Here is a 72,089-nt window from a genome sequence, read left to right as displayed (position 1 = left end):
ACAGTCGTCTATCCAAAGTCCAAAAACGAAACAAAAGTCAAAAAGACACTCGACAATACAACAGAAAACAAACCAGACAAACAAGACCAAGACAAAGAATCCTATAACCAATTTCCACAGATGTTCAAAGAAAATTAGGACACAAAGAAGACAAACAATTCCAACAGTCAGACAGACAGACGCACCGCGCGGCTTCAGTGTCAAACTGAAACCAAAAATTCAGACAGAGGTGACGAGGGTCCGGATCCTTCAGTGGATCCGGCTCTCTCCTCTCTCCTCCAACCCAAAACCATGTATCCTTCCGATACAGGCTGAGCCCCGAAAAACCGGGCTCTAAACACCCTTGGAACGTCTTCCAGGGCTGCGGGGGAGAAGTCCGAGCTTGTCAGCTCCTTCTCTGGCCCGCCCAAATACAAACGGTCTAGACCTAAGCCAAGTAACTAAGCATTTACAGAACAAGTCACAAAGCAAGAGAAGACAGGACAAGACAAACACTGGCCAGCTTACCTCCCGGTGGGTGGTCGGTGGTCTCTAGGCAGAGGATCTCCGATCCTGGACGAGCCCCCATATGTAAGATTCTCAGAGAGAATCTTCCCTCAGGAGGGAGATCCTCAAGCCCAATGACCAGACCGAGTCCACAGGCTGCAATCTGCAAGAGGATTTTTATTGATCAGGATACACAGGTATCTGTGGGTGTCCCAGTCAATTTGGAAGACTGGTGCGCCTAGCAGAACCAGGGACGGGTTTTTATAGGGCATTGGGGAGCAGAAGCAGGCTTACAGAAGCAGATGCATGGTTACAGGGATGTGATTGGTGGAGTAAATGAGGCATACGTGTATGTTACCTATTTTGGCTATAATCATAACAATGAGTTAGCAAAACGTACATGGTGGTCAGGGCTTCCGGGGGGTCAGGGACTTTTTCTTTTTCCTGCCAGGTGGCCCATGGAGCAATGCCCATAATTTAGTCTGGTTTCTGCATTTTGTTTTCTTTTCTGGTCTGTTTCGTCTAAATGATGGGTCAGCTTGTCCCACATATCTAAAAACTTACTTTTTATTTCTATAGTTGAGGGCCTTGGGCTTGTATAATTCCCTTTCTGGGAGGGGGTCTTTCAATATCATGTACGTAGAAGGTCTTTATAGTTGATCCCTTGCCAGAGCAGCTATGTTACTGGATTAAAATTCCTTTATAGATATCCCATAAATATTTAGAAAAATAAAATAAGAACAAAGGTAACAGAAGAAGCATAAGTTTTTTTTTCTTAAAAGAGAAATTTGGTAAGAAAATATAAACAAGGAAATTACAGATAAACTACCAGTATTCTGTATCTCAATATTTAATATTTCTAAAAAATATATATCCCTTGAATTGATTAACCTATTCTTTAAAAATCAATATTAGAATACTGCTTACTTTTTTTTTACTAAATATTTAAGGAGTATTTCTTAAATACACATGGGGATATAAGGGACTCAAAGCTAGAACAGTCGTCTTCAACAACAAAACAACACAGAACAAACAAACAACAAATCCCCCATAATTCCAAAAATCATCTACTTCTGTATGTTCCCATATACACAAACCTTGTCTTTATTTTTACATTATTTTTAATTCAGGAAAGCTTAACTTAAGAGTTTTATTATTTTTCTCTTTTGTAGTTTTGTTTATTCATTCGATTTTTTTTTTAAAACAATTTCTGGCTCTGTAGACCAGAGGCTAGCATCAAAATCATGTAAGTGTCATTGATCTGCCAAAGAATGTTACCCTGACTCAAATAGTACGCAAAAGCAGAGTGTTTTATTCTGCAGAAGTCAAGCATACAGGTATCTATGATTTACCATAATGGAAATGCCTAGGTGAGCTTGTAGACTCAATTTACGGCAGATTAGGGGGATTTATAGGGAGGGTAGATGACCTTAATCTTGAGTGGTTGGTTGGATCTCTGGAGGTATGGGAGGGAGTGTCTTTGGGATTGGCTAGGACTCTGGTGACATTCCAGAACTATTGTTAGGGGTCTTGGAAACTGTTGCTGACTCACTGCTCTTGTCTCAGGCCAAGTAGTAAGGAAGCTTCTGTTGGTGGCAGCTTCTGATTGGCTGTCTGAAGCCTTTGGTCTTTCTAGTAACTGACTTGCTTGTACTTGCCCAGTTCTGAGATAAAGAAATTTAGTCCTAGTATACTAACCTGCCAGTTTGAAGCCTGTCATGGAGTCAGCCTGTTTCAGGAATCTCACTCAAAACAATTCTATTGTCTCCATCTGTTGGGTGTTGAAATTATAGGCATGTATTCAACGTAGGGTGTGACCATTTAGTCCCTCATTCATATTATGAAGAATAGGCTTTGGATACAGACAAACGCAAATTATAGAGTGAGAATCCTTAAGACTGTAAAAATATCTTTTTCTTTAACCAGATTTCATTATTATGTCAGAGACCAACTGCTGAAAGTTTCCCCTTTTTAGTTATTTCTGTCCCCTGCCTGCTGACTGCCAAACTGAGCTGTTTTGACTCAATTTCTTCTGCAAGCTGACTTTTGAAAACTGGCTCCTCTTGGCTTCTGACTCAATTGCTCTGCTTGGCCTCCAACTATCTCTGATGATTTGTTCTAATCTTCTGGCTCATGCTCTCCCTTGTTCTCTCTCTCTCTCTCTCTCTCTCTCTCTCTCTCTCTCTCTCTCTCTCTCTCTCTCTCTCTCCTTCTGTATGCTGCTTTGTGAAGCTGCCTCTCTTTTCTGTGCTGTTCTCATGGATTGGTAATGTCCTGTCTCTGACTCAGTCTGTCAAATCTTTTTTGATTTGTCACATTGTCTGCCCCTCAGTTCTAGATGTCACTCTGAAAATGGCTGTTTCCTTCTGTAAATGAACCTTGTCTACATTGTTCATGACTAAAGGAGTGTGGAGTGTCTGTATTAGAGATCAAATTCCTCATATGTGATCACTTGTCAGAGCAGTCATGTTCCTGGATTAAAATTCCTCTACATAAAACAAGAATAACAGTGATTCATAGCTTAAGCTCACCCACATTGTTTCACATATAACGTTGTTAAATATAAATGAATACTTATAAAATAAACAGACTTATTAAAAGTGTTTCTAGAAAAGCTGAAAATAATAATGATTTAAACCTCAGTCTAATAAGATAGCTCAGAGGATGAAGGCATATGCCTCCCTGGCTGACATATTAATGACATGAGTTTACTCCTTGGAATGGACGTAGTGGAGAGAAAGAACTGAAGATGTCCTTCCAAGTACAAATAGATGCTATGGCTCTTTCCAAATACAAAATACATTAAGTAAATATAAATTTCTGTGGCAAAGCTGTATAAAGTTTTTCGTTTCTTTTGCTGCTATATAACAATATAACATAGAGCAACCTGGGGTAGAAAAGATTTATTTAATATTTTATATCTTTTTTGATATTTCCTTTATTTTCATTTCTTCCCTGGTTTCCCCTCCAGCAACCCCCTATCCAATGTCTCCTCTCCATGCCTCCTGGAGGGTGCTCCCCCACCCACCCACCCACTCAATCCTGCCTCCCCACCCTGGTATTCCCCTACACTGGGGCATCAATTCTTCATATGACCAAGTGCCTCTTCTCCCACTGATGATAGCATAAGGTCATCCTATGCAACATATGATCTGGATCCATCAGTAGCTCCATGTGTACTCTTTTGTTGGTGGTTTAGTCCATAGGAGCTCTGCGGTGTCTGGTTGGTTGATATTATAATTCTTCCTATGGGGTTGCAAAACCCTTCAGATCCTCCAGTCCATCCTCTGACTCCTCCATTGGGGATCCTGTTCTCTGTCAAATGGTTGGCTGTGAGCATATACCTCTTTATTTGTCAAGCTCTGGCAGAACCTCTCAAGAGAGAGCTATATCAGGCTACTGTCAACATGCACTTCTTGGCATATGAAATAGTGTCTGAGATTGGTGACTGTATATGGGATGTAAACCCAGATGGGGTCTTTCATTCAGTCTCTGCTTCACATTTTGTATCTGTATTTCCTCCTGTGAGTATTTTGTTCCACCTTCTAAGAAGGACTGAACCATACATACTTTGGTCTTCCTTCTTCTTGAGCTTCATGTGGTCTGAGAATTGTATCTTGGGAAATACAATTTTTGGGCTAATATCCACTTATCAGTGAGTACATACCATGTGTGTTTTTTGTGATTGGGTTACCTTACTCAGGATGATATTTTCTAATTCCATCCATGTTCCTAGGAATTTCATGAAGTCCTTGTTTTTGGTAGCTGTTTAGTATTCCAGTATGTAAATGTACCCCATTTTCTGTATCCATTCTTCTGTTGAGGGCCATCTGGGTTCTTTCCAGCTTCTGACCATTATAAATAAGGGTGCTATGAACATCATGGAGAATTTGTCCTTGTTATTTGTTGGAACATTTTTTGGGTATATGCCCAGGAGAGGTATAGCTGGGCTTCAGGTTGTACTCTGTCCAATTTTTTGAGGAACAACCAACTTGATTTCCAGAGTGGTTGTACCAGTTTGTAATCCCATCAAAAATAGAGGAGTGTTCCTCTTTCTCCACAATTTTGCAAGCACGTGCTGTCACATGAGTTTATGATCTTAACCATTCTGACGGTTATGAAATGGAATCCAAGGGTTGTTTTGATTTGCATTTCCCTGATGATTAAGGATGTTGAACATTTTTTTAGGTTCTTCATGACCATTTGATATTCCTCAGTTGAAAATTCTTTGTTTAGCTCTGAACCACATTTTTTGATAGGGTTATGATTCTCTGGATTCTAATGTCTTGATTTCTTAGTATATATTGGACTATAGCCCTCTATCGCATGTAGGATTGGTAAAGATCTTTTCTCAGTCTTTTGGTTGTTGTTTTGTCCTATTGACAGTGTCCTTTCCCTTACAGAAATTTTGCTATTTTATTAGTTCCATTTGTTGATTCTTGATCTTAGAGCATAAACTATTGCTATTGTGTTCAGGAAATTTTCTCCTGTGCCTATGAGTTTGAGGCTCTTCCGCATTTTTCTCTTCTATTTGTTTCAATGTATCTGGTTTTATGTGAAGGTTCTTGTTCCATTTGGACTTGAGGTTTTTACAAGGGAATAAGCATGGGTCAGTGTGCTGACCTCTAGTTGAACAAGCAATATTTGTTCAAAATGCTGTCTTTTTTCCCACTTGATGGTTTTAGCCCCTTTGTCAAATATCAAGTGACCAAAGGTATGTGGGTACATTTCTGGGCCCTCAATTCTATTCCATTGATCTACCTGCCAGTCTCTGTACCAATACCATACAGTTTTTGTCACTATTGCTCTGTAATATACCTGGAAGCTAAGGAGGTTAATTCCCCCAGAAGTTCTTCCATTGTTGAGAATAGTTTTCACTATCCTGGGTTTTCTCTTTTTCCAAATGAATTTGCAAATTGCTTTTTTTTAACTCTTTGAAGAATTGAATTGAATTTTTTGTTTGTTTGTTTGATTTTCTTTCTTTCTTTTTTGGATAGTTTATGTTATACATATCAGATTTTATCCCCTTTCCTGGTTCCCCCCTCTCCTCTACCCCCTCCTCCTGCTTCTATAACGATGCTCCAGTCCCTGCTCAATTCCTTGGCATTCCCCTTCACTGGGGAAAAATAGCCTTTAAAGGACCAAGGGTTTCTCCTCCTACTATGTTACATATGAAAGAATCTATCCTGAATTGGAATTTTGATGGCAATTGCATTGAATCTGTAGAATGCTTTCCTTTCCGCAAGATGGCCAGTTTTACTGTTTCTATCTCCTGCGATCTTCAAGGAGACTTCACCCATGATAGGGGTCTGAACAGAAGGTGACACCCTTTTGTATGAAGCATGTTGGAGCATAGTCTCAGAAACATATTTTAACCTTTCTCTTCTCTTACCCCTCCCCTCCCTTCCCTCCTCCTCCTCCTCCTCCTCCCCTCCTCCTCCCCTCTTCCTCCTCTTCTAATTTTATTTAATGATTTTTTAAGCTCCAGATTTTATCCCACTCCTGGTCTACCCACTGGCTGTTCCATACCCCATACCTCCTTCTCTCATCTCCACGAGGATATCCCTAACCACACACAAACCCCACTTCACCAGATCTCACCACTCCTTGGGGCCTCCATTTGCTTGAGAGTTAGGCGCATCTTCTCTGACTGAACCGAGACCCAGAAGACCTCTGCTGTATATGTGTTGCGGGCCTCATATCCACTGGTATATGCTACATGTCTGAGAGATCTCAGGGATCCAGGTTAATTGATACTGCATGTTCTCCTACAGAGCCGCCCTCCTCCTCAGCTTCTCTCAGCTATTCCCTAATTCAACCACAGGGTTCAGCAACTTCTGTTCATTGGTTGGGTGTAAATATCTGCATCTGACCCTTTGAGCTGCTTGTAGGGTCTTTTGGAAGGCAGATGTTATAGGCCTCTTTTTATAAGCATCCCATAGCCTTAGTAATATTGTCAGATCTTGGGGCCTGCTTTTAAGCTGGATTCCACGTTAGGCCTGTCACTGTACATCCTTTCCTACTACCCAAAATCTTATCATATTCCCCTATTCCCCTCCCAGTCCCCTTTCTCACGCAGGCCCCTCTCTTTTTCCATCTTACTGTGATTGCTTTCTTTTCCCTCCCAACTGAGATTGAGGCATCCTTACTTGGGCTCTTCAGCTTGTTAACCTTTTTGAGTTCTGTGGACTGTATTCAGTATTTTTTGGCTAATATCCACTTATTAGTGAGTACATATTATGCATGTCCTTTTGGGTCTGAGTTACCTCACTCAGAATGATATTTATTACTTCCATCCATTTGCCTACAAAACTCAAGAATCTTTTTTTCTTTAAAAAGATTTATTTATTTATTTTATGTGAGTACACTGTCACTGTCTTCAGACACACCAGAAGAGAGAATTGGATTCATTACAGATGGTTGTGAGCCACCTTGTGGTTGCTGGGAATTGAACTCAGGACCTCTGGAAGAGCAGTTGGTGCTCCTAACCACTGAGCCATCCCTCCAGCCCCAAAACTCAAGATTGTTAATAGCCGAGTAGTAGTCTATTATGTAAATGAACCACATTTTTTGTTTTCATTCTTCTGTTGTTGGACATCTGTGTTGTTTCAGGCTTCTGACTATCACAAATAAGACCACTGTGAACACAGTATAACATGTGCCCCTGTAGTATGGTGAGGCATTTTTTGGGTATATGTCCAAGAGTGGCATTGGTTAAGTTAGTGGGATTATAAGATGAATCCTCTTAATGTTTAATTCAATCTTGACATTTACTAGAAGACAGCAATGTATGATAAAGCAGCGGGTAGGCTTAAGTAAGAACATTTTTTTTCCTTAAAGGTACTTGATTATATTTGTTTATTTCACAGCAGCTTCACATGGTCAGTATGTGTCACTGTTTCCTTTTAAAAGTCTTCTTTGGATTTTTAGCAATGTCTCCATGTAAATTGGTTTTTATATAACTCCCTGGAATCATTCACACTTTTGAGAAGTGTAGTTTGCAACATTATAGACAGTATGAGAAGGGACAAGAAGAATCACAGTGATATATTGTTGTTTTTAAGAACTTTATTATTCAAACTTTAAAACAGGAGAACACAAGGTGAATTATAGTGCATGCATGTAACACTGGACTATGATGTTTACTGAAGAAAACACCATGCCCTTCACAGGAGAGGCAGGCCATGCAGGAGTGAAAATAAACACATTGTTTAAACTTAAAATAAAAAGGTTGTCAGTTCATTAAAAAATGTAAGCCCCATCACTAATTCTTCGTTGTGACTCCCATGCTTGCCTTTTATGAAGCAAAAATATTTTATGTATTTTTTTGAATTTCATTTTAAAGACAAATTCCTCGTCATACCTATTTTGAATTTTAATAAAATTATTTGTATTCCATTGTTGAAATTAAATTAAGTTCAACGTTTTTAGTACTTTCTGAAGAGAATTCTACAATGGAATAGCTTTATGCTCATGATTTCATGACAATAAAAATTACTCTTCAAAGAGTTTGTCACTGCTTTGATTTATAATACAGAACAGATTGATCATTGGCAATTGTTTTTTATACGTGACTTCACAATGAAAAATCCTACCAGAGTCTTATATTTTCATGAACATATTTTTGCTTTCCAGATCTTCTGAAGTTAGAGTGTGAATCTCTAAGAACAATGGATGAGGATGCTTACTGTAGTGGCATACACCTTTAGTCCCAGCAACAGGGGAGGTACAGGAAGGCAGATCTCTGAGATTGATGCCAATCTGGTCTACAGAATGAGTTTTATCACAGCCAGGGGTACACAGAGAAAACTGTTTTGAAAAACCAAATGATAGCCCTGAGAGCCAGCAGGAATAAGAGAAACAGGCAAAGGAGGTGGTGGTGGTGGGAACCCTCCTGAATGTACCAGAGACCTGAGAGGTGAGAAAAATCTCAGGACTACAAGGGAGGGACTTTAGATGAAATACATTACAGTGGGGAGAGAGAAATTGTAGAGCCTGCCTTCAGAAGAAAGTCAGGACATCAAGCGAGGGATGGGGTTGCCATCCCACAGTCAAATACTCTGGCACAAAATTGTTCCTGTCAGAAAGAACTGCAGGGACAAAAATTGGTCTGAGGAAAAGGAGGTCCAGCAACAGGCCCAAAGTGGGATCCAGCTCAAAGGGAGGTCCCAAGGCCTGACAATATTACTGAGGCTATGGAGTGCTCACAAAAAGGGGTCTATCATGACTACTCCCCAAAAGATCCAACAAGCAGCTCAAAGAGTCAGATGCAGATTTTTACACCCAACCAAAGGATAGAAGTTTCTGACCCTTGTGGTTTAATTTGGGTAAAGCTTGGAGAAGCTGAGGAGGAGGCTAACTCTGTAGGAGGATCAGCAGTCTCAATTAAGCCGGACACCAGCGATTTCTCAAGTCATTGGATCACCGACCAGCAGCATACAACAGCTGAAATGAGGTCCCCAACACATATAAAGCAGAGGACTTCTGGGTCTGGGTTCAGTCAGAGAAAATGCACCTAACCCTCAGAAGACTAGAGGCCTCAGGGAGTGGAGAGTTCTGATGGAGTTACAGGTGGGGGAGTGGGGTGGAGATATCCTGGTGGATATGGGTAGAGAAAGTATGGGATGGATGTGAATAGTCAGAGAGTGGACCAGGAGGTTGATAAAATCTGAAGTGAAAAAAAATTAAATAAAATTAAAAAAGAAAAAAGTCAGTGAACTGTATTTTCAGATTTGCTATCTTAACAATTAAGTCTTTAGGCATAAGTTTAATAATGAGTAAGTGAAAAATTGACTCTTTAAATTAGCTGATCTGATTTAGAAATAAATTGAGTAAGGTATGAAGATACTCACATTGAAAGATCCCCGAAGGGAGACCCTTACTCAAGTCTTGGGAAGTCGCGGACCCCAGACACAGAGAGACCATTTTGGATGTAATATGCAAAGGCGAGGTTTATTACAGAGATCTATTACGGAGATCTCTGGGCCAACACATATCCCACGCAGGAGACAGAGGTGTCGATCCGGAGTGGCTGGGAGAAGGGCTTTTTAAAGGAAGAAGTCACAAGCTCCAGGAGATGAGGGGATGTCAAAAGGAAATACCAAAAATGTCACAAGGAGGAAACTCTTAGAGTCACAGGATGGTTCTTAAGACCCTAGGGTTTAAATGAGGGGAAAGGTCAAGCATTCTCCTGAGAACAGATCTTGATTGTCCTTTAGGGTAAATGTTTGTCAGAGTTAATGAGGCATCTGCATCTGAAACACATCTGGTTAGGCTTGGCCTCTGGTTTCCTGGAATACTCTCTGCAGGACACATGGCTGGAGGGCACAATGGGGGCTTGAACAAACCTCACAGGGGCAGAACAAAACCCATTACTCATTTACTCAGTCTGATGATAAGCGGGAGGGTCAGTGACTCTGAACCAGTTCTCCTGCATTTTTAACAATCTGTCTTCCTGAGTCAGATCCTGTTGCTGAGTTTTGAGAAAATTTAAAACTCTATCTTTCAACGTGAAAGTAATCTATTAGCAAATAACAAAATTTTGTATGTAATTTTTCTTGCAAATCAAAAATAAAGGTTCTATATTATAAAAATATGTCTTTTGCTATATAACATCCCACAAGATTATACTATAAATACTCATCGTCTTCTCTATATCTATAATTCCACCCTTACTGTTGGACTTACAGACTTAAACCCTATTATTCAGTTGTGGTTTTTATGTATGAAAATTAGATGAGATTGGCCTGCCTACTCCAGACCTAAGTATTTTTGTTTAAACCTGTCTTGACTCAGGCTGCCCACCTTGCTCCACTGACAAAGGGAAGAAAAACAAAACAAAAACAGTTATGAGAAATATTAAGGTATTACTAAGTAAAAGGCAAAAATTGTTTTGTATTTTATTTCCTTTTTTGTATAATACTAAGACACATATGTATAATTATGTCATAAAGAAATTATGTAATAAATGTCAATATAATAACTCAAATCTAAAATGTTTTACATATAAATGGCAAATATTACTTAAATGTTGAAAATTTTTGCTGCTGGTGGTGGTTTTGTTTATTTTGTTTTTTGTGCATTCAAATATATTACTATGTGGCTGTTTGGGGAGAAGTGAACACATGTCAGTTTATGTCACATAGAAGACCAATGAAAGGCCAAAGAAACAATTCCCATCAAGTCCATGTTAGCAAATCAATGAGTTTAATGGGGTTATTAATAGGTATAAGGGCTAGGGGTTATATGCAAGAGTGTGGGTGGCTTAAAGGTCACAACATCACAGAACACCTACTCTACCATAACTGACAACTCCCAAAAGCTGCAGCTTTCTGTAAAACTTGTAGTGCAGCCAGCCATTTGGAGAGTATCCCTAGTAATTATTACTGCACATAATCTTGGAGGAAGGGAAGCATCATACATCTTGTAAATGTGAAATTTTTGCTTACTGAGTCTTGTTTCATTTACTTCCTGAATTTTAACCAGCCTCTTTCCAGGAGAGAACATATCAATTGAGAGGAAATAGCTACATAGTCTGATGTTTTTAAAATAAAATGTCTTTTGATATTGTGAATTCTAGAGTACCTGAGGCTACAGTGAGTGATATATTCTCAAAACATCAAAATAACAGCAGGAAAAGGAAGAGAAGAAAAAAAAAGTGAAATAGAAAAAATGTCAGTGAAAACGATATCTACATCATTGTAAGCACTATAATTAAGACAAATGTGTATTATACATGAAATATCCATTATACCACAAAATAAGAATCTGGTTTATGATAATTTTTTCATCATGTACAATATCTGTGTTTTGAGAAATTGACATTGAAACTATAAATATGTCACCTAAGTAACAATATATGACAAAACAATTAAACTATTGACTTCTAGCAGTAAAATATCTGATGTATTCATAAGCTGCAATATTAATCATTTAATCAAAATATTCTTAACTTTATTTTTTTTTTTCGGAGCTGGGGACCGAACCCAGGGCCTTGCGCTTCCTAGGTAAGCGCTCTACCACTGAGCTAAATCCCCAGCCCCCTCAAAATATTCTTAAATAATATCTCTATCCTCCTCGTCCTCATCCTCCTGCTGCTCGTCTTCGTCCTCCTTGTCCTCATCCTTGTCCTCCTCCTCCTCCTCCTTTTCTTCTTTTTCCTCCTCCTCCTTGTTTACTTTGGACTCTTTCCTTCCCTGTACCCCATACTTTGGATAGAAGCATTGTCCTAGAGCATGGTGAGAAAGAAAATACATGAAGTTTACTCCAAGCTCCTCTATAAGTTTTATACCTAAATAAATACCATAAACACGATTCTTAAACATCATAGTTTAATCATTAATACTAATCAAACCAGATCTCAGTTTCCTACCCACTCTCCCTTCATGTAAATTCTCTCCCAAGGATGATAAAAACGCTAACCCCAGAGAGACATTTTCTTATTAGCCTACTCTAGTAAGAGCCCTTCCAAGCTGGATATCCAAACACCATTTTTTTTTCCTTTATACCAATAGTCCATAGAAATCCTCTATCACTGAGTTGAAAGAACCCTGTTATTATTCTAAATATTTGTCTAATATCATAATGTGGAAGTCTTAGACAGCTCTTTCTTAGAGCTCCATGCAGATCATTGTGTAAGATGCTACAGGTGGTCACAGTTTTGAGGAACATTTTCTATTTTCCTATTTTCCCTCTAATCAGATAATATCCAGCTTGGGAGACTTTGCAGAATTCCTACCTTGTGCACTTGAACCCTATCTCTGGTTTCCCTGGTAACACTTCAAAGATAAATTCTTCCTTAGGATTTAAATTACCATATTAAAAGATGGAGCTTTCTGGGCTTTGCTGAGGGACATTAAAGCAAAAGTACTTCCTCTAGTTCAGGAAAAAAAAAGATTTGAAGCCTGCCTCTGTGGCTCTGGGTGCTGAATGAATATTTCCACATACTGAAAATATTTAATACTATTGTTTGCTCCTTTGAAGACTGAATCCAGCTGGGCCTTTCAATCACCTGGCTAGGTACTCCTTCCTCATTCACTTGATAACAGGTAAAAGAGAGGGGAGGAACCATTATCTATTTAAGGAAGTAATGTATTTCGCTTCTGAGAAGCCCTGGCTTCCCTGTCGCTTGTATCAGGCATTACTTCAGTCTCTGCCATACAGTTTTCCCATGTTTCTGACTCTTATTTTGCACTGAGTGGAGAATATAAATCCCAGAACTAGAACAATTGTTTAACCAAGTCAACTCAAAAGGTATTATATAAGACAGGCAAAGCAAAGTAGTTCATATTCCCAGAAGTAAAAAGTAGCATAAAAGCAGAAAGTCTAAAATACTATCCTCCTAGACATTCAACAACAGCAACAACAACAACAAAAAGATTAACCTTAAGCCTAGCAAAGAAGGAAGTTCTAGATAGGTAATCTCAGGTCAAACAAGAGTCCCTTTGACAACTCAGATTTATCTCACTGGTGAAAAGCATATTTACATCCAAGCCAGAGTAGTGCACTCTTGCTAGGCAAGGCCTGAAACCTTTTTTCTCTCACCTTGACTTAAGCAGAAAGAAACAGCAAGAGAAATAGTTACAATAAAAACATTCTGCCATGGGTGGACCCCCAGTGCAGGGGAATGTTGGGGGGGTAAGGGGGGAACACCCTTATGGAGGAAGGGATAGTAGAGGGAGAGGGGGAGGGGTGGTGGGCGCTTATGAACAGGAAACCATGAAAGGGAATAACATTTGAAATGTAAATCGTGATTGATATCAAGAACAGAACCAGTGGTTATTCTTCTGTCCAAAAATAATTCCAGTTTGTTTAACATTCAGCAACTTTTACATTTTAGGACAGATCCAACTGAGCTAGTTTAGTGAATTTCTATAAAACGTTCATCTATTACTGTTTTATAATTTAGACCTTATATAAAAATGTATTTCTGAAAATTATGCATATAGCATTTATATTATTTTAACTAAAGCCTACATCTATTCATATTTTTTTTAGTTTTGTCTAACATTCAATTATGTTATCAATAATATTTCATGTTCTTGTCTCCTTGGGCTTCTCTACATTCTCAGACAAATCTTATTTTTGATGACTTTAGATCTTAGTAAATACTAGGCAGATATTGTGAAAGCTGACATTTTATATAAATGGCATTTTCCTCATTACTATATAATATGTATATATTGAGGGATGAGGATAGCACAATTAAGTGCCATGCTCACATACTCAGGAAAAATGCCAACAAAGTCAATAAATATTCATTATTTACCTAGATCAAATAGAGAAGATCAACTCATCATTGGAAAATGAATTCACTCTTTCCCATTCTTTGTGAAATATACTTTTTACAAATAAGTCAAATTGTTCATTTTAGACTTGAAAATGTAGCGAAAGGGATAACATTTTATTTTATTTTATTTTATTTTTTTGGTCTGATTCAGATCGAAAAAAATCATACAAAATTCATTATGAGAGATTATTTATTGAATTATTTCTGTCTACATAGATCCCTGGACATTTATTTCATAATTTGGATAACAAGTAACTATTCCTTTGTATAATTAATTACACTTTTACCAGTTTGTCCACGATGAACTTTTTCAAGTGATTCCTGTAGAGTTTTGACATTTTGGCAATCATAGTGGTTTTTGTTTTTCTTTCTTTTAATCGTTGTTTCTGGCAGAACAAGACATGTGCCATTTGGAGAATCAGTAATTACTTGCAGAAATTCTCTTTCCTATTATTGGGAAACTATTGGAAATCAAGACCTACATATTGATTCTGCTAATTTCTATGGGGGACTACTGTTTCTAGGTAATGACTGACCAGTAAAATATGAATGTGCCTCTAATATATTATATGCACATATATTTCTATATGAAAAATGTGTTAATATAAATGTGCATTCATTATTTTTAATTTATTTTAATTGGGTTTTTTAAATTACTTACATTTCATATGATAGCCACTTTCCCAGTTTCCATCCATAAACCTCCTATCCCATGCCCCCTCTCCCTTCTTCAATGAGGGTGTTTACCCACAGAAAATACTACCCCTTCCTGTCTACCCGCCCTGACATTCCCCAACACTGGGGGGTCCAGCCTTTGCAGGACCCAGGGCTTCTCCTCCCATTGGTGCCCACCAAGGCCATCTTCTGCTAATATGCACCTGGAACCATGGTTCTGTTCATGTGTACTCTTTGGATGGTGGTTTAGCCTCTGGGTGCTCTTGATGGTTGGTAGTGTTTTTCTTATGGGGTTGCAAACACCTTCAGCTCCTAAAATCCTTTCTCTAACTCCTTTAATGGAAACCCCACTCTTAGTTCAATGGTTGTCTGTTAGCATTTGCCTCTGTATTTGTCATATTCTGGAAGAGCCCCTCAGGAGACAACTATATCAAGATTCTCTCGGCATGCACTTCTTGGCATCCGCAATAGTGTATGGGTTTGGTTGCTGTATCTATATGGACTGGATCCCCAGATGGGACAGTCTCTGGTTAGCCTTTGCTTCAGTCTCTGCTCCAGACCTTGTCTCCATATTTCCTCCTATAAGTATTTTTGTTTCCCCTTCTAAGAAGGACTGAACCATCCACACTTTGGTTATCTTTCTTCTGGATTTTCATGTGTTTAGTGGATTGTATCTTGGGAAATCTGAGCTTTGGGACTAATATCTACCTATCAGTGAGTGCAAACTATCTGTATTTTATTATGATTGGGTTACCTCACTCAGGATTAAATTTTCCAATTCTATCCATTTGCCTATGAGTTTCATGAAGTCCTTCTTTTTAATTGTTGAGTAATATTCCATTGTGTAAATGAATCCCATTTTCTGTATCCATTCCAATGTTGAGGGACATCTGGATTCTTTCCAGCTTCTGAGTATTATAAATAAGGGTGCTATGAACATTGTGGAGAATGTGTCCTTGTTATTTGTTGTAACATTTTTTGGGTATATGCCCAGGAGTAGAATGGCTAGGTCTTCAGGTAGTACTATGTCCAATTTTCTGAGGAACCTCCAGACTGATTTCCTGAATGGGTGTACCAGATTGCAATCCTGCCAACAATGGAGGAGTGTTCCTATTTCACCACATCCTGCCAGCATCTTTTGTCACCTGAGGTTTTTTTTTTTTTTAACTTGAGTATTTCTTATATACATTTCGAGTGTTATTCCCTTTCCTGGTTTCCAGGCAAACATCCCCCTCCCCCCTCCCCTTCTTTATGGGTATTCCCCTCCCCATCCTCCCCCGCTTGCCGCCCTCCCCCCAACAATCTAGTTCACTGGCGGTTCAGTCTTAGCAGTCACCTGAGTTTTTATCTCAGCCCTTCTAACTGATAGGAAGTGGATTTTCAGTGGTGTTTGAATTTGCAATTCCTTGATGACTAAGGATGTTGAACATTTCTTTAGGTGCTTCTGAGCCATTTGGTATTCCTCATTTAGTATTCTTTGTATAGCCCATTTTTAGTATGGTTATTTGATTTTATGGACTCTAACATCTTGTGTTCTTTGTATATATAGGATATTAGCTGTCTATTGAATGTAGGATTGGTAAAGATTTTTTCCAAATCTGTTGGTGGCTGTTTTGTCCTATTCACAGTGTCCTTTGACTTATAGAAGCTTTGCATTTTTATGAGGTCCAATTTGTTGATTCTTGATCTTAGAGCATAAGCCATTGATGTTCTGGTCAGGAAATTTTCCCCAGTGCTCATGTGTTCAAGACTTTTCACCACTTTCTCTTCTAATAGTTTGAGTTTATTTAATTTTATGTGGAGGTCCTTGGTCTACTTGGACTTGAACTTTGTACAGGGTGATAAGAATGGATGAATTTGTATTCTTCTACATGCTAAATCCACACCATTTGTTGAAAATGCTATCTTTTTTCCACTGGATGGTTTTAGCTCCTTTCTCAAATATCAAGTGATTTTAGGTGCGTTGAAAATGCTATCTTTTTTCCACTGGATGATTTTAGCTCCTTTCTCAAAGATCAAGTGATCTTAGGTGTGTGGGATCATTTTTGGGTCTTCAGTTCTATTCCATTGATGTATTTGCCTGTCTCCGTACCTATACAGTTTTGTTTTTGTTTTGTTTTGTTTTTTATCACAATTGCTCTGTAATACAGCTAGATGTCTGGGATGATGATTCCCTCAGGACTCCTTTTATTGTTGAGGATAGTTTTTGCTATCCTGTGTTTTTTGTTATTCCAAATGAATTTTCAAATTACTCTTTCTAACTCTATGAAGAGTTTTGTTGGAATTTTGATGGAGATTGAACTGAATCTGTAGATTGCTTTTGGCAAGATAGCCATTTTTACAATATTGATCCTGCCAATCCATGAGCATGGGAGATCCTTCCAACCTCTGAGATCTTCTTCAATTTCTTTTTTTCAGAGACATGAAGTTCTTGTCATACACTTTTACTTGCTTGGTTAGAGTAACAACAAGGTATTTTATATCACTTGTGTCTATTGTGAAGGGTGTCATTTCCCTAATTTCTTTCTCAACCTGTATATCTTTTGAGTAGAAGAAGGCTACTGATTTGTTTGAGTTAGTTTTATATCCATCCACTTTGCTGAAACTGTTTATCAGGTCTAAGAGTTCTCAGGTGGATTTTATAGGGTCACCATATTTGTATAATAAAAACAATTAACAAAACATAAACAAAATCATCTTAAACCTTCAAGGGGGAAAATCTGTTCTTGTTTGCTTTGTGTTACTGTGAGAAACATTATAAACAAAATTAGCTTTAGGAGAAAAGGGTTTATTGGCTTACAGGTTGCAGAGGGTCATTAAGAGAAAGAAGTTGGGACAGGAATTCAAGGCAGGAGTTGAAGCAGATACTAAGGAATAATACTGTCTCTTACCTTGTTCCCTATGGTTTGCTTCTCACCTTTGTTATAATGCCCAGACCCAGTTTACCTAGGAATGTCATGGCCAAGAGTGAGCTGGGCTATCCTGTATCAATTAGCGAATAAGAAAAATACCTCTCAGAGGTGGTAAGAAGCCAATAGAATCTGGGCAAGACTTTTAGTTCTAATATTCTTTTCCTAAGTAACACTGTGTAATATCACGAACTCTGTCACATAATGATGATGTTCAAGAGCCACTTGCAGTAAAAAGAGTCCACAAACTAGGAATGGAGAAAATTTTTCTCAACTTTATAACAAACTTCTAGAAAACTGTACAAAAAGTTTGTTTAGTAGCAGTATTATTTAAAAATAATAGTTATTTAAAAGTAATTTAATAATTAAAATTAATATTTAATAACTAATGTCAAGATCATAATTTTTAGATTACTTTCTCTTTTCACTTTTGCTTTTAAGACTTTGCATTCTAGTCCAGTCAAAATCATTTTCCTTACTGGATATTCTTGAGTCATTTGAAACTAGTCTTTAGATATAAATTAGTTTATTGGCAGAGAAACAAATATTTAGCTAAAAAATTCCTAGTGGTTGTGGCAAGTGAGCTCATTGTCATTCTTTTATTATAATACTAGATTCAGTTTTGCAGTACTCTATTTAAAATTGTACTTATATTTGTAAGTGTAATGTCTTTTGCTTTTCTGTGGTGCCTTTGATTTTAGTATGTGTGTCATTCTAACCATACTATATGAGTCATGTATAATTTTCCTTGCTCTACTTTGGGAGATTTTTGTAAAGATCTGGTATTAAGTTTTTATATATTTTGTACCATTTACCAATAATGACTGCAGAGCCAGAGCTTTCGGGTATTCAGAATTCATTCTATCTAAGCTTTCTAATATATTGCCAGAAATAGCTTATAGTACACCTTTCTTAATTACTTACATCTAAAAATGGTCAAAATACTCTTCTGACTATTATTTTTTGTCATTTAGATAAAATTTATCCATTTTCATTATTGTCACTAGCATTTTAGTTAATAATCAATGATAAAATTCATTATTTTTATTATTGACATTTATCTGCTTTATTTAGAGACTTCTTTTTATGATTTATCAGTGTCATTATATACAAACTGTGGTACCTGGTTGTTGGAATGAGAAATGTCTCCCTTAGGCTCAAGTATTCTTGATCCACAATGCTGTTTAGGAAAATTTTGTGAACTTCAAAAGGTGTATTCTTGCTGAAGAAAATACATCACTGTTTTCTTCAATGCTTCCTGTTTGTAAATAAAAAATGTGATTAATCAGCACTCTCCTAGTGTCACCATGATTTACCTTACTTGCCAAGATAGACTCTATTTGCAATGAACTATGAATTAAATTAAACATTTTTTCCTAAACTTCTTTTAGTTATGATATGTATTACTGAAACAGAAAGATAACTTATAGACTTAGAGAGATTTTTTTTTTCGATTTATATTTTACTTCCATGGATTTCCCTTGCTGTTTTAACTGCATACGATAAGTATTAAATGTTTAATCTTCATTTTTTCACACCTAAGTATTTTTCTAATTTCTGTTTTATACATTTGTTACTTAAAAGTGTCTGTGTGTGTGTGTGTGTGTGTGTGTGTGTGTGTGTGTGTGTGTGTGTCTGTGTCTGTGTCTGTGTTTTCATGCAGGTGTTTAAAAAAATTTCCACAAACTTTTAAAAATGTAATCTTAACTCTTTCTGTGCTCTTGTTTTCTTATCTTATTTCTTACTCTATTTTTAATGTTCATTCTATTATGGTCATAGAACACTCTTTGTATTATTTTGGACACTTTAAATGTAGTAACTCTTTTTTTTTGTTATACATTTTGTTTCACTTTGAAAACCATTCAGGTACATTTGAAAAGAATTTGATTTCTGCTGTTTAGTTGTTAAAATAATTAAATTATGTATATGATAACTAAATAGAAACAGCATATAAAATGCTTGAAGATATTTATATTTTCACCTCCAGGTCTTATTTAATTGGTTAATTTTCTCTTTGATTCTGTAATTTTTTGATGAATGTATTTTGGGTTTTAAGTAAATCCATCTTTATCATTGGTTTGTATTTCTTAATTCCTGATTAGGAAATATTTTTTATTTCTACTGCCAAGAATTTTTAATCTTCAGTTGATATTTTTAGATATTATAATAATGCTTTTAGTTATTTTATACACCATCTTTAATCATTTACATTCAACCATTTTTTACCATAGATTAAAATGAGATTAGTGTCTTGAAAAAATAAAATGAAGTCACTTGTAAAATGTAGCTTAAAATTGATTCCATCTTTAGATTGAAATACTCTATACAACATATTACTATTATTATTATTGTATTTACATATAAATATTTGTCTGCTAAAATATGCCTCATAGTTTTTCTGCCTTTCTTTTCTTTTACGTTCTTATTAAATTGAATAATATTCTCTAATGTGGCATTTTGAATGTTTTTATGATTTCTCAGAGGTTTTCATCTACATTTCTTTATGTTAATTCTGTTTTACTATATTTGTTTGAACTTACCTGACAATATATTTGTATTAATTTATATTACATAAAGAAGCAATATTACTTTATGCTTACATTCCTTTTTGCCTATTGGTATTCTGATTGCAAAACACTGTATCTTTATAGAAGATAAGCAATAATATAATAATGAGCTCTTATAATTATTATTTTATGGAACTGGATGTCTTTTCAAGAAACACGAAGAGAGGAAAACAGGAATAACTCATAGCTTCTCTTATATTTAGGTACTATTTTTTCATGTTTGTTTCTTTCATGTTTCCTCTGCATTAGAGTTAATGTCTGTTATAATTCTATTAACTCAATATAGATTTTGCCTGCTCATTTCCACTCAGCTATTATTGGTAAACTTATTATATTTGTATGTATTATGGATTCAGCAATACACTGTGCATAAATGAATTGATATGTTTTGACTTCTTTTATAATTATATAATCAAATTTACTGGCTGTTTTGTGTGTGTATTTTTGTATGAGTGTGTATGTGTCTTTGTGAGTTAAATTAGTGTGTATGATAATATCAACTGAGCCTAAGGATTGCCTGCATTATTTCTTGTGAAAAAAGTCTTCTAGCATAAATTTACTTTCTCAAAGAATGCTCATTTTGCCTTTAATCCTAACATATACGATCCCAGGTCAAAAACATTCAAGGCTAGACTGCAATATTTTACAAAACCCTATTAAAGAAAAGTAATTAATTGAATATTAACACTTGTGTTTCTTAATGGATATATTTCTCTTATAGTCATTGGTTATTAATATTATTACTATTATTAATTATATTTTATATTTATTTATGTGTGATTGTGGGTATTTTCCTGTGTATGCAGGTCAGAAAACTACTTGCTATTGTTCCTTATCTTCTTCCAAGATATGAATTCAAGGGATCAAACTCAGGTCTTCAGGTTTGAAGAGAAGCTGACTGACCTTTCTTAAATATAGTTTTGTTTTATATAGTTTACTTACTAGAGAACTTGTGGGCTTGATTTATAGGACTATCTTTTGTTTTGTATATATTTAGAAGAAAAACATATATCTTAGTGTGTCAATGTCTAGTGCGTTGGGGCCCCTGGGTACAGTCGCAAACCACCAGGACACAGGGGGTACAGGGCAAAGGCAGAAGCAACTGCATACAGTTGCAAGCTTTATTAATCCTTATATAGATATGAATATGCATTACTACAATTTCCATTTTGGCAAGATACCATAAGATCATTATTCCCATGGTACCAGGAACCACTGTGGCAAGACTAAACAAAGAAATACGACTAAGCAAAGGTTTCTTCTCAAAATATTCACTTAACAAATCACCCCTCTTCTTATTATCAAAATATACTCACCATTACCAAGAGAGCATGAGAACAGCTTCCACAGAAACATGATACAGCAAAACATAGTTTAAGGCCAAGTGAGAAAAACATTTTCTTCTCAAGGGAGGCATTCCAGTCCCTCCTTGCACCTGTCACCAGTCCTTACTTGTCCCTGCCTGGGAGCTGCATCTCTATGTCTTAACAGTAGTGAATTTTGCTTTTAATTTTTCTTTCTGATTTTTAAGTTTAAGTAAGAAAATATACAACTATGTGATAGCTTATTTCTCTGTCATGTAAATGAGCCAATTCAAGCTAAATTAGATTATATTAAAAGCAGCTTTAATGGGACACTGCTTTAGTGCCAGTTTATTGGCCCCAAGAATTGAGGAGATGGGAAGGGGAAAAAGAGAGAAAGGGCCCATGTGTTGTGTTGGGTGAAGGAGGAAGATAGAGAAAGAGGAAGATGGAGAGGGAGGGAGAGAGAGGGGGGGAGAGAGAAAGAGAATTAATAAATAAATAATAAAGAGTACATATATTTTCCATTTGGGGCTGTGGTAGATAAATTAAAATGACAAATGTGTATGTCAAGGAATGTGTTATTTCCTTGGCTTTAGATGTGTTCTAAATGAAAACATCTACAACTTCTCTTAGTTGTAGAGAAAAGAATAATAATGTGTTATGCTCGAAGTAGCTAATGTTTGCTACCTAACACACTGGGGAGGAGGTGGGGAGAATCTAACTCTACAAGTATCACTCTTCATTATAATGGAGCTTAATGATGTGGTTTTTGCCTGAGCCCAGAGCTGACCCAGTCTCACAGCTCTTTGTACCCAAATCCCATCGGGGAGAGAGCTGGACTTTCAGAAGTGGGGACAATCCTGAGAGCTCAGGGGAAAACACCACTTCTGCTCACATTGCTGGACCAAGAGAAACCTACCTGAAAGCCCTCAGGACAAAGGAACCCAGGAGCACTCTGGGACAGGATCCTTTCAGTTTCTGCCTGATTGTGGCGCTGACCCCGTGATTCAGCTCTGTACCCAGATCCTCTGGGAGAAAGGCAGTCTCCAGGAGTGCTGACACTCAGGCTTGCAGGAGGGTAAAGCCACCATAAAAGACAGCAAGATCAGCCTAACAGGAGAGATAAACAGATGGCTAGAGGAAGCACAAGAACCCAAGCAACAGAGACCAAGACTGCTTGGTATAATCAGAACCCAGTTCTCCCACCAAAGCAAATACTGGATACCCCAACACACTGAAAAAGCAAGATCTGGATTTAAAATCACATCTCATAATGATAATAGAGGACTTTAAGAAGTACATAAATAACCCCCATAAAGAAATACAGGTAAAGGACAACACAGGTAAACAAGTAGAAGCCCTTAAAGAGGAAACACAAAAATCCCTTAAAGAATTACAGGAAAACACAACCAAACAGGTAAAGGAATTGAAGAAAAGCATCCAGGATTTAAATGCAGAAATGGAAACAATAAAGAAATCACAAAGGGATATGTACCTGGCTATAGAAAACCTAGGAAAAGATCAGGAATCATAGACACAAGCATCACCAACATAATACAAGAGATAGAGGAGAGAATCTAAGGGGCAGAAGATAACAAAAAGTATTGACACAACTCTCAAAAAAAATGTAAAACGCAAAAAGCTCCTAACTCAAAACATCCAGAAAAACACGGGCACAATGAGAATCTCAAACCTAAGCTTAATATGTATAGAAGAGGGCAAAGATTCCCATCTTAAAAGTCCAGTAAATATCTTCAACAGAATAGTAGAAGAAAACTTCCCTAACCTAAAGAAAGAGATGCCCATAAACAGACAAGAAGCCTACAGACCTCCAAATAGATTGGATAAGAAAACAAATTCACCTGTCACATAATAGTCAAAACACCAAATATACAAAACAAAGAGAATATTAAAATCAGTAAGGGAAAAAGGTCAAATAATTCTTCTGCAAGTCTGATTAAATTTATAAATTCTGATCAAACCTTCTTAGTGGATTATATTCTACACAATAATTTTAATTGCCTCTTAGAAGATTTGAGCAAAAATGTCAATAGTACCGTATTGGGGTGTTGAAACAGGACACTCTGAGAAAATATTGTTGGAATTTCATTCCACCAATATATTGATAATAGTATATATTACTAAATTATATCTATTACATCTCTTTACTCAAGTTCTGAGAAGAATAATAAGAATTATTGATGTATTTTCTTAGAAATGAAATAGAAACATTCATTATTACTGTTTAATTCACCCGTGGACTTTCTAATTTTTCTACATTAGAAAATAAAAAATGAACAAAAAATAGTAAATATGTTGTATGTGAATAGGAAATGCCATCCATAAGTCTGGCATGGAAAATTTATTTACAAATATAACTGAAGACAAAGAAATGAAAATTTATAATTTCAGTTGTTAAAATTTATTCTGTCACTTCATTGTATATGACACAGAAGCACAGGTTAATGTATGGTATGAGGTACTTTAGAGGGACTAAGAAAATAAGAGCATTTATTACTCTTACAAACAACTCAGGTTTTGTTCCTATCACTCATATGGCACGTCCAAACCATTTGTAATTTCAGTTCCAAGAGATCCAATTCCTTTCTCCTGCCTCCATGGAAAACAGTTACATATGTATTCCACATGCAGACATGCAGGCAAAGTCCTTATACATATAAAATAAAAATAAATCAATCTTATAAAAGCATTCTGGGAACTTACACCAGAAACCGATCCTTGTTAATTTGCATTAGAAAAATAAAGTGTCTTAATAAGTACTTGAATATAGGAATAATGTACAAGCAGTTCTGAAATATAGGAATTGTTCCTTAAGCTTATAGAATGCTCTGGTTTTCATATCATATTAGTTATAATGAAAGGCAAACAATTTATGCTCCTTGAAATAAAATTTTCACCAGTCATAATCATCAAAATAATCATGATTTATAATATAAAATGCTTGTGAAGCTGTAAGGTAGCAATTTTTTCAATATTTTACTTTCAGGTCATGAAATATTTTGATTTTCTACACAATGATATCAAAATCATTATCAAAATTATAGATGTACACTTTCCTTGAACAATTACATTTCTGGAGAGAAGATACATAATTATACCTATAAAATCTTTATAAACAACATTAAAAACATAATATATTTATTATTTCAAACCATTTATTGTATACATTAAAACTATGATATACTCATAAAATATACTAATTAAAAGTCATTGCTCTATAGTAATAAGAAAAGAATGCCAATTTTGTTACTATGTAAAATTTATCTTAAAAATAGGATAAAATTATCCAGTTTTCTTGATTGTGTATGAAATTTTGTAGCATTATGTAAGAATGTGTGAACTTCTTTCATAATTGTCATTGAAAGATGTTTAGATATTGATGGGAAGGATTTCGTAGCACAAATTGTTATACCTCATATCATATCTTATCAACCTCTGACTTCAGGTTCAACTCTGTCAATCAATGTTTATGTGTGTACATTAACTGTGTGTGTTAAGGGCATTGTGTGTGTGTGTGCATAAAGGTTAGGGAACAATGCAGGCTTTATTCCTATTGCTTTCCACCTTATATTTTGAAATGGGATCTTTCACTGTACTGTAATTTCACCAATAAAGCTAACCTGACTGTCCAATGAGCTCTAGAAATCCACCTGTCTATCTTCACCAGTGCTACCTCACTTGACTTTTGTTGTGGAGGTGCTGGTGATATAAAACCATAGTCTTCTGCTTGGAAGGCAAACACTTTAGTAACTGAAACATCTTTTCAGCCAACTGCTGAACTATTTCCCTGCTCAGATCATAATATTTAGTCTAAAGCACACATTTATCCACTGATAAGTTTCTATGTTAATATAAGTGTCAAATAACTAAAGATAATTCTGACACAAATGATGCTGATGCATAATGATTCAGAGGATTCTGATGACAAAAAAGCCCAGACTAGGATGAACTTGTTCAGAGTCATAGCCATTTCTATATAGTATTATTTACTAATTTATCATTTTTACACATGATTACTATCATTGCTCTTATTTTCTTTATCAATAAAATTAGAATAAGCTTAATGCAGTTCCACACTCTGTCTAGACACTGGTGTGTGTGAACTCTGCTTGGATGGACTAAACAAAGTTTTAGGCTGCATTTTACCCTATGGTGCTATCAGGTGACAGGCTTGCAGGAAGTGCAGATGCACCTGTAAGGGGGTAGGAGAATGCAGTCTAAGATGGAGATGATAGACAGGGAGAGAAATAAGGCAGGCTGAGGCTAGTGCTGGTGTCCCCAAGCTCCTGAGTATAGTCACTACTGGAAACTGCTTGGAGTCAGGAATGAAAGGGGACCAAGGGCCTGCAGTGAGGTCAAGCAAAGGGAAGGGGGAATTCCAGATCTGCTTAGTGGTGAGTGTCTAGGAGCAGAAGACTTAAACAAGGGCTCTGTATGGGGAAAGCTTCGCTTTCAGTGGTTTTTGATGAGAGAGACAGTCCTTGGTTGTCCATATCATTTATTTATTGTTCATCATGGAAAATGGGTGCATCCTCTTTACTCAGGGAATGTCTGGGAAGGGAAGTTAGTTTATAGGCTAAAACCTCAGCGCGCGCGCACGCACACACACACACACACACACACACACACACACATTTTTTTTTCATTAGCATAGCGAATTCTGTGTTCAGTGCTACATGCCTTTCTTCAAGTGGTCACTTTCTTCATGTGGGGAGTTTGGTCATGTGTTCCAGGCTAGGTATCTGGCTGGAAGTAAATGAAAGGCCTACTGTCCTCAGGTGAGGGCCTGGTATTGAGGTTTCTGAACCCATTCAATCTTATCAAGTTTTCTGGCATGATCTATTGCCCCACATATCTATAGTGGTTGGCTAGTGTCTGGCTCTGTATTTAAACTGATAGAAAATGAATAAGCTTTCACTCATAACAATTTAAGTATTATTAATTTTGAAAGACTTTGGTAAAAACTATACCCATAATCAGAAGCTAGAAAAATTTTAGAAATTCATCAAAGGCAGTAATTCATTATGAATGTTTTGCAGATCATTTGGTATATTGTTATAAAGTATAAGATTTTTGTTTCAAATGTAGATATGATATATACCTATATGGTTTTTATATGTAGACTTCTCATATACATATCTTTAAAAATCTATTTATTCTTTTATTTGGTTTCTGTTGCTTTGAGAAAACACTGACCTAGAACACATTCATTTTTTTCAATTTCAGTTATAAGCTACAGTTTATTATTAATGAAAATTATGGCACAATCTTAAACTGGAACATACAAGCAAGAACTGAGAGTTTGTGAAGAAATGTTTACTAGCTTACCTTCAATCTTATGTTCAGCTAGTTCCTTAAAATGTCCAACCCTCTTTATCCAGAATGACAAGACTTAACAGTGAAATAAGCACTCTTCTATCAATTAGAAAAAAAATGGGACTTCAGACAAATCTAGTGGGGACAATCATTCAGCTGAGCCTCCCTCTATACAAATGTAACAATTTGATAGTCAAAATTAGCCACTAAAATAAATATATTCATTTTATGAATTGCAAATAACTGGAAATAATCCCAAACATAAAATAATAAAAATGATTGATAAATTTGGGTATAAATATAAACTTAATCATTTCCCATTTGAAATGAGTGAACTAGTGATATACTTATAAATCTACATAACTCTCACTAAATGCTAAGTTTAAAACATGTTGCAGCAAGGTACAAAATTATTAAGCACACAAAAGTTAAAGCATTCAAAACATGCTATTTGTGGTTAGGGTTACATAAAAATTGAGTGAAATATGAAGAAATATATGCCAACAATAATAAGCAGATATTACCATTTCTAAGGCGGAAGGATCATGACAACCTGAGAAAATACTCAAATTTACATTTCAAAATTTAAACTTCACATGAATTGCATCAATAAGAACATTTATTATATTACTACTTATACATTTATTTATGGGTTTAGGCTGTTCCAGAAACTATTTGAAAAAGAAATGGTACACAATACAAAAACAATATCATTATGTGAGTTTGTTTTAAAAATCATTGCAAAGAGTATGTTTCTGTCTGTTTGTTTGACTCTTTTTTAATTTTGTTTTCTCTTAGCTTTATACTTTTAACAAAGTTTTCTAAACAGTAAATCCTTGATAGCAACTGATTAAGCAACAGTATGTTCCTCCTCCTCTCTCCATTTGTGGTAATAGATATCACAGTGGCTCAAAAGTGTTTCACACCATACAATGGCAATTTTCAAAACACCATGGCTACATGATTCATAGCTTCATATATATATATATATATATATATATATATATATATATATATATATATAAAGAATATTTTCTTGACTTCTTGACAGAGAGTAAGTGGCTATAACATGATTATATAATAAACTAGATTTAATAAAAGGCACAAAAGATGAGTGTGTGTGTGTGTGTGTGTGTGTTTGTAGAAGAGAAATCCTAATATTTATGAACTTTCTTGTCTTGCTAACACTGAATACAAGGTAAATTTTATCTATTTTAAAAAATAATTTAGCAGATTATCTTAACCCAATATTTCTTTTACCAGAATACTAGATCATAGGAAGTACAAGCAACATTTTATGTTATAAATCCAGATATTCTTGATATTCTACAAATTAGCATGCTGTATGGTTAATATGAAGTTCTATGTAGGAGATAGAACCAAATGCTTTCTGCATTAGGATGATAAATATACATTCAAAAACAAAGAACAGGCTGAAAAATCCTGAAGGATATCGAGGGTCTGATCAATATGTTAAAGTACCTTCCATTGTCCATGAAAGTTTCTCAGTGTATATATTTCTTTATCATGTGATACTATCTCTTTAGGTAGGCAGAATGCATTACAGGTCTGTATTTTTGTTAGATACTAACATTTTCCCTTTTATAAATTGAATTCTTCAGCATTTTGCTTCATAGTCATGTTAATATTATTTATACATGTGTTTGTTTAAGTGTGAGTTCACTTCAAATGGCTAGACTTCAAATATAATCACTGTCTACCACATATCCAATTGATTTGAGGCACCAAGTTCTCCCAATACATGAAAGCAAGAGGCAGTTTAGGAGCTAAAGAAGAATAACTAATGCAAAGAGTTCTCCTTAGACTTCAAAAGTAGTTATGACTTACAATTTTATGCCATAGACTATATAATAAAAGAAAGATTAAAACCACTTCTTGGGTTGTTCTGCATAGTGTTAGCACAATGACAGCTATTCTCTCTGTACATGCTTAGCTGAGCAGAAGTATTTGAGGCATTTCTTGTTACCATAGAAGCATGGTTAACATACTCATAAATTTTATCTTGAAAATATATAAGAAGCTTCAGAAAAAAAAGGGGACAGAATTCTGGCCTGAAAGATTTAGCTATTTAAATAAGTCTAAATTTGGAAAAGTTTTATAACTTGGAGGTTAAATTTTCAAATGAGTTTAACGCATACCCATGGTAGGATCACTGAGATCTTTCAGGTCACATATGAGGAATGAAATCACAAAGCATAATGACAAGACAGGAAATACCATATCCATAGCAACATTTTGATCCTTTTAAGATTTATAAAATATGCTGTGATATTTTGGCATTTCTTTCTTTTAATTTGAGATTATAATACAATTGAATTACCTACTTGCTCCATCAAATTATCTCATATACTACATGGTGGCCTCCTTTTTTCATTAATTGTTGTGACATATATATGTATATACATATCTGTTACTAGTATAAGCTGCTCTGAGTGTATATTGTCTAACACACACATATGTATATATATATACATATATATATGTATATATACACACACACACACACACACATATATATATATATATATATATATATATATATATATATATATAATGTTTTCAGGGTTGACCATTTGACATTAGGCAATTAGTTGGTGTGTTATTTCCTGGAGAAGCCTGTTTCTCCCACCTTTAGCATGTTTAAGCGACATATAGTTCTTTGTGCACAGTTTAGTCTTAGTGGGCTTTTCCCCGAACCACTTAGTCGTATCTATTCTTGTTGTCCTAGTTCAGTCCATGTTTAGGTATTAAACTCCCTCTGTTATCTTACATATAATCCATGGTCTCTTTTCTAGTCTATGGTCAGTCATCAGAAGGGTTTTGCAAAATACAGCATTGCTAAGTAGTCAAGAATCTGCTCACTACAGCTTCCCTCAAGAAAGCCACAATCTGCAAAACCTGAAAATAGCTTCATTTTCAAAATTCACTGTTGGAAATTTACAAGATTTTAAACAATCTGAAGATCTAAAAATGAAATTGTATACTTCTTTGAGTTTCTTTGTATGCCAAACCTTATACTATTAACTTCCTTATGATGAGATAAATTTTCACCAAGGAATCATTGGCAACGATTCATCCAAAATCATGTCAAATCACCTTTTGAGGATTCTATGCATTTATGTAATTTTGATCATTGAACTTTTTGCTTATCCATTGACTTTTTTTTTACTACTTTATATCTTAGAAAAATCCCTTGAAAATTTATTATATATTGTATATATTAATATTTCTTTTACATCAGAAGTTTTTGAGACTTAACACTAGGCAATCAAACTAAGTAGGTATGCAATAACTTATTCTACCATATAAATCAGTATCATCTAGCTTGTACCTAGAGGCTATGTCTTCCAATTTATAGACTTATTTGAGAATAATTTAGCTATCATAGAGAAGAGCTATGTGATATAATTGAGTTGTTGTTAATGTATATACTAGTATAAAGGAACAACTAACAAGTTGGTGGGAACACTTAAATCTACGTTCACATTTCTTTTAGCCCTTAGGTATTACAGTATGTATTCTTCATTGTCATGATCCTGAGTAACATTTTGAAATGATAACCATTATTCTTTTAGTCTTCTATTGCTGTGAAAATACTCCATGATGATAGCAAATCTTGTAAAGCTTTTACTTGGGGCTTGCCTAAACTTTCTGAGTTTTATACTGTTGTTCTCATGGCAGGGAGCATGATGTCACATAGATAGACAAGTTACTAGAGGAATACCTTGAGAGTTCTACATCCTGATATGGAGGCTGCAGGAAAAGGAGTTACACTGGGCCCAGCTTGGGCCTTTGAAAACTCAAAGTCCATCTCCACTGACACACTTTTTTCAAGAACTACACATATTCCAATAAGGCCACAAAATATTCTTCTATAAGTTATTCATTAACTCGTATTCTCTACACTTTTCTTAACAAAACAGACCTGGTGAGATAAGCAAGAATCCTGCCAAAGTCTTCATATTGGGTATGTAGCAAAAATATAAGTTGATTTGTAATCATTTTCAAAGATTAATTATTTATTATCTATTTTGCTGTTCAATTTTCCTTCAGCACTTGTATTTCATATTTAAAAATGTCAAACTTATAAGAATTAAATATATTCTATAAAATCCCAACTACAATTAAATAAAAATTTCATCGACCTTTTAAAGCATACAATTTACTCTTTTGGATGTCATTTCTTCATTCATAGTTGATTTAATCCTAAGGATCCTGATCCAACGAGTTTATAAAAAATACAGAGACAATGGAGTGGCATTTGTTCAAGGTCACGTGGTATTATGAAATAAAAATATAAACCCTAGCCTAAATAATTTTGTAATCCATCGAATTAATGACTAAAAGTTAAAATTATAGATTCAAGAAGCATAGTTTTCTTTTTGAAGGAAATACTCTTCTTCAAATAATTCTTTACCAGACAAAATTAAAAGCAATTACTTTTAGATGCACAGATTTTTAAATTGATTCATGGTATAGTCTTATGTAATTTTAGTTCACTTTCTTTTCTTTTTTTTTTTTTTGGTTCTTTTTTTCGGAGCTGGGGACCGAACCCAGGGCCTTGCGCTTCCTAGGTAAGCGCTCTACCACTGAGCTAAATCCCCAGCCCCAGTTCACTTTCAAATATAGTTTTAAGAATAATTTTGAAGAAACTGAATATCTAAGTAAATCTTCCAGGAAAATTCAATAATTAGTCAGAAAATAATTCTGAATTATTGTGCTTTAGTTATACACCCAAAGAGATCTACTAAGAATTATGTAGCAGATAGGATGATTACACAGAATATTAAATTAGTATAAATCAAACCCAGGCAAATGATTGGAATAATAAACTGTGTTGGCACAAATGTATATTTTTCAAGTATTATTAATTAAAGCACTAAATAGCATCAATTCATTTTATTACTAGTTGTAAAGATATTAATTACTCCTACACTCAATTTAAAGAAAGATTCCTAATAGATATTCCTACTGGTACTTGCATTAGAATGAACAAATATATAATATACATATATATACATATATAATATACATAGGATCAGTTAAAATACTAAAATATATGCAAACAATGTTAGCATATTTCTTGGTTTTAACTCTAAAAATATTGTAAATTAAATTAAAATTGTTATGCCACATTGTATTCAGTAAATTTAACTTTGTAAACTATAGACTTGTCCAACTTTTCAAGTAGATAAACTAGTAAAAACACAAAGATAATGCTTTAAAGGTCACTCCACTGTTAAAGCATATTCTATGGTGAAAAAAGACCCAACTTCAGTTCATAGCAGCCATATCAGGTTGCTTACAAATGACAGTAACTCTGGCTCCAAAGTATCTGACACCTTGTTTTCAAGGGAATTTACACTTAAATGCAAAAGTAGACAGGAGAACACACATATATACATAAAATTAAAAAATTAAAAAGTAAAAATAGTATATTAAATTATATATATATGTAAAGAGATATATTTTACATATATAAGACTTTTAAAACACCAACTTATCCTTTGTATCTTTATTAATATAAGGACAATGAAACCATGTTCAAAATCTGCACCATTTTATGAAAAGTCCCTATAACACAAAGCACTATTCTATAGCTTAAACCCAAAGGAGTTATAAGACTTCTCCATAATAATGCTGTTATTATGAGAAAAACAGAACTTATAGATTCTAGAATATATTCAGTGATCTTTTTATAGTCATTTTAAATATATTTTTACATAGAAGATAATATAACACTGAAAAACTTAATGTTGGCTATAAATTTTAACATCTTTTTCATGTTTAAAATATTAATATTTTCAGAACTAACATTTCCTGCCATGATTAGATTTTGCAGATAATACTAAAATGTCCTACTAGAAAAAAAAAGACAATTCAATACCTCTTGCTGGCTGTGGGTCACCTGAAACCATGTGTTGTCAATGAAAATGTCAAAATTCTCCATCTTTAACAATAATTTCAGTAGTGTCTAATAACTTTAGAGTGATATTCATATCAACCAAGACAAAAATGTTCTAAACTATTTTCATGATTAATTTTAATTGAAATACAGTAGAAATTAAATTTTGTGAATTTTTTAAACAAAATATGTTTATCAGATTAGTTTATTGAAAGTCATTGATATATATTGATTTATATATGTGACTCTAAGCCTAGTGGGAAATGTATTGCCAGATAAATATTTGAAGTAATTTTATTCTAAAGAGACAGTTTCTAGATACAGAGAAGAGAATATAAAAGCATAAAAGTAAAAAATTAATTTATCTTAACATTCAGAATGTACTCCTTAAAATTTAGATCTGACCCAGAATACACAAATAAATTATCTTGGGAAGTACCAGAACCATATCTCTCAATATATGACAAGAACATACCATCTTTTTATTGCCAGCTTTGTTTAATCTCCAATTTTATTGGATATTTTTATTTACATTTCAAATGTTATCCCATTTCCTGGTTTCCCCTCCATAAACCCACTAATCCATTCTCCTTCCCCCTTCTTCTGTGAGTGTGTTCCCCTACCCAACTAAACACTCCTTCACATCACCCTGCCCTGACATTCCCCTACACTGGGGAGTACTTGGCGAGACCAAGGGCTTCTACTCCCAATGGTGCCCAACAAGGCCCATCCTCTGCTACACATCCAGTTGGAGCCATGGGTCGGTCCATGTGTACTCTTTTGATAGTGGATTAGTTCCTGGGACCTATGGTTGGTTGGTATTGTTACTCTTATGGGGTTGCAAAACCCTTCAGCTTCTTCAGGCTTTACTATAACTCCTCCAATGTGGACCCCATTCTCAGTTCAATGGTTGGCTGCTAGCATTCATTTCTGTATTTGTCATGCTCTGGCAGAGCCTCTTGGGTGAGAGCTATATCAGACTCCTGTCAGCATGCACTTCTTGGCATCAGAAATATTCTTTGTGTTTGGTGGCTGTATGTATATGGGCTGGATTCCCAGGAAGAGCAGTCTCTTAAAGGCCATTCCTTCAGTCTCTGCTCCAAACTTTGTCTCTGTATCACCTTCTATGAATATTTTGGTTTCTCCTTCTAAGAAGGACTGAAGCATCCACACTTTTGTTGTCCTTCTTCTTAAGCTTTATACAGTCTGAGGATTGTATCTTGGGTAATCCAAGTTTTTGTGCTAATATCCGCTTATAAGGGACTTCATACCATGTGTGATTTTTTTGTGATTGGGTAACCTCAATAAGGATGACATTTTCTAGTTCCAATCATTTGCCTATGAGTTTCATGAAGTCATTGGATTTTTGTTTGTTTCTTTTGTTCACTTGATTAAATTTTCTATTTTCTATTTTAAAATTATTATTATTTTAAATTTTTATTGAATGTTTTTATTTACATTTCAAATGATATTCCCTTTCCTGGTTTCCCATCCATAAGCCCCCTCCCACTTCCACTTCCCTTCCCCCTCCTTCTATCAAGGTGCTCCCCATCCCCAACTGCTCCGCTTCCTGCCTCCCTACCCTGACATTCTCCTTCACTGGGGGCTCCAGCCTTGACAGGACCAAGGGCTTCTCCCGTTGCTGCCCAACAAAGCCGTCCTCTGCTACATATGAAGCTGGAGCCATGCATCTGTCCATGTGTACTCTTTGGATAGTGGTTTAGTCCCTGGAAGCTCTCTGGTTGGTTGGCATTATTGTTCATATGGGGTCTCAAGCCCCTTCAGCTCTTTCAGTCCTTTCTCTGACTCCTCCTATGGGGACCCTGTTCTTGGTTCAATGTTTTGCTGCTAGTATTCACCTCTGTATTTGTCGTGTTCTGGCTGAGCCTCTCAGGAGACAACTATATCAGGCTCCTGTCAGCATGTGCTTCTTGGCTTCATCAATATTGTCTACGTTTGGTGGCGATATATACATTGGGCTGGATCATCAGGTGGGGCAGGCGCTGAATGGCCATTTCTTCAGTCTCTGCTCCAGACTTTGTTTCTATATCTTCTCCTATGAATATTTTTGTTCCCGCTTTTAAAAAGGACTGAAACAGCTGCACTTTGTTAGTCCTTCTTCTTGAGCTTCATGTGGTCTATTGATTGTATCCTTGGTAACTCGGGCTTTTGGGCTAATATCCACTTATCAATGAGTGTATATCATGTGTGTCATTTTATTATTCGTTACCACACTCAGGATGATATTTTCTAGTTCCATCCATTTGCCTATGCATTTCATGAAGTCATTGTTTTTGATAGCAGCTTAGTAATCCACTGTGTAGATGTACCACATTTTCTGTATCTATACATGGTTTGACAAAACTGAACAATATGTTCAAATCTTATGTTATCTTTAATTGAATATTTCTTTAGTGTAAATCATTATGCAAGACCCCATGCAGGAAGATAAAGAATTTACTAAAATGTCATATTAGTATTTAAATTTAGTGAAGGAAATTGTACATAAGTTCCATTTAGTTATGACATATATTACTCATGAACCCTTCTTAGAATAAAGACCATATATTTTCACATATATTTTCTTCTTGAAATACAAAATAAAGTTAACAGTGTATAATAAATGTAAAATAGTTAATTGGTTATCCCTGATTTCCTGTTTTAAAAATGTTAAAACCAAAGTCTTCTCTGAATAAGTGATTAATTCTTCTAGAAGCTAACATGGAGATTTTCAAGAGTTAGAAATGAATAAAGGAGAGACAGAAAGGACAACCATTGATGGAATATAAATATTTGATAGAAAATGATCATTGTCCTCTGAGTTTTGCATGCTATGAATAGTATGAAGGAAGCTAAGAAAACTGTATTTATAAAAGTATATATTTAAGTTCTAATTGTATAAAAATGTATATAGAACTTCTAATATTCTTATATTAAGATAAATACATGGAAGCATATATTAATTTGTGTTTACAGCTAGATCTCTAGACTATTACAAAATGCAACTAATGAAGATTTCGACAAAGTATAGGAAAGGTGAATAAGCATGTATGGATGGGAGTCAAAATCTGAATAGGAAGCCACTTGAGTAAATTACTTGCTCTCATTTGTTTATTCTTGCAATTGATCTCTTTTCTCATGACTGTCCTGAGGGAATGTCTTAGTCATGGTACTGTGCTTTAAAGCAATGATGCAGATGGCTTACACTCCAATTAAAAAGATTTTTTTCTTTTGGGTAGAACTTACTTCATAGCCCCATATACCTTCAGGTCCATGACCAAATAGTATAGAGGAAAATTCCAAACTACAGAAGAGTATTGCATCATCTGTATATAACTATTGTACTTTTTCAGCTCCCTCCTGGTCTATGTGCACATGAAACAGTAAAAAATATATACACTGAAGTCTTGAGGACTGAACGAGGTTGGAAGAAAACTCAGTGGATGAAAGTTGAAAAGTGCTTTCATTACCTGCTTGAAGAAGCAAACACAAATCATACTGTCAAGGGGAATATTATAGGATACAGAGTTTAAGCAAACATTCACACAGCCTAGGAAACAATCCAAAACTTTTTGACAAAGAACACAGGAAAATGAATATTGAAAACTCTACCAAATTTCAAAGGAAAAGATAATCAACAGACACAAATCTTAAAATACTGTCAATACTGGAATTAGCAAGTATAGAAAAATATCTATAACTATCATACTGACAAAATAACACAGTGAAAGTCATTTGAAGAATAGAAATTCTATTAAAATAATGATTTCTATAATAAAAATGAAATTAGGGTTTAAATCTGAATCATGCAGGAAGAGAAAATTTAAAATATTATTGTATATACTATCTATATGAAGGAATAAATAAATACCAAAAGTTATGTTGTAAAAATGGACTATTGTGTATGGTAGATAAATGATGAAGCAGGCAAAGAGCTTTCAGGGGTCTATGATTGACAAGAAACAGAAGTGAGCATTGTGAAAGAAAGGGAAGACATAGAGTAGAGCTTATGGCTAAACCACCTCAAATTTGATGAAGAGATAACAAATTAATAGGGTAGTAGACAAATCTCTCGAAACTAAAAAATTGATAGAAATGGTCAAAATAAAAATTGGAAATCTAAATAGTAATGTTTGTCTTTTGAACTACTTTGAAAGGATGTTCAAATTATAGGAAGAGATGAAATCACTTTGCGAACATTAAAGTATTATCACCAATAATGCTGGAACTACTGTTTCCTAAAATACATTAGTCATATCTCAACTCATTTTGAGTACACTTGAACCTCTAATTCAAAATCACCATCTTTAAGTACTTTAAAAGGTGAACATTGCATTCTAGTTTCCCTTATTAAAATTGCTAATGGGTAAATATTTATAAACTTAATTCAAGAGAATATTCAAGTACAATGTACTATGAGTAAGCTGGTTTTATGCCATAAGTGTATTGTTGTTTTAACGTGAAAAATCTAGCTGTATGTGGTGACAGGAATCTATCTTAAGAAGATTAGGAGCTGTGGTCAGATAGAACTGTACAGTTTGATTTGAGGTTAGTCTGGGTTACATAGTCACTATGAGGGTAACCTAGTCTATATAATTAAACATTGTATAAAACTCACAGTATATTATCTTACAAATAAAAATGTGTATATTAATTCATGCATAAAAATAACAAAATTTAAATTCATTCAGAATCAATTATAAAGGCTAACATATTCTAATAAATAGACAACGTACTCAAAGGGAGAATAAATCTGGGAAATCAATAAAGTCATGCTTGATAAAATACTATGTGTTTCTGAAATGGAGCTGCAAGAAAGAATTCTGGCTTACTCTACTTTTCATACTTGTTTCAGAGGTTGTTGCCATCATAGTAAGCCAATAAAAGAAATATAGGACATAAGTGTAGTGGGGAAAGTAAAGGATTTTTTTTCCAGAAGATATAATTAATTACATGACAAATTCCAGAGAATCTGCAAAATGACCTTAGAACTAAGAAGTAGATTCAGCAAGTATTTATGATAAGATAAAGCAAAATAATTCCAGCAGCAAGTAATTAGAAAGTGAAAATGGCAAAAATAACTCAATTTACAGTAGTTCTAAAATAAATATTTGAGAATAAACATGACAAAAGGAATAAAAAACATCTTTATACTGAAAAAATTTTTAAAAGCTATCAAGAAACTGACATGCTTCTTGATTGGAAGACTCATTAATATCAAGGTCTCAAATTCCTTAATGCCACTATATTTCATATATGATAGATTATCACAATCAAAATTATGAAAGACTTTTTAAGGACAGACTAGGATTTATTAAATTTTGTAATAAAAATAAGATCCAGAAAAAAGTAATTTTAGCAGCGGAAGCTCATTTAAATATTTGCCTTACTAAATTTCCAGATAATACAAGTGTAGTCAGGAGAGTTCAGTATCTGGATTATAACTAGATATATAAAGCATATGACAGAAAAAAACAATTCATAAATATAGACAAATACAATGATAAGTTGGCAAGTTTTAATAATATGGTTATTAAGCTCATTTTATTCCAATATCCTATAAACATGTAGAGAATATGAAAAATTTAATGTGACTGCATACATTTTCTCTTTGAGATCCAATATACACTGTACATTTGCAGATATATTTCTTATTACAATATGCACATTCAACTATTCCATAGCCACAAGAAATTAGTCATGTATTTTTTAAAAAGTAAATCTGGAATAAGGCTACTAGAAAGCCCTACTAAGACTTTCAAATGTGCTGCAACTATTTAAAAACAAGTAAACAGTATTCATTTGGCTATTATCAAAATTATATTTTTTTAGTTGTTGGTAAGATGACTTGGTGGATAAAAGAGCTTCCTCAACAAGTCTTATTACCTGAGTTCAATAGTCAAAAACTATATCTGAATTTTAGGGAAGAAATCCGAAAGTTATCCTCAGTCTTACACATGCATGCCATGGACCCAAATAGTAAATAAAATAAAAATTTAAAATGTTTTCTGTAATGTATTGAGAAAAGAATTTCTTAAACAAACAAACAAATAAAAAACAGAAACAAAATACTGGGCCAAGAGAAGTGAGAATATATGTGCTCTGGTTGGAATTGTTTCTTCTCTGCATGTGGTTACTAAGTAAGAAAAAAATGAAAGGAAGATGGAAGAGAGAGAAAAGTAGAAGAAGGAGAGAAGGAGAAGGAGAAGAAGGAGAAAGAAGGAGAAGAGGAAAAGGAGAAGAGGAGCAGACACAGAAGCAGTAGCATCAGCAGTAAAGCCAGACTTATTAGTGAAAGAGGTATTTCTACGAAAATTCAAATAACCCCACAAGAAGTGAGCTAGACCTTTGAGATAGATGGCTATCCTAAAGATCAGTATTGTACACTGACACACCCAAGCTTAAATATGCATCTTACTGCTTCAGAAATAACATAAAATATATGTAATTAATAAAGAGAGTTGAAGGATAGGAATGGTTGAATGGGGTCAATGTATAAGCCAAAGAGTGAAATATTTTCAGGATGCTCTCTAGAACTCACCTTGAAAACAGAAATAATAATAATAATTAATCTATATGCCAAGGCCCAGTCAAATTTCATTTCCACTATAAGGAAAAATCTTAGAATTATACCATACTATGTCACCATACACCCAACTATCACCCTATGCCAAAACTAATTATTTTAGGCCCCCAAAAGGAAGGAATAGATGAAAATGAAATTATTTGCTATTAGGGTTGAGATAATTAAGATTACGTTAGATGTTATTTTCTAATGTATTTTTCATGACTATTACATAATCTAACTGAACAAAAAGGCTTTAAATGCTGAGAAAAAATTTTTTTTGCTTTAAAGCTCCAATGCTTTAGTGTGTTCAGAACTGGTAAGCTCTTGCCTTCCTTTTCTTTTTATTCGTGAGTGCATTCACATAAAATAGCCTTAAATTCAAACAATGTATCACTTTTGAAGTGAATGAGGGTTTTTGCTTCAGTACAAAATTTCTTATCTCTGCTTAAACTTTAAAACATATTTCACACTATGTACACTATTAAAAGTTATCCTAATGCACAGGCTTTATGGCACATTGCTCTTCCTTTATTTTTTTGGGTGGAATGCTCTCTGCACTCCATATCTTATATGTTTGGTGAAATATTTTATTCTTATATGTATATATACTTTTTTTTACAGTCTAATTATTAGGTCTTCCCTTTCACAATTCTTAATCCCATGCCTCCTTCCCTCTGACTCCAAGAGGATTTCTGCAGCCCCAACCCCAATCCTGTCAGGCCTCCACATTCCATATGGACTCAAGTCTCTATAGGGTTAGGTCCTTCTTTTTTCACTGATGTCAGGCCAGGCAGTCCTCTGCTGTATATGTGTTAGGGACCTCGGACCATCTTGTGTATGCTGCCTCGTTGGTGGCTTAGTGTCTGAGAGATCTCAGGAGTCCCAGTTAGTTGAGACTTGGTATTTCTCTGGGATCACCCTACTCCTCAGCTTCTTCCAGCCTTTCCCTAATCCAAACACAGAGATTTTGACATGAATCCATTGGTTGGGTGTAAGTATTTGCATCTGTCTCAGCAAGCTGCTTGTTGGGCCTCTCAGAGGACAGACCTGTAAGCACACCATAGCTACAATAATAGTGTCAGGCCTTGGGGCCTCCCCTTGAGATGGATCTCAAGTTGTTGGTGCATTGATTGGAACTCCTTTCCCTCAGTCTCTTCGCCATTTTTATCCCTGCAGTTCTTATAGACAGGAACAATTCTAGGTCAGAGTTTTTGACTGTGGGATGGCAACCTCATTCCTCCATTTGATGCCCTGTCTTTCTACTAGAGGTGGACTCTATAAGTTCCGAGACTCTCCCCAATGCTGCATATTCCATTTAAGGTCCCTGTAATTGAGTCCATAAGAGTTTCTCACCTCCCAGGTCTCTGGTACTTTCTAGAGGATTCCCCCAATCCCCGACCCATGGTTGCATATTTCCATTCATTCTGGTGTCCTTCAGGGCTTCTCTACTGTTCTCCCTGCCCATTACCTGATCATGTTCCCTTTTTCCTCTTTCCCTCCCCTCTCCCAGCAGGGTCCCTCTGTCCCTTAGCCTCCTGTGATTGCTTTCTTCTCCCTCCTGAGTGGAATTGAAGCATCATCAGTTGGGCCCTTCTGCTTGTTAACTTTAAGTTCTGTGGATTGTATCCTAGGTATTCTGTACATTTTTGGCTAATATCCATTTATTAGTGAATATAAACCATACATTTCCTTTTGGATCTGAGTTACCTCACCCTGGATGATATTTTCTATATCCACCTATTTGCCTGCAAATCCCATTATTGTCCTCATTCTTAATAGCTGAATAATATTCCATTGTGTAAATGAGCCACATTTTCTGTATCCATTCTTCTATTTTGGGACATCTGGTTTGTTTCCAGCTTCTGGTTAGCACAGATAAGGTGACTACTTTTATTTCTCCATCTATGATGATTGAGGGTTTTGCAGTGTATAATAGCCTGGGCTGGCATATGTGTTCCCTTAGGGACAGCATTACCTCTGTCCATGCTCTACTGGCATATAGGATCTCTCTTGAGAAAACTGATGCAATTCAGATAGTTCTGCCTTTATGTGTTACATGGCCTTTTTACCCATTCAGTTTTTAATATTATTTCTTTGTTCTGTATATTTAGTGTTTTGATAATTATGTGACAAGAGGATTTTCTTTTCTCTTCCCATCTGTTTGTTATTCTATAGGGCTCTTCTACATTTATGACCATCTCTTTAGGTTGCAGAAGATTTCTTCTATGATTTTGTTGAAGTATTCTGGTCCTGTGAGCTGGGAATCTTTGCTTTCTTCTTTTCCTATATTAGCCTTAGGTTTGGTCTTTATACTGTGTCTTGGATTTCCTGGATGTTTTGTGTTAAAAGCTTTTGGGTTTTTCTTTTAATTTTCTTTGATCATTGTGTCAATATCTTCTAAGGTATATTCTGTGCCTGAGATTTTCTCTTCTATCTTTTGCATCCTCTTTTTGATGCTTGCATCTGTATTTTTTGATCTCTTTTGTAGCTTCTCCATTTCTAGGGTTGCCTCTATTTGTGTTTTATTTATTGTTTCTTCTACTATTCTTAGGTCTTGGGCCTCTATTTTGAGTTCCATCACCTGTTTACCTGTGTTTTCCCGTATTTCTTTTAGTGAGTTAAGTATGCCCTTCCTAAAGGATGATGTTATCTTCATGATATAGGATTGTAGGTTAGCATCCTGCTTTTCAGTTATGTTGAGGTATCCAGGGCTTGCTGTGGTAGGCAGACTGGGTTTAGATGGTGCCGAAGTATATTGGCTTCTAGTGCTTATGGTCTTGTGCTTGCCTCTTGCCATCTAGTTATCTCTGGTGTTAACTGTCCTGGCTGTCTATGTCTGGAGTCGGCCTCCTGTGGCCTTGTTTGTAGCAGATCTCTTGGTAGGCCATCAGAAGGTGGGGCTTATTGCCCTGGTTTCATCAGAACTACTGGAATACTTTCATACTTGGGGGGTGGGGTCTTCAGAGGAGCACACAAGCTGCTGATCTGACCAAATGGAATGCAAATCCCAGTGTATATTCTTTAAAAAAATATACAGACTCTTCAGTTACTTGGTCTTGTTTATACAGCTTACAAATTATAAACCTAGGTGTTATTCTTTTTAGCAAGGAAATCTCAGCTTTTGTTAGGTTCTGTCTTTAATTTTAGAATAAATGGAAAATTTGTTTTTATAAGCAAGTCTGGTCCATGGATGCATCATTCTCTTTTCAATTGCTACTAGAAACACATATATGAATATACCCCCACCTTTTCATTTTGATAAACCTCACTCCTTGGGTGTCCATATTTATTTTTGATTGCATCTTATATTTCAGTTGTTCTCTTTCAGTTCCCATAATTTGTATTGTTTCTATAGTTGTACATTTTCATTTCTAAGATTTCGATTTTCTTTTAGAATGCAACTTACATGTTGACAATGTCTATTTGCTTTTCCTCTTCTCCTCTTATTGGACTATCATAGCTTAACATTAATCATAGCTTTTAAATTTACTACTTTAATAATTTCCAACTTCATATCAATACTAATTCTCATTCTGATAGTTATTTTTTCTCTACTAGAATCTTCTGTTTCTAGTAACAAGGAGAGATGACTTTCAAGTTGTTTATAAGTCGAAACAGAAACTGGAAATCATACAGTTCCTTGACATGTGGTTTTCATGTATTTCTCTTTTGGTGGGAGGTTTTTGTTTCATCAAAGTGACATGTATTACTCTACCCTTATGACTTCTTTTCTCACATTTAAAAAAGCCAAGCAGATTTTGGAGGATTGCATAAATTTATAAACTGTGGAGTATCTAGGGAATATATTAACAATAATTGGAAAGTAACTGTTCTAAGTGTTGGATGAACAATGAATATCATTAGATTCAGTATTCAAGAAAATTTAGCAGTAGAACAGAAGAAGGGTGATACCAAGCCTTGTTCTGTGGGGTTAGGTTCAGTCCAGGAGTGATCTGGTCCCATTTCTGAGTGCTCTGTAATCTACTTCAGAGAGTTTGAACCATGGTTTAACTCACAGAAGAAACCTACAAAAATTCAGTCTAATACTAATACCAGACTTTTCTATTTTAAAATACATTTTATTGTGTAAAACCCTGAAAGTATTAATAAAAAGTATAAGCTTAAATTAACCAAACACAATGTCTATGCATCTCAATGAACTTCTCCTAAATAAAAACAAACATTGTGAAGCTATTGGCTCTTCACACTAGGATTTTATTCTCTTTATGCTTTTACTATTAAATAAATTTTATGAACTTTTTCACAACCAAAATCTAAAAATTTCATAATACAGATAGAGCTAGAAAAGGTAGAAGTTTTACAGTTCTATATCTTTTCTTAATTTTGGTATCCATTACCTACAGTCAGTTCTGCCTCATCCCTGAATATCTACCTACCTGCTTGTCTTCTATTTATATGTTATACTCTACTCACATGCACACACACACACACACACACACACACACACACACACACACACGTCTGTGTGTGTGTGTTACCAAATGATTTACAGAGTAGAATGATATTCCATATGACTATATATATTTTCAGAAAGAGGCTATAGAATGATAGAAAAATGGAAAAACCAAAATCAAGATTCAAAGGGAATAAAGAAAGCCGGAATAAGAACAAGAAGATAAGATGTCTTTAGGACTGCAAATATTATTGAGGCAAAGAAAAAAATCTCTTCTTAGTATCTGTATCTGATTAGAGGAAGGAAGTCATGTTAAAAGTACCCCTGATGAGTCTGAATCTATTTCCTCTGGAGAAAAATGTCTTCCTTGTATACTCATTGTATAGACAAAGCAAATGTTATGTGACTCTTATTTGATAACAGACATGAAGCATATTTATAGCTATAAGAGAACAACTCAGAATGAAAGTCATGCAGTGTTCTCAGCAGTAGAAGGCTGGTATGATCATCAGAATGTGATTCATAGCACTATAGAAGAGGGATAATGCTGAATAAAGACAAGTAGTAAAAGGTGCTATGGTGTAAAAGACAGAGGTGGAAAACTTGCCAACACCCCTTTATTATATTAAGAGACTGCAAGGAAACTGTAGGTAGATCATATGCATTGCCTGAACCAGGAACAACAAACTGACTGAAGGACAAACAACACAGAGATCAACATAAATAATACAATATAACAAACATTTTTCTGTCATCAGAAGAAACAAAGCAAAAAGACAAAGAAAAAAAGAGAAAGATTACATGGATATGCCTAAACACAAAGCTAAATAATTTGAGAGATAATCAGTAACTATGCTTAAGCAACTGACTACATACAAAATAGGTTCTAATTAATACCTAACTCTAAATTTGTTGCCTGTCTTGTCTTGCACTTTTCATATCCCATTTTATTTAAGATAGGCTCTCTCTAGTATCAGAACCTGGCATAGATCTGGGGTGTTTCCTTGTCTATATTTCCTAGATGTTGAATTTATTTTGGGTTCTATGATTGGAATTCTTTCTTATTTCTTATTAGTTGAGGTTGCATAGATATCTTCATTCACCTTTATCTTTAGCCCTTCCATTTATTTCCTCTATTCAATTTTATTTTCTCTTTTTTCTCATATTAATACCACCTTTCTCAAAACACTATTTTTGCATTCCTACCCTGAACAATTAATATCTTAACAATGTTCTATTATCTTTGTTTTTCTTTATGTAACAGTTGTTGGAGTTAAAAGGCTATTGTTTTTAATAGGCTCAATCTACATGGGTTCAAACCTGAAATATACTTCATCTTTAAAAAAGAATGAGCACAGATGGTTCTCAAACTATTCTAGAGAATAGAAGGAGGAGATAATAGACAAACTCATTCAGTGTATATATTGTTATCCTGATACCAAGAGTAGACATTTCACAGACCGGATAAACAATTCTCTGCACCCAAATCCCGTGGGAGGGAGAGCTGAACCTTCAGAGAGGCAGACAAGCCTGGGAAACCAGAAGAGACTGCTCTCTGTACGTACATCTCGGACGCCAGAGGAAAACACCAAAGGCCATCTGGAACCCTGGTGCACTGAAGCTCCCGGAAGGGGCGGCACAGGTCTTCCTGGTTGCTGCCGCTGCAGAGAGCCTGTGGGCAGCACCCCGCGAGCAAACTTGAGCCTCGGGACCACAGGTAAGACCAACTTGTCTGCTGCAAGAGAGCTGCCTGGTGAGATCTGGACACACAGAGGCAGAGTTCATCTAGGACCGGGCACGTCCTGTGTTTGCCCGAGGTCCCACGCCCACGGATCCCGGCCCGCAGCAGCTCTCTGCTCCCAGACCCTGTGGGAAAGAGACCTCACCGCCTGATCAGGTGGGCACTCCTGAGGCTGCAGAGCAGAAGAGACCACCAACACTGCCCACCCATGCCCACATCCCTGGCCCAAGAGGAAACTGTATAAGGCCTCTGGGCTCCCGTGGGGGAGGGCCCAAGAGCGACAGGACCCTTGCCTGAGACACCACCGGAAACTGAGGGAAACAGACCAGATAAACAGTTCTCTGCACCCAAATCCCGTGGGAGGGAGAGCTGAACCTTCAAAGAGGCAGACAAGCCTGGGAAACCAGAAGAGACTGCTCTCTGTACATACATCTCGGACGCCAGAGGAAAACACCAAAGGCCATCTGGAACCCTGGTGCACTGAAGCTCCCGGAAAGGGCGGCACAGGTCTTCCTGGTCGCTGCCGATGCAGAGAGCCCGTGGGCAGCACCCCGCGAGTAAACTTGAGCCTCGGGACCACAGGTAAGACCAACTTGTCTGCTGCAAGAGAGCTGCATGGTGAGATCGGGACACACAGAGGCAGAGTTCATCTAGGACCGGGCACGTCCTGTGTTTGCCGGAGGTCCCACGCCCGCGGATCCCAGCCCGCAGCAGCTCTCTGCTCCCAGACCCTGTGGGAAAGAGACCTCACCGCCTGATCAGGTGGGCACTCCTGAGGCTGCAGAGCAGAAGAGACCACCAACACTGCCCACCCCTGCCCACATCCCTGGCCCAAGAGGAAACTGTATAAGGCCTCTGGGCTCCCGTGGGGGAGGGCCCAAGAGCGGCAGGACCCCTGCCTGAGACACCACCGGAACCTGAGGGAAACAGACCGGATAAACAGTTCTCTGCACCCAAATCCCTTGGGAGGGAGAGCTGAACCTTCAGAGAGGCAGACAAGCTGGGGAAACCAGAAGAGACTGCTCTCTGTACATACATCTCGGACGCCAGAGGAAAACACCAAAGGCCATCTGGAACCCTGGTGCACTGAAGCTACCGGAAGGGGCGGCACAGGTCTTCCTGGTTGCTGCCGCTGCAGAGAGCCCGTGGGCAGCACCCCACGAGCGAACTTGAGCCTCGGGACCACAGGTAAGACCAACTTTTCTGCTGCAAGAAAGCTGCCTGGTGAACTCAAGACACAGGCCCACAGGAACAGCTGAAGACCTGTAGAGAGGAAAAACTACACGCCCGAAAGCAGAACACTCTGTCCCCATAACTGACTGAAAGAGAGGAAAACAGGTCTACAGCACTCCTGACACACAGGCTTATAGGACAGTCTAACTACTGTCAGAAATAGCAGAACAAAGTAACACTAGAGATAATCTGATGGCGAGAGGCAAGCGCAGGAACCCAAGCAACAGAAACCACGACTACATGGCATCATCGGAGCCCAATTCTCCCACCAAAACAAACATGGAATATCCAAACACACCAGAAAAGCAAGATCTAGTTTCAAAATCATATTTGATCATGATGCTGGAGGACTTCAAGAAAGATGTGAAGAACTCCCTTAGGGAAACACAGGAAAACATTAATAAACAAGTAGAAGCCTTCAGAGAGGAATCACAAAAATCCCTGAAAGAATCGCAGAAATCCCTGAAAGAATTCCAGGAAAACACAATCAAACAATTGAAGGAATTAAAAATGGAAATAGAAGCAATCAAGAAAGAACACATGGATATAGAAAACCAAAGGAAGAGACAAGGAGCTGTAGGTACAAGCCTCACCAACAGAATTCAAGAGATGGAAGAGAGAATCTCAGGAGCAGAAGATTCCATAGAAATCATTGACACAACTGTCAAAGAAAATGTAAAGCAGAAAAAGCTACTGGTCCAAAACATACAGGAAATCCAGGACTCAATGAGAAGATCAAACCTAAGGATAATCGGTATAGAAGAGAGTGAAGACTCCCAGCTCAAAGGACCAGTAAATATCTTCAACAAAATCATAGAAGAAAACTTCCCTAACCTAAAAAAAGAGATACCCATAGGCATACAAGATGCCTACAGAAGTCCAAATAGATTGGACTAGAAAAGAAACACCTCCCGTCACATAATAGTCAAAACACCAAACGCACAAAATAAAGAAAGAATATTAAAAGCAGTAAGGGAAAAAGGTCAAGTAACATATAAAGGGAGACCTATCAGAATCACACCAGACTTCTCGCCAGAAACTATGAAGGCCAGAAGATCCGGGACTGATGTCATACAGACCCTAAGAGAACACAAATGCCAGCCCAGGTTACTGTATCCTGCAAAACTCTCAATTAACATAGATGGAGAAATCAAGATATTCCATGAGAAAACCAAATTTACACAATATCTTTCTACAAAGCCAACACTACAAAGGATAATAAATGGTAAAACCCAACATAAGGAGGCAAGCTATACCCTAAAAGAAGCAAGAAACTAATCGTCTTGGCAACAAAACAAAGAGAAAGAAAGCACACAAACATAACCTCACATCCAAATATGAATAAAACGGGAAGCAATAATCACTATTCCTTAATATCTCTCAACATCAATGGGCTCAACTCCCCAATAAAAAGAAATAGATTAACAAACTGGATACGCAACGAGGACCCTGCATTCTGCTGCCTACAGGAAACACACCTCAGAGACAAAGACAGACACTACCTCAGAGTGAAAGGCTGGAAAACAACTTTCCAAGCAAATGGTCAGAAGAAGCAAGCTGGAGTAGCCATTCTAATATCAAATAAAATCAATTTTCAACTAAAAGTCATCAAAAAAGATAAGGAAGGACACTTCATATTCATCAAAGGAAAAATCCACCAAGATGAACTCTCAATCCTAAATATCTATGCCCCAAATACAAGGGCACCTACATATGTAAAAGAAACCTTACTAAAGCTCAAAACACACATTGGACCTCACGCAATAATAGTGGGAGATTTCAACACCCCACTCTCTTCAATGGACAGATCATGCAAACAGAAATTAAACAGAGATGTAGACAGACTAAGAGAAGTCATGAGCCAAATGGACCTAACGGATATTTATAGAACATTCTATCCTAAAGCAAAAGGATATACCCTCCTCTCAGCTCCTCATGGTACTTTCTCCAAAATTGACCATATAATTGGTCAAAAAACGGGCCTCAACAGGTACAGAAAGATAGAAATAATTCCATGCGTGCTATCGGACCACCACGGCCTAAAACTGGTCTTCAATAACAATCAAGGAAGAATGTCCAAATATATTTGGAAATTGAACAATGCTCTACTCAATGATAACCTGGTCAAGGAAGAAATAAAGAAAGAAATTAAAAACTTTTTAAAATTTAATGAAAATGAAGGTACAACTTACCCAAACTTATGGGACACAATGAAAGCTGTGCTAAGAGGAAAACTCATAGCGCTGAGTGCCTGCAGAAAGAAACAGGAAAGAGCATATGTCAGCAGCTTGACAGCACACCTAAAAGCTCTAGAAGAAAAAGAAGCAAATACACCCAGGAGGAGTAGAAGACAGGAAATAATCAAACTCAGAGCTGAAATCAACCAAGTAGAAACAAAAAGGACCATAGAAAGAATCAACAGAACCAAAAGTTGGTTCTTTGAGAAAATCAACAAGATAGATAAACCCTTAGCCAGACTAACGAGAGGACACAGAGAGTGCGTTCAAATTAACAAAATCAGAAATGAAAAGGGAGACATAACAACAGATTCAGAGGAAATTCAAAAAATCATCAGATCATACTATAAAAACCTATATTCAACAAAACTTGAAAATCTTCAGGAAATGGACAATTTCCTAGACAGATACCAGGTACCGAAGTTAAATCAGGAACAGATAAACCAGTTAAACAACCCCACAACTCCTAAGGAAATAGAAGCAGTCATTAAAGGTCTCCCAACCAAAAAGAGCCCAGGTCCAGACGGGTTTAGTGCAGAATTCTATCAAACCTTCATAGAAGACCTCATACCAATATTATCCAAACTATTCCACAAAATTGAAACAGATGGATCACTACCGAATACCTTCTATGAAGCCACAATTACTCTTATACCTAAACCACACAAAGACACAACAAAGAAAGAGAACTTCAGACCAATTTCCCTTATGAATATCGACGCAAAAATACTCAACAAAATTCTGGCAAACCGAATCCAAGAGCACATCAAAACAATCATCCACCATGTCCAAGTAGGCTTCATCCTAGGCATGCAGGGATGGTTTAATATACGGAAAACCATCAACGTTATCCATTATATAAACAAACTGAAAGAACAAAACCACATGATCATTTCATTAGACGCTGAGAAAGCATTTGACAAAATTCAACACCCCTTCATGATAAAAGTCCTGGAAAGAATAGGAATTCAAGGCCCATACCTGAACATAGTAAAAGCCATATACAGCAAACCAGTTGCTAACATTAAACTAAATGGAGAGAAACTTGAAGCAATCCCACTAAAATCAGGGACTAGACAAGGCTGCCCACTCTCTCCCTACTTATTCAATATAGTTCTTGAAGTTCTAGCCAGAGCAATCAGACAACAAAAGGAGGTCAAGGGGATACAGATCAGAAAAGAAGAAGTCAAAATATCACTATTTGCAGATGATATGATAGTATATTTAAGTGATCCCAAAAGTTCCACCAGAGAACTACTAAAGCTGATAAACAACTTCAGCAAAGTGGCTGGGTATAAAATTAACTCAAATAAATCAGTTGCCTTCCTCTATACAAAAGAGAAACAAGCCGAGAAAGAAATTAGGGAAACGACACCCTTCATAATAGACCCAAATAATATAAAGTACCTCGGAGTGACTTTAACAAAGCAAGTAAAAGATCTGTACAATAAGAACTTCAAGACACTGAAGAAGGAAATTGAAGAAGACCTCAGAAGATGGAAAGATCTCACATGCTCATGGATTGGCAGGATTAATATAGTAAAAATGGCCATTTTACCAAAAGCGATCTACAGATTCAATGCAATCCCCATCAAAATACCAATCCCATTCTTCAAAGAATTAGACAGAACAATTTGCAAATTCATCTGGAATAACAAAAAACCCAGGATAGCTAAAGCTATCCTCAACAATAAAAGGACTTCAGGGGGAATCACTATCCCTGAACTCAAGCAGTATTACAGTGCAATAGTGATAAAAACTGCATGGTATTGGTACAGAGACAGACAGATAGACCAATGGAATAGAATTGAAGACCCAGAAATGAACCCACACACCTATGGTCACTTGATTTTTGACAAAGAAGCCAAAACCATCCAATGGAAAAAAGATAGCATTTTCAGCAAATGGTGCTGGTTCAACTGGAGGTCAACATGTAGAAGAATGCAGATCGATCCATGCTTATCAACCTGTACAAAGCTTAAGTCCAAGTGGATCAAGGACCTCCACATCAAAGCAGACCACTCAAACTAATAGAAGAAAAACTAGGGAAGCATCTGGAACACATGGGCACTGGAACAAATTTCCTGAACAAAACACCAATGGCTTACGCTCTGAGATCAAGAATCAACAAATAGGATTTCATAAAACTGCAAAGCTTCTGTAAGGCAAAGGACACTTTGGTTAGGACAAAACGGCAACCAACAGATTGGGAAAAGATCTTTACCAATCCTACAACAGATAGAGGGCTTATATCCAAAATATACAAAGAACTCAAGAAATTAGACCGCAGGGAGACAAATAACCCTATTAAAAATGGGTTTCAGAGCTAAATAAACAATTCACAGGTGAGGAATGCCGAATGGCTGAGAAACACCTAAAGAAATGTTCAACATCTTTAGTCATAAGGGAAATGCAAATCAAAACAACCCTGAGATTTCACCTCACACCAGTGAGAATGGCTAAGATCAAAAACTCAGGTGACAGCAGATGCTGGCGAGGATGTGGAGAAAGAGGAACACTCCTCCATTGTTGGTGGGATTGCAGACTGGTACAACCATTCTGGAAACCAGTCTGGAGGTTCCTCAGAAAATTGGACATTGATCTGCCTGAGGATCCAGCTATACCTCTCTTGGGCATATACCCAAAAGATGCCCCAACATATAAAAAAGACTCCACTATGTTCATCGCAGCCTTATTTATAATAGCCAGAAGCTGGAAAGAACCCAGATGCCCTTCAAGAGAGGAATGGATACAGAAAATGTGGTACAACTACACAACAGAATATTACTCAGCTATCAAAAACAATGACTTTATGAAATTCGTAGGCAAATGTTTGGAAGTGGAAAATATCATCCTGAGTGAGGTAACCCAATCACAGAAAAACAAAAGCACACATGGTATGCAGTCATTGATAAGTGGATATTAGCCCAAATGCTTGAATTACCCTAGATGCCTAGAACAAATTAAACTCAAGATGTATGATCAAAATGTGAATGCTTCACTCCTTCTTTAAAAGGGGAACAAGAATACCCTTGGCAGGGAATAGAGAGGCAAAGATTAAAACAGACACAGAAGGAACACCCATTCAGTGCCTGGCCCACATGTGGCCCATACATATACAGTCACCCAATTAGACAAGAAGGATGAAGCAAAGTGCAGGCTGACAGGAGCCGGATGTAGATCGCTCCTGAGAGACACAGTCAGAATACAGCAAATACAGTGGCGAATGCCAGCAGCAAACCACTGAACTGAGAATAGGACCCCCGTTGAAGGAATCAGAGAAAGAACTGGAAGAGCTTGAAGGGGCTCGAGACCCCATATGTACAACAATGCCAAGCAACCAGAGATTCCAGGGACTAAGTCACTACCTAAAGACTATACATGGACTGACCCTGGACTCTGACCTCATAGGTAGCTATGAATATCCTAGTAAGAGCACCAGTGGAAGGGGAAGCCCTGGGTCCTGCTAAGACTGGACCCCCTGTGAACTAGATTGTTGGGGGGAGGCCGGCAATGGGGGGAGGATAAGGATGGGAACACCCATAAAGAAGGGGAGGGGGAGGGATTAGGGGGATGTCTGCCTGGAAACCGGGAAAGGGAATAACACTCGAAATGTATATAAGAAATACTCAAGTTAATTTAAAAAAAAAAAAGTAAATTGTTATAATATGACTTCAAATCCTCTGAAGTTTTTTAGGAGGTTTTTGCCTGAAAACATTAGACATTTAAAAAATAAAACTTTTTTAAAAAATTAAAAAAAAACAGGATAGTCAAAGCAATCTTGAACAATAAAAGAACTACTGGTGATATGATGATCCTTCACTTCAAGCTATATATCCTACAGAACAATAGTAATAAATACTGCATGGTGTTGGTATAGGAACAAACAGAAAGATCAAAGGAATTCAAATAAATGCCCAGAAATAAACCCATACAGCCACAGCCAATTTATTTTTGACAAAGAATGCAAAACCCTCAATGAAAACAAAAAGCACCAAATTCCATGGGGGAGAGAGCTGAACTAGCAGAAGTGAAACAAACCTAAGAGCTCACAGGAGACAGCCTTGCCCAAGAAGAAACTGTTTTAGTGGCCTCGGGATCTGGATACAGAAATATAGGAGCAGTCAGTAGCAGGAACCTGCTGGTTTCTGTCTATGGCCCAAACAGAATTGAAGCTGTCCCACAGCTCCTTGCACGAAAATCCTGTGGTGGAGAGAGCTGGACCATCAGAGAAGAGGACAATCCTGAGACCTTAGGGGAGATTACCACTTCTGCTCACATTCCTGACCCAAAAGGAACCAGCCTAGTACCCTCTGTGCATTCTTGGCGCAGGGACCTAAAAGCAGTCAGGGTAGTACACTTTAGGATTCTACCTGCCCCGAGAGCAAAAAATCACTTACCAGTACCACATACATACCTAAGAGCAGAGGTAAGACCAACTTTTCAGCACTAGGAAACCCACCTGGAGGCTTCAGGTCACACAAACCCAGGAGGAGCTCTCTGTTCCCAGATCTTGCTGAAAGAAAACAGGTCTACAGGAGTGCTGACACACAGGTTTAGAGGAGGATCAAACTACAGTTAGAGACAACAAAACAAGCTAACACAAGAGACAACCGGATGGATAGAGGCAAGCACAGGAAATTAAGCAACAGAAACCAAGACTACTTGGTATCATCATAGCTCAGTTCTCCCACGAAAGCAAATACTGAATATACAAACACACCAGAAAAGTAAGATTTGGATTTAAAATCACATTTTATGTGACTGATGGAGGACTGTAGGAAGGACATAAACAGCTCCCATAAAGAAATACAGAACAAGACAGGTAAACAAATACAAGGCTTTAAAGACGAAACACAAAAATCCCTTAAAGAATTACAGGAAAGCACAACCAAACAGATGAAGAAATTGAACAAATCTGTGTAGGATTTAAACATGGGAATAGAAAAAATAAAGAAAGCACAAAGGGAGACAACCCTGGAGATAAAAAACATAGGAAAGAGATCAGAAGTCATAGATGCAAGCATCACCAACAGAATACAAGAGATAGAAGGGAGAATCTCAGGGGCAGAAGATACCATAGAAAACTTCCACACAACCATCAAAGATAATGTAAAATTCAAAAAGCTCCTAACCCAACATATCCAGGATACTCAGGACACAATGAAAAGATCAAACCTAAATAGGTATAGAAGAGCGTGAAAACTCCCAACTTAAAGAACCAGTAAATATTTTCAACAAAATTATAGAAGAAAACTTTCATAATCTAAAGAACGAGATGCCCATAAACTTACAAGAAGCCTACAGAACTTCAAATACATTGGACCAGAAAAGAAATTCCTCCAGTCACATTATAGTCAAAATAGCAAATGCACAAAACAAAGAAAAATATTAAAAGCTGTAAGGGAAAAGAGTCAAGCATCAAAAAAGGCAGTCCTATCCAAATTATACCAGATTTCTCACAAGAGGCTATGAAAGCCAGAAGGTCCTAGGCAGATGTCATACAGATCCTAAGAGAACACAAATATCAGCCCTGGCCAAAATATCCAGCAAAACTCTCAACTAACATAGATGGAGAAACCAAGATATTTCATGAGAAAACCAAATTTACACAACATCTTTCTTCAAATCCAGCTCAACGAAGGATAACAGATGGAAAACTCCAACATGAGGAAGGAAACTACACCCTAGAAAAATCAAGAAAGGAATCTCCTTGCAATGAAACCAAAAGAAGAGAGACACACAAAAATAATTGCAATTGTATCTACAAAAATAACAGGAAACAAAATTCACTTCTTTAATATATCTGAATATCAGTGGACTCAATTCCCCAATAAAAAACATAGACTAAAAGACTGGATATGGTAAGAGGACCCAGCATTTTCCTGCATACAGGAAACACACCTCAGAGAAAAAGACGGACACTATGTTAGAGTAAAAGTCTGGAAATCAAGTTTCCAAGCAAATGGTCCGAAGAAACAAGCTGGAATAGCCATTCCAATATCGAATATAATCGACTTTCCACTAAAAGTTATCAAAAAGATAAGGAAGGGCACATCTTATTCATTAAAAGAAAAAATATGCAAGATGAACTCTCAATCCTAAATATTTATGCTTTAAGTGAAAGGGCAACTATATTCATAAAAAAAAAAAACCTTCCAAATCTCAAAGCACACATTGCACCTCACACAATAATAGTAGTAGATTTCAGCACCCCACTCTCAATCAATGGGCAGACATGTAAACAGAAATTAAATAGATACATAGAGAAACTAACAGAAGTTGTGAACTAAAAGATTTCAACAGATATTTATAGAACATTTCATCCTAAAACAGAAGAAAATAATTTATCCTCAGCACCTCATGGTGCCTTCTACAAAATTTACCATATAATAAGTCACAAAACAGGCCTCAACACATACAAGAAGGTTAAAATATCCCATGCATTATATCAGATCGCCACAAACTAAGGCTGATTTTCAATAACAACAAAAATGCCAGAGAGCTTACATACACTTCGAAGAGGAACAACACCTCTTCATGTTAAAAGTCTGGGAAAAATCAGGATTTAAGGCCCATACCTAGATATCGTAAAAAGCAATATAAGGCAAACCAGAAGCTAACTTCAAACTAAATGGAGAGAAACTTGAAATAATCCCACTAAAATCAGAGACTATATAAGGCTGCCCACTCACTCCCTACATATGTGGTTCTCAAAGTATTAGCCAGAGCATTCAGACCACAAAAGGAGGTCAAAGGGATACAAATTGGAAAGGAAGAAGTCAAAATATCACTATTTGTTGAAGATATGATAATATGTTTATGTGACCCCAAAAGTTCCACCAGAGAACTACTAAGCCTGATAAACAAATTTAGCAAAGTGGCTGAGTATTAAATTAACTCAAACAAATCATTAGTCTTCATTTCCTCAAAGGATAAACAGACTGAGAAAGAAATTAAGGAAATTAATCCCTTCACGATAGTCCAAAATAATATAAAATACCTCTGTGTGATTCTAACCAAACAAGTGAAAGATCTGTATGACAAAAACTTTAAGTCTCTGCAGAAAGAAATTGAAGATGATCTCAGAAGATGGAAAGTCTTTTCATGCTCAGGGAAGGGCAGGATCTGTATAATAAAAATTGCCATTATTCCTTTTTTTTTTTTTTTTTATTAACTTGAGTATTTCTTATATACATTTCGAGTGTTATTCCCTTTCCCGGTTTCCGGGCAAACATCCCCCTCCCCCCTCCCCTTCCTTATGGGTGTTCCCCTCCCAACCCTCCCCCCATTGCCGCCCTCCCCCCATAGACTAGTTCACTGTGGGTTCAGTCTTAGCAGGACCCAGGGCTTCCCCTTCCACTGGTGCTCTTACTAGGATATTCATTGCTACCTATGGGGTCAGAGTCCAGGGTCAGTCCATGTATAGTCTTTAGGTAGTGGCTTAGTCCCTGGAAGCTCTGGTTGCTTGGCATTGTTGTACTTTTGGGGTCTCGAGCCCCTTCAAGCTCTTCCAGTTCTTTCTCTGATTCCTTCAATAGGGGACCTATTCTCAGTTCAGTGGTTTGCTGCTGGCATTTGCCTCTATATTGCTGTATTCTGGCTGTGTCTCTCAGGAGCGATCTACATCCGGCTCCTGTCGGTCTGCACATCTTTGCTTCATCCATCTTGTCTAATTGGGTGGCTGTATATGTATGGGCCACATGTGGGGCAGGCTCTGAATGGGATTTCCTTCAGTCTCTGTTTTAATCTTTGCCTCTCCCTTCCCTGCCAAGGGTATTCTTTTTCCTCATTTAAAGAAGGAGTGAAGCATTCACATTTTGATCATCCGTCTTGAGTTTCGTTTGTTCTAGGGATCTAGGGTAATTCAAGCATTTGGGCTAATAGCCACTTATCAATGAGTGCATACCATGTATGTCTTTCTGTGATTGGGTTAGCTCACTCAGGATGATATTTTCCAGTTCCAACCATTTGCCTACGAATTTCATAAACTCGTTGTTTTTGATAGCTGAGTAATATTCCATTGTGTAGATGTACCACATTTTCTGTATCCATTCCTCTGTTGAAGGGCATCTGGGTTCTTTCCAGCTTCTGGCTATTATAAATAAGGCTGCGATGAACATAGTGGAGCACGTGTCTCTTTTATATGTTGAGGCATCTTTTGGGTATATGCCCAAGAGAGGTATAGCTGGATCATCAGGCAGTTCAATGTCCAATTTTCTGAGGAACCTCCAGACTGATTTCCAGAATGGTTTTACCAGTCTGCAATCCCACCAACAATGGAGGAGTGTTCCTCTTTCTCCACATCCTCGCCAGCATCTGCTGTCACCTGAGTTTTTGATCTTAGCCATTCTCACTGGTGTGAGGTGAAATCTCAGGGTTGTTTTGATTTGCATTTCCCTTATGACTAAAGATGTTGAACATTTCTTTAGGTGTTTCTCAGCCATTCGGCATTCCTCAGCTGTGAATTCTTTGTTTAGCTCTGAACCCCATTTTTTAATAGGGTTATTTGTTTCCCTGCAGTCTAACTTCTTGAGTTCTTTGTATATTTTGGAAATAAGGCCTCTATCTGTTGTAGGATTGGTAAAGATCTTTTCCCAATCTGTTGGTTGCCGTTTTGTCCTGACCACAGTGTCCTTTGCCTTACAGAAGCTTTGCAGTTTTATGAGATCCCATTTGTCGATTCTTGATCTTAGAGCATAAGCCATTGGTGTTTTGTTCAGGAAATTTTTTCCAGTGCCCATGTGTTCCAGATGCTTCCCTAGTTTTTCTTCTATTAGTTTGAGTGTGTCTGGTTTGATGTGGAGGTCCTTGATCCACTTGGACTTAAGCTTTGTACAGGGTGATAAGGATGGATCGATCTGCATTCTTCTACATGTTGCCCTCCAGTTGAACCAGCACCATTTGCTGAAAATACTATCTTTTTTCCATTGGATGGTTTTGGCTCCTTTGTCAAAAATCAAGTGACCATAGGTGTGTGGGTTCATTTCTGGGTCTTCAATTCTATTCCATTGGTCTATCTGTCTGTCTCTGTACCAATACCATGCAGTTTTTATCACTATTGCTCTGTAATACTGCTTGAGTTCAGGGATAGTGATTCCCCCTGAAGTCCTTTTATTGTTGAGGATAGCTTTAGCTATCCTGGGTTTTTTGTTATTCCAGATGAATTTGCAAATTGTTCTGTCTAACTCTTTGAAGAATTGGATTGGTATTTTGATGGGGATTGCATTGAATCTGTAGATTGCTTTTGGTAAAATGGCCATTTTTACCATATTAATCCTGCCAATCCATGAGCATGGGAGATCTTTCCATCTTCTGAGGTCTTCTTCAATTTCTTTCCTCAGTGTCTTGAAGTTCTTATTGTACAGATCTTTTACTTGCTTGGTTAAAGTCACACCGAGGTACTTTATATTATTTGGGTCTATTATGAAGGGTGTCGTTTCCCTAATTTCTTTCTCGGCTTGTTTCTCTTTTGTATAGAAGAAGGCAACTGATTTATTTGAGTTAATTTTATACCCAGCCACTTTGCTGAAGTTGTTTATCAGCTTTAGTAGTTCTCTGGTGGAACTTTTGGGATCACTTAAATATACTATCATGTCATCTGCAAATAGTGATATTTTGACCTCTTCTTTTCCGATCTGTATCCCTTTGATCTCCTTTTGTTGTCTGATTGCTCTGGCTAGAACTTCAAGAACTATATTGAATAAGTAGGGAGAGAGTGGGCAGCCTTGTCTAGTCCCTGATTTTAGTGGGATTGCTTCAAGTTTCTCTCCATTTAGTTTAATGTTAGCAACTGGTTTGCTGTATATGGCTTTTACTATGTTTAGGTATGGGCCTTGAATTCCTATTCTTTCCAGGACTTTTATCATGAAGGGGTGTTGAATTTTGTCAAATGCTTTCTCAGCATCTAATGAAATGATCATGTGGTTCTGTTCTTTCAGTTTGTTTATATAATGGATCACGTTGATGGTTTTCCGTATATTAAACCATCCCTGCATGCCTGGGATGAAGCCTACTTGATCATGGTGGATGATTGTTTTGATGTGCTCTTGAATTCGGTTTGCCAGAATTTTATTGAGTATTTTTGCGTCGATATTCATAAGGGAAATTGGTCTGAAGTTCTCTTTCTTTGTTGTGTCTTTGTGTGGTTTAGGTATAAGAGTAATTGTGGCTTCATAGAAGGAATTCGGTAGGGCTCCATCTGTTTCAATTTTGTGGAATAGTTTGGATAATATTGGTATGAGGTCTTCTATGAAGGTTTGATAGAATTCTGCACTAAACCCGTCTGGACCTGGGCTCTTTTTGGTTGGGAGACCTTTAATGACTGCTTCTATTTCCTTAGGAGTTATGGGGTTGTTTAACTGGTTTATCTGTTCCTGATTTAACTTCAATACCTGGTATCTGTCTAGGAAATTGTCCATTTCCTGAAGATTTTCAAATTTTGTTGAATATAGGTTTTTATAGTAAGATCTGATGATTTTTTGAATTTCCTCCGAATCTGTAGTTATGTCTCCCTTTTCATTTCTGATTTTGTTAATTTGGACACACTCTCTGTGTCCTCTCGTTAGTCTGGCTAAGGGTTTATCTATCTTGTTGATTTTCTCAAAGAACCAACTTTTGGTTCTGTTGATTCTTTCTATGGTCCTTTTTGTTTCTACTTGGTTGATTTCAGCTCTGAGTTTGATTATTTCCAGCCTTCTACTCCTCCTGGGTGTATTTGCTTCTTTTTGTTCTAGAGCTTTTAGGTGTGCTGTCAAGCTGCTGACATATGCTCTTTCCTGTTTCTTTCTGCAGGCACTCAGCGCTATGAGTTTTCCTCTTAGCACAGCTTTCATTGTGTCCCATAAGTTTGAGTATGTTGTATCTTCATTTTCATTAAATTCTAAAAAGTTTTTAATTTCTTTCTTTATTTCTTCCTTGACCAGGTTATCATTGAGTAGAGCATTGTTCAATTTCCACGTATATGTGGGCATTCTTCCCTTATTGTTATTGAAGACCAGTTTTAGGCCGTGGTGGTCCGATAGCACGCATGGGATTATTTCTATCTTTCTGTACCTGTTGAGGCCCGTTTTTTGACCAATTATATGGTCAATTTTGGAGAAAGTACCATGAGGAGCTGAGAAGAAGGTATATCCTTTTGCTTTAGGATAGAATGTTCTATAAATATCCGTTAAGTCCATTTGGCTCATGACTTCTCTTAGTCTGTCTACATCACTGTTTAATTTCTGTTTCCATGATCTGTCCATTGATGAGAGTGGGGTGTTGAAATCTCCCACTATTATTGTGTGAGGTGCAATGTGTGTTTTGAGCTTTAGTAAGGTTTCTTTTACATATGTAGGTGCCCTTGTATTTGGGGCATAGATATTTAGGATTGAGAGTTCATCTTGGTTGATTTTTCCTTTGATGAATATGAAGTGTCCTTCCTTATCTTTTTTGAAGACTTTTAGTTGGAAATTGATTTTATTTGATATTAGAATGGCTACTCCAGCTTGCTTCTTCTGACCATTTGCTTGGAAAGTTGTTTTCCAGCCTTTCACTCTGAGGTAGTGTCTGTCTTTGTCTCTGAGGTGTGTTTCCTGTAGGCAGCAGAATGCAGGGTCCTCGTTGCGTATCCAGTTTGTTAATCTATGTCTTTTTATTGGGGAGTTGAGGCCATTGATATTGAGAGATATTAAGGAATAGTGATTATTGCTTCCCGTTATATTCATATTTGATGTGAGGTTATGTTTGTGTGCTTTCATTCTCTTTGTTTTGTTGCCAAGACGATTAGTTTCTTGCTTCTTCTAGGGTATAGCTTGCCTCCTTATGTTGGGCTTTACCATTTATTATCCTTTGTAGTGCTGGATTTGTAGAAAGATATTGTGTAAATTTGGTTTTGTCATGGAATATCTTGGTTTCTCCATCAATGTTAATTGAGAGTTTTGCTGGATACAGTAATCTGGGCTGGCATTTGTGTTCTCTTAGGGTCTGTATAACATCAGTCCAGGATCTTCTGGCCTTCATAGTTTCTGGCGAGAAGTCTGGTGTGATTCTGATAGGTCTCCCTTTATATGTTACTTGACCTTTTTCCCTTACTGCTTTTAATATTCTTTCTTTATTTTGTGCGTTTGGTGTTTTGACAATTATGTGACGGGAGGTGTTTCTTTTCTGGTCCAATCTATTTGGAGTTCTGTAGGCTTCCTGTATGTCTATGGGTATCTCTTTTTTTAGGTTAGGGAAGTTTTCTTCTATGATTTTGTTGAAGATATTTACTGGTCCTTTGAGCTGGGAGTCTTCACTCTCTTCTATACCTATTATCCTTAGGTTTGATCTTCTCATTGAGTCCTGGATTTCTTGTATGTTTTGGACCAGTAGCTTTTTCCGCTTTACATTATCTTTGACAGTTGAGTCAATGATTTCTATGGAATCTTCTGCTCCTGAGATTCTCTCTTCCATCTCTTGTATTCTGTTGGTGAAGCTTGTATCTACAGCTCCTTGTCTCTTCTTTTGGTTTTCTATATCCAGGGTTGTTTCCATGTGTTCTTTCTTGATTGCTTCTATTTCCATTTTTAATTCCTTCAACTGTGTGATTGTGTTTTCCTGGAATTCTATCAGTGATTTTTGCGATTCCTCTCTGTAGGCTTTTACTTGTTTATTAATGTTTTCCTGTGCTTCCCTAAGTGTGTTCAGGTCTTTCCTGAAGTCCTCCAGCATCATGATCAAATATGATTTTGAAACTAGATCTTGCTTTTCTGGTGTGTTTGGATATTCCATGTTTGTTTTGGTGGGAGAATTGGGCTCCGATGATGGCATGTAGTCTTGGTTTCTGTTGCTTGGGTTCCTGCGCTTGCCTCTCGCCATCAGATTATCTCTAGTGTTACTTTGTTCTGCTATTTCTGACAGTGGCTAGACTGTCCTATAAGCCTGTGTGTCAGGAGTGCTGTAGACCTGTTTTCCTCTCTTTCAGTCAGTTATGGGGACAGAGTATTCTGCTTTCGGGCGTGTAGTTTTTCCTCTCTACAGGTCTTCAGCTGTTCCTGTGGGCCTGTGTCTTGAGTTCACCAGGCAGCTTTCTTGCAGCAGAAAATTTGGTCTTACCTGTGGTCCCGAGGCTCAGGTTTGCTTGTGGGGTGCTGTCCAGGGGCTCTCTGCAGCGGCAGCAACCAGGAAGACCTGTGCCGCCCCTTCCGGGAGCTTCAGTGCACCAGGGTTCCAGATGGTCTTTGGCTTTTTCCTCTGGCGTCCGAGATGTGTGTGCAGGGAGCAGTCTCTTCTGGTTTCCCAGGCCTGTCTGCCTCTCTGAAGGTTTAGCTCTCCCTCCCACGGGATTTGGGTGCAGAGAACTGTTTATCCGGTCTGTTTCCTTCAGGGTCCGGCGGTGTCTGTGGCAGGGGTCCTGCCGCTCCTGGGCCCTCCCCCACGGGAGCCCAGAGGCCTTATACAGTTTCCTCTTGGGCCAGGGATGTGGGCAGGGGTGAGCAGTTTTGGTGGTCTCTTCCGCTCTGCAGCCTCAGGAGTGCCCACTTGACCAGGCGGTTGGGTCTCTCTCTCACCGGGTCTGGGAGCAGAGAGCTGCTGCGGGCCGGGATCCGCGGGTGTGGGACTTCCGGTAAACACAGAACGTGCCCGGTTCTAGAGAAATTCTGCTTCCGTGTGTCCCAAGCTCACCAGGCAGCTTTCTTGCAGCAGAAAATTTGGTCTTACCTGTGGTCCCGAGGCTCAAGTTCGCTCGTGGGGTGCTGCCCAGGGGCTCTCTGCAGCGGCAGCAACCAGGAAGACCTGTGCCGCCCCTTCCAAATTGCCATTATTCCTAAAGCAATCTACAGATTCAAGGCAATCCCCATCAAAATTCGAACTCAATTAATCATAGAGTTAGAAATAGTAATTTGCAAATTTATTTGGAATAAAAAAACAAGGAGAGTGAAAAATATTCTCAACAATAAAAGAACTTCTGGGGAAATCATCATCCCTGACCTCAAGGAGTATTACCGATCAATAGTGATAAAAACTGTATTGTATTGGTACAGAGACAGGCAGATAGATCACAGGAATAGAACTGAAGACCCAGAAAAGAACCACACACTTCTGGTTACTTGATCTTGGACAAAGGAGCTAAAACCATCAAATGAAAAAAAAAATAGCATTTTCAACAAATTGTGCTGGTTCAACTAGAGGTCAGCATGTAGAAGAATGCGAATCAATTCATAGCTCTGTATAAAGTGTAAGTCGAAGTGGATCAAGGACCTCCAGATCAAACCAGATAAAATCAAACAAATAGAAGAAAAATGGGGAAGAGTCTTAATCACATGGGCACTGGGAAAAATTTTCTGAAGAAAACACCAATGTTTTATGCTCTAAGATCAAGAATTCATGAATAGGAAGTCATAAAACTACAAAGCTTCTCTTAGGCAAAGAACACTTTCTTTAGTATGAAACAGCAACCTACAGATTGGGAAAAGATCCTTACTAATCCTACATCTGATGAGAGTTAATTTCCAAAATAAACAAGAACTCAAATAGGTAGACTCCAGAGAGCCAAGAAACCCTATTAAAAATGGGGTACAGAGCTAAACAAGAATTTTTCCCTGAGGAATATCGAATGGCTGAGGAATACCTAAAGAAGTGTTCAACATCTTTAGTCATCAGTGAAAGGCAAACCAAAACAACCCTGAGATTTCGCCTCACAACAGACAGAATGGTTATGATCACAACTCACAAGAGAACAGATACTGGCAAGGAGGTAGAGAAAGAGGAACACTCCTCCATTGTTGGTGGGATTGCAAACTGGTACAACCACTCTGGAAATCAGTCTGGAGGTTCCTCAAGAAATTGGACTTTGCACTACCTGAGGACCTAGTTACACCTCTCCTCGGCATATACCCAAATGATGCTCCAAAATACAACAAAGACACATGCTTCACTATTTTCACAGCAGCCTTATTTTAATAGCCAGAAGTTGGAAAGATCACAGATGCCCTTTAACAGAGGAATGGACACTGAAAATGTGGTACATCTACACAACAGAGTACTACTCAGCTATGAAAAACAATGATTTCATGAAATTCATAGGCAAATGGATGGAACGAGAAAAAATCATCCTGAGTGAGGTAACCCAATCACAAAAGTACACACATGATATGCACTCACTGATAAGTGAATATTAGCCCAAAATCTCTAATTACCAAAGATACAACCCACCAACCACATGAATCTCAAGAAGGACTTCCCAAGTACGGGTGCTTCAGTCCTTATTAAAACAGGGAACCAAAATATTCATAGAAGATATGGAAACAAAGTTTGGAGCATATCCTGAAGGAATGGCCATTCAGAGCCTGCCCTAACTGATGATCCAGCATATATATATATATATATATATATATATATATATATATATATATATATATATATATATATATAATGCCACCTAACCTGGACAATATTGATGAAGCCAAGAATTGCACGCTGACAGGAGCTTGATATAATTCTCTTCTAAGAAGCACCGCCAGAGAATTTCAAATACAGAGGCGAATGTTAGCACCGAAACATTGAACTGAGAACAGGATCCCCATTCCAGAAGGGATTGTAGAGCTGAGGGGCTTGCATTCCCATCAGAACTGCAGTACCAAGCAACCAGAGTTCCCAGGGACTAAAGAACTACCCAAAGACTATACATGGACTGACCCATGTCTTCAGCTGCATATGTAGCAGAGGATGGCCTTGTTGGGTACCAAAATGGAAGGAGAAGCCCTTGGCCTTGCCAAGACTTGTCCCCTTAGTGTAGGGGGATGTCTGGGTGCAAAAAGGGGTTGGTTGTGGAGGGGAACACTCTTTTAGAATAAGGGTGGGGGTGGATAGAGAGCTTATGTCCTGGAAACCAGAAAAGAACATAACATTTTAAATGTAAAAAATAAAATATCCAATATAAAGATAAAAAAATAAACGTGAAAAAAAAAGGATTGACAAGTTGTACCTCATAAAATTGAAAACCTTCTGTAAGACAAAGCACACTGTTAACAGGACAAAACAGCAAGCAACTGATTGTAGAAAGATCTTTACCTAGTCTACATCCAATATAGGGCTAATATTCAATACAATATATACAAAGAAATCAAGAAGTTAGACTCCAACTTTTCAAAGAACCATAGTAAAAAAATGTGTTACAGAGTTAAACAAATACTTTCCTGAAAAATACAGAATGCCTGAGAATCAACAAAAGAAATATTCAATATCCTAAGAAATCAGGGAAATTAAAGTAAAACCAACACTGAGACTCTACCACATAACAGGTAGAATGGGTTAAAATAAAAAAGTCAGGTGACAGCAGATGATGGCAAGGATTTGAATAAATAGGTAGGGTTGCAATCTGGTGCAACCATTCTGGAACATAGTCGGTAGTTCCTCAGAAATTTGGACATAGTATTGAGTACAAAACTCTATCACTCTTGGGCATATACCCAAAAGATGCTCCAAAATATAACAAGGATACATGCTGTGCTATGTTCATAGCAGCCTCATTTATAATAGCCAGAACCTGGAAAGAATCCAGATCTCCTTCAATGGAGGAATGGATACAGAAAATGTGGTATATTTACACAATGGAGTACTACTCAGATATTAAAAACAATGACCTCATGAAATTCTTAGGCAAATGGATTAGACTAGAAAACAACATCCTGAGTGAGGGAACCCAGTAACAAAAGCACACATATGGTATGTACTCATTGATAAGTGGATATTAGCCCAAAAGCTCAGAATATCCAAGACACAAATCACAGACCATATGAAGCTCAAGGATAAGGAAGACCAAAGCATAGATGCTTTAGTCCTTCTTAGAATAGGAAAGAAAATACTCACAGGAGGAAATAAGAAGAAAAAAAAAGTGGTGCAATGACTGAAAGAAAGGGCATCCAAAGTCTATCCTACCTGGGGATCCATCATATAGACTCTCACCAGACCAAACCACTATTGGAGACACCAGGAAATGCTTGCTGACAGAAGCCTGATATAGATGTCTCCTGAGAGGATCTGCCAGAACCTGACAAATACAGAAGCAGATGATTGTAGTCACCTATTGGCCTGATCAAGATGTCTTCAATAGAAGAGTTACTGAAAGGACTTAGGACTAAAGTAGTTGTAGGGGTTTGCAATCTCATAGTAAGAACAGCAATACCAAACCAATGAGACGCCCCTGAGCTCCCAGGGATTAAACCACCAACCAAAGAGTACACTTGGAGGGACCTATAGCTTCAGCCACATATGGAGCAGTGAATGGCCTTGTAGAATATCAATGGGAGGAAAGGACATGTTCCTGCGAAGGCTCGATACCCCAGTATAGGGAAATGCCAGGGCGGCAAGGCTAGAGTAACTGGGTAGGTAGGGGAGCACCCTCATAAAACAAGAGAAGGGAGGACGGGTAGGGGGTTTGCAGAGGGGAAATCAGGAAGGTGGATAATATTTGAAATGTAAATAAATGGAATATCCAATTAAGAAAATGGAGTGACTTTATTAATCAGACAACTCTAGATGAATAGAACCTATAGAATGAATGCAGTCTATCTAGTCTATCAATGGCTGTCTACAAATGGACGTTCGAAGAATCCAGTTCCTGCTCAGTCCATGAAGCTGGTTGTCTCAATGTGTCTTTTGAACACCCCAGAATCCAAAAGATGTAGGCTCTAATGGCAATGAAGAAAAGGACTTGACTTGCCAGTGAGAGTTGAGAGCAAGCAGGGATTGCTTCAAATTTCTCTCCATTTAGTTTTATCTTGGCTATTGGTTTTGCTGTATATTGTTTTACTATGTGTTGGTATGGACCTTGAATTCCTAATATTTAAAAGACTTTTATATTGAAGGGGTCAAATGCTTTCTCAGCATCTAATGAGTTGATCATGTAGTTATTTTTTTTTTGAGTTTGTTTATATAGTGTATTACTTTGATGGATTTCCATATATTGAAAAATCCCTGCATCCATGGGATTAAGCCTACCTGATCGTGGTTAATGATGACTTTGATGTGTTTTTGAATTTGGATTTCAAGAATTTTATTGAGTATTTTTGCATTGATATTTGTAAGGGAAAGTGGTCTATTCTATTTCTTTGTTTGGTCTTTGGTTTTGGCGTAAACATAATTCTGGCTTCAAAGAATGAACTGGGTAGTGTTCCTTCTGTTTCTAATTTGTGGATAGTTTGGAGAATATTGAACTAAACCCATCTTTTCCTGGGATTTTTGTTTGTTCGTTTGTTTGGGAGAATTTGAATAATTGCTTCTATTTTTTAGGGGTTATGGGACGGTTTAGATGGTTTATCTGATCTTAACTTAACTTTGGTACTGAGTATCTGTCTAGAAATTTATCAGTTTCCTCCAGATTTTTTAGTTTTGTTGAATATAGGCTTTTGTAGTAGGCTCTGATGATTTTTTGAATTTCCTCAGATCCTGTTGTTATGTCTCCCTTTTCATTTCTGATTTTCTTAATTTGGATACACTCTCTGTGCCCTCTGGTTAGAGTGACTAAGGGTTTATCTATCTTGTTGATTTTCCCAAAGACCCAGCTCCTGGTTTTTTTGATTCTTTGTATGGTGTTATTTGTTTCTCCTTGGTTGACTCCAGCTCTGAATTTGATTATTGCCTACCTTCTACACCTATTTGGTATATTTGTTTCCTTTTATTCTAGAGCTTTCGGGTGTTCTGTCAAGCTGTTAATGTAGGCTTTTTCCAGTTTCTTTTTGGAGTCATTCAGAAATATGAGTTTTTCTTTTAGCAATGCTTTCTTTGTTTCCCATAAATTTGAGTATGCTGTGCCTTCATTTTCATTAAATTCTAAAAAGTCTTAATTTCATTGTTTATTTCTTCATTGACCAAGTTATCATTGAGTAGAAGGGTGTTCAGTTTCCATGTGCATAGAGGTTTTCTGTTTTGTTTTGTTTTGTTATTGTAGACCAGCCTTAGTCCATGGTGATCTTATAGGATACAAGGGATTGTATCTGTTGAGGTCTATTTTGTGACTGATTATATGGTCAGTTTTGGAGAAGGTACCATGATGTGCAGACAAGAAGTTATATTTTTGTGGTTTTGGATGAAATGTCCTATAGATATCTGTTAAATCCATTTGATTCATAACTTCTGTTAGTTTCATTGTGACTTTGTTTAGCTTTTGTTTCCATTATCTGTCCATTGATGAGAGTAGGTTGTTGAAGTCTCCCACTATTATTGTGTATGGTACAATGTATGCTTTGAGCTTTAGTACACACACACACACACACACACACACACACATACACACACACACACATATGTGTGCCCTTGCATATGGAACATAGATGTTCAAAACTGAGAGTTTGAGAGTTTATAATGTTATATTTCTCCTTTGAGGAGTATCAAGTGTTCTTCTTTATATTTTTTGATAACTTTTAATTGAAATTCGATTTTATTCGTATTAGAATGGCTTCTCTAACATGTTTCTTGGGACTATTTTATTAGAATATTTTTCTCAGCCCTTTACTCTGAGGCAGTGTCTGTCTTTGTCACTGGGGTGCATTTTCTGTATGCAGCAAAGTGCTGGGTCTTGTTTATGTATCCAGTCTGTTAGTCTATATCTTTTAATTGGGGGATTGATTCTATTGATAAGAGTTATTAAGGAATAGTAATTTTTGCTTCTTGTTATTTTTCTAATTAGAGGTGGAATTATGCTTGTATGCCTAAATAGAAATAAATTTTTATTTTTGGCCTGAGTTAAATTTTTGTGTTTTATTTAATGTATGAAATATTAATGATATTGTTTAATAATCAACAGTAAATTTATTCTTAATTTGAAATGCATTATTAGAAACTTACATCAAAATTGGTTTCTTCTCTATCATTGCAAAAGATACTTGCAAACAGAAGCTATTTAGAATTATAATTGAAACCTAAGAAATATTGTTCTATGTGAGATATACATCAACTAATTCAACAAGCTCACATCCCTTTGTGTTGGCTTTTTGAAAAGAGTAAATAATGATTTAAGGACAGAGTTTTCCAATTATTTTGACAGGTAACTATAGTTTTCAATGCCCTTGTGTAACTTCCACACCTCAAAACGTGACATTGAGTATTATTTTATTTTGTTGACTCATATGTGTATCTAAAGTAATTCATATAAATGAGACAAAAATGCCAATTAAAACAGAGGAGAAAACAAAAGACTCAAACAGGCCATTTATGTAATTATTCTGATCGTGCTTCTGCCTAATCATGACCTTATGAAAGGTTGTGATTATTGCTTGTCTCATGTACTGACTATATTTTTGTGACTTTGCAATTGAAATGTTCTTTAAATTAGATGTTCATGTTAGAGTGTGACCTTGACTGTCTGCCACTTATTTTGTACGCTGTTGTGATAAGTCCACTTTACAGCCTTGTAGAAATTATGATATAAAAATATAATTTAATATCTAATATGAGAGTCAGTCTGATTAGCCCATAGTTAGACTTTTGATAACTTTCTATAGTTGTTTCTACTGTGTCATAAATTGGTTTAGAAGAATAATACATGGTGACGAGGCACTGGAACTTGTAAATAAATAAGCTGTGTAGGTTTCTCATATGAAATTATAACAAATAAGGGCTGTAGCACTCTCCGTGATATGAGACACTCAGACAACTAAAATGAGAGTTTCATAAGTTTAAGGCCTGCCTGTGATACAGAAATAAGTTAAGGGCAACCAGAGTATTTTAGTAAGTATCTGTCTGAACATAAAACAAAAAACATGAATCAGGAATTTGAGTAGATAACAGTGGTAGAGTGTTTGATTAGCATGAATGTACTTAGCTCCAATCCCCTATAACAGCAACTTGTCACTGGCTTTGCAATGTCTTGTTTTGTTGTTGTTGTTGTTGTTGTTGTTGTTGTTGTTGTCGTTTTGTCTGTTTTTGTTTTGTTTTGTTTTGTTTTGTTTTGTTTTGTTTTGAGACAGTGTCCCTCATTGCCGCAAATGCATAAATCTATCTTGGTTATCTGAGTGCTGGAATTACTGCATGTACCACCATACACAGGAAAATAAGCGTTTCCTTTATTTCTTACTTCTGTATGCTAGATTTTAAAATCAAAGGGATAGCAGAGATTATTTCTTCTGAACATATGATTCTAGACATTTTGTGTGTCTGTTCACATTCTTTTCTCACTTTTCATCTGTGGTTTAATCTCATCTTATAAAAAGATAAGTATATTGGCCCTGACAGAAAGAACCCTATTCTAACTTTGTTGCCTCTTTACATATTCTATATCCAAGTATGGTACAATTTTGATATTCTACTTTTAAAGATTTCAACATGATTTACAGCAAGATGCAAGCTAAAAATTTAAACTTCCTTTAAATATTTTGAGTAGACATCTGAAGTAGAATATAGAAGAATTTTATAATCTATTGTATGAGACATGTACTCATTTCAGGCAAACTGATTTGTTACTCTGTTCATTTTAAAAAGCTAACAGAATAAGGGCTTTGTGTTCATAATGTTGTGATTGTTACTGTTAGGTGACACACTTTAGAATTTTAAGACAGTAAACAATATCTACATTTCTTCTTTCATAATACTTTCCAATTACGTACATTTTAATGTTTTATTGGATTCATTCCAGTAGCACAAAAAATATTAAAGTTTTACAATAAACAGAGAAAGATTCAGTAATTTCTTTATTCCCACTTTTAGATCTTTAACAAGATGGAGAAATTTGATTTACCAGTACACATAACTAGTACATTGAACAAGAGTGCTATTCATTTTCTTTAGTGTCAAGTTTGCAAAAGTCACCACCAAAGTGAACATATTTGGTTTTTCCATTTTATTTATTTATTTATTTATTTATTTATTTATTTATGTATTTATTTATTTATTCATTCATTCATTCATTCACTTTATATGCCAATTATGGCCCACTTCTCCTGCCACTCTATGTAAGAGTCCCAATACCACTTCCACTTCTCCTATGAGAGGACTATGAGGACCTCCCAGGTATCCCCCTAACTTACCATAGTATGTCCCTGCAGGGCTACGTGAATCCTCTTCCACTCGGGCTAGACAAGGCAACCCAGACAAGTGAAAAGATTCCACAGACAAACAACAGCTTTAGGTACATCCCCTTTCCAGTTGCTGGGGAACCCACATGAAGACCTAGCAACACATCCCCTACACATTTGGGGGAGGGGCATAGTTCCAGTCTGTGTATGCTATTTGGTTGTTGGTTCCATCTCTGAGAGCTCCAAAGGGTCCAGGTTTGTTGACTGTGTTGGTTTTCTGAGGAGTTCATATCCCTTTCAAGGCCTTCATTCCTCCCAAATTTTCAATAGGAGTCCCTGACTTCCATCCAATGTTTGACTGTGGGTCACTGCATCTGCTTCAGTCAGTTGCCAGGTGGAGCCTCTCAGATGACAATGATGCTAGGTTCCTGTCTGCGAGCATAACAGAGTATCATTAATAGTATCAGAGATTGTTGTTTACCTGTGTGATGAGTCTCAAGTTGGGTTGGTTGTTGTTTGGCCATTTCTTTATCTTTTTGTCCCTACATGTCTTGTAGACACAACAGATTTTGTTATGAAAGTTTGTGGATGGATTGGTGTCTTTATCTCACTGCTGCAGGTTTTGTCTGGCTACAGGATGTATTCTCTTCAACTTCCATATGCTCACTGTTAGGAGTCTTTGATAAAGTCATCTACGTAGACTCCTGGGAGCCTCCCCAACCCTGGGTCTTGAGCATGTCATAGAAATGTCCTTCTACTTGCCACCCCCTCAACCTGCAGATCTCTATTCACTCTTCTGTCACTCTGGCTCTCTTTCCTGTCTCTTTCCACATATGAAACAGAATTCCTCTGATCCCTCTCCCTATTCTTTACTATCCTACCTATTTTCCTCTCTATATCTGACTTCTCTATTTTATTTCTCTTTCTGAGTGAGATTCAAAAATCTTCTTTTGGGTCTTCTCTCTTGTTTACCTTCTTTGGCTCTGTGTAATGTAGCATAGTTATTTAGGACTTTATGGCTAGTATCTACTTAAAGCAAGGGCACACCATGCATGGCCTTTTGGATCTGTTCACCACAGTCAGAATCATAGTTTCTAGTTCCATCCATTTGCCTGCAAAATTCACAATGTCCTTGTTTTTCATAGTTGAGTCATATTCCATTGTGTAAATGAACCACATTTTCCATATTCATTCTTTAGGTGAAGGGCACCTGGGTTGTTTGCAGTTTCTGGCTATTATAAATAAAGTTGCTATAAAGACAGTGAAATACCTGTCTTTGTGGTATGGTAGAAAATCTTTTGTGTATATGTCCAGGGGTCACGTAGCTGGATCTTCAGGTAGAACTATTTCTAATATATTCAGAAATTGTCAGATTGATTTCCAGAGTGATTGTACAAGTTTGCAATCCCACCAGAGATGAAGGAGTGTTC

This window comes from Rattus norvegicus, chromosome X (assembly GCF_036323735.1).
Source record: "Rattus norvegicus strain BN/NHsdMcwi chromosome X, GRCr8, whole genome shotgun sequence".
NCBI classification, from domain to species: Eukaryota; Metazoa; Chordata; class Mammalia; order Rodentia; family Muridae; genus Rattus; species Rattus norvegicus.
This window is presented reverse-complemented; position numbering follows the sequence as displayed.